At 43.0% G+C, this 72089-nt stretch overlaps 2 protein-coding genes across 2 annotated transcripts; one reads left to right on the forward strand and one right to left on the reverse strand.

Annotated features, from left to right (window-relative positions):
* Positions 1-19044: 19044 nt before the first annotated feature.
* On the forward strand, positions 19045-51495 carry LOC126106259 (uncharacterized PPE family protein PPE24-like). The gene is made up of 3 exons (XM_049912484.1): positions 19045-19084; positions 32005-34451; positions 51217-51495. Exons 1-3 carry the CDS (start codon positions 19045-19047, stop codon positions 51493-51495), a joined length of 2766 nt encoding a protein of 921 aa, XP_049768441.1.
* Positions 51496-58193: 6698 nt separating this feature from the next.
* Positions 58194-58982, reverse strand: LOC126106260 (speckle-type POZ protein-like). The gene has a single exon (XM_049912485.1). The coding sequence runs from the start codon at positions 58980-58982 to the stop codon at positions 58194-58196; it is 789 nt and encodes a 262-aa protein (XP_049768442.1).
* Positions 58983-72089: the final 13107 nt, after the last annotated feature.

Here is a 72089-nt window from a genome sequence, read left to right on the forward strand (position 1 = left end):
GCACCTTCACTGTCACCTGTAACTGGTGGCAGTTCAGCATTCACTTTTCCTTCTTCTGCAGCCTGAGGTTCCTCGTCTTCATTTCCCAGACCCAAATTACTCATTCAGTAAATCCTTGATGCGTGTTCCCTCCAGGGTAAATTACGTGGACAGAAGAGCAGTCCCGAACAGCGACATCGCAAAATCCTTCCCTGCCTTGTTATTTTTGTCAGTTCCAGCCTTGTAAACACATCCATAGGGAGTTCAAGATCTTTCTTTATATCAGACATCAGATGCTTGTCGCCATACTCTTGTATCTGCTGTACTACTGATTTATTTTTCATGTGTGACTTGCAGGTGAGGTTAGGGTCGGGAACGTGGCCCAACCCACTCCCCCTCTACTAGGAATCCAGTTCTTAACCTATACCCATTCTGTTGGAGACAATTCGGAGCATGTTATCATATTTCTTATTGTGATTCTGATATTTTAGTATTTTCTCGAATTCATTTTCCATATACATCTTGTATTCCATATGTTCATCGCTCACAATATTGTTAAAAACATAACTTGTATATTTGCCCATTAAACAAATCACTGCGTTATTTTTTGGCTGAGGGTAGTAACTTTCCTCAGGTCTGAAGAAAATGTTAGTCGGTACATTGTTTGCTGAAGTTCTTGCTATTTGAGCAATTTTTTCCCTGGTCCACCTCCAGTTGATTATCCGATCTCTACATGTGTAACGATGAGGCACACTGTCAACGAGGTTGCATTTGCTGCAGAGGTTAGTGTCACTTAAACCGATGGCAAAGAGACGCTCATTAGTGCTGATGATGTTATTGACTACCTTGTACCACGCAGTTCTCACGTCAGACGAAAGAACATCACTACTGATGTTTTTCCAGACCAAATTCCATGCTATTACAGCATGTTTAGTCTCTATGTTATTTTTCCTTTCATATTTACGTCTTTTAGCTAAAATCGCCTTTGCTGTAACATTTCTGGAGTTTAAAAGCTTTTTGCTGAGATAACTTAGTTCAAGATAATACTCCCTGATGTGTTTTAGCTTAACACTTATTTTTGTATATTTATCGGCGGCTCGACACTTTCTGGCCTGACAATATCGTATAGTTTTGCTGTAATGCACACTGGATCATTACACATTATGCTCCATGTTCGTTTGACATACAATGCCATCGCTTTAGACTTGTCGGTTAGACCCATTCCTCCATTGCTGGGATCCAAAACTGCTGTCTTCACCGGCACTCGAAACAATTCCCCTTTCCACAAGAACTTTGCTAAGGTGGACACGATCGTCTTCGCCACCATTAATGGAATGGGGAGAACCTGTGCTATGTAGCAGGCCCTGGATAAAATATACGTGTTGATAAACAGTATTCTCTGGAACTGATCTATGCCACGTTGACAGTTTTCAATCAAAGCTCCCTTCATTTTTCTTGTCGCCTCCCGCCAATTTATTGCTATCATTTTTAAAAGGGGAGTGGTCAATGCCATTAACATGGTCCGCCCTCTCAAAGCGCAAGTTAGCAAGCCACTTTACATTGAGAAATTTACTTTTGTTTTCATCTACCCACGCACCTGATGCGGGACAGTATTTTGCAAGTACCATCTCTAGTTGTGTCACACCTGTTTGGTCTCTGATGGTTACGCCTACGCCATGCGCGTCAGCACCTCCCACGGTCTTTGACCCTTGAACGGTAATGCCTGTCAGCCTGTGCCGTAGCTGTCTCAGGAAAGGTTCCAGCGATATAACGAACAGGAGCATGGATTAGGGGGCTTCCTTGGGTAACACCCCTTTTCATTTCAATTTGTTTTGTCAGTTGACAGTTAACGGAAATTTGTGCAGTAACACCCATCAGCCACTCCGGCCGGCATCTGTACGTCATAAAAATATATAAAATGCAAGGTGGATCTTGAACATACCATCTGACGCCACCAAAATAGTTGCACGCTTACAAAATAAACGCGATATGAGCCGCACCTAACTCGCAGCACAATGACCCTCCGACATTAAATATAATTTCGCAACCCAGACTGTTTGTATTCTGAAGTAATTCGAAACTGGTTGCTGTATCACCTGGCCTAAGTTGTAGGGGACTGATGACCATAGATGTTAAGTCCCATAGCGCTCAAAGCCATTTGAGCCATTTTAAAATTATTCTGCAGTGCAAAGCGTTAACACGAAGAATGACCGAGAGAATGTGAAAGCCACGTGGAGTCAGAGGGAACACCTCAAAGTCGGTGGAATCTGATTATTAATTTTGATAAAACTGCTATTAAGCATTACTTAAACCATATATCTGAGAGGGGGATTGCCAACTGAAAAATATCAAAGATGGATTTAATTTTCCTCTGTCATGAAACAAGTGCAATAAAAGTGCCGATATCATCAAATTGTAAACCTGCGGATAAAACGCAAGAGATGCGCGAGGCTTTATTTAAACTTTCTCCTCGCTAACTACATTTTAAAATCTCTAGGGCACCCACCTCATCCACAGAGCATCCTAAATCACCATTTTCTCATTTAGGTATCCTACCGGTACAATGGTAGAGAGACATTGACCAAAACCAACGCCAGGATGCACTCCATACATGAAAGATCTTTACATAAAATGGACCGTCTTCCTATAATTGGTGTTCCGTCAGTTTTTTAGTTATATACAAATTCATTCTCGGATTAAGATAATTTTACGGCATCGTTTACCTGGTCAGTTTGGTCTGCCGCCTTTTGAATACATGAAGCTGACGTAGAAGATTTAACAAATTTAAGCATCGAGCTGACAGCTAGACGTCTTCCAAAATTTTGGCCCTGCTTTTCTTTTTCTTTGTTGTGCTCCCCTTGAACGATATCGTTTCATGTTTATGTACGTCTTTCAAGATATGTTTCTGCAAAAGTAAATAAATTTTATCTAAGAATTTATTTAATCTAGTTAATAAGAACAATTTCCAGTTGATAAAAACGAAATAATTATAAAAACTGTTAACTCCTTAAGTACAAACTGCTAAGCATTTAATGACACGGAAATTATTACGTGCAAAATAAAAGGAAAATGGAACTTAGTATGCAGACAGTGTCTCAGAATTATGGCACAAAATGCTTTGTAGCATTATAAAATTTCAGTTCGCCAAACATTTTGTGCCTACAACGTTGGAAAGCATTTTACACATACTTCCCTTGCAAGTAGCACGCTTTAGTGGTTGGTTGGTTGGTTCGGGGAAGGAGACCAGACAGCGAGGTCATCGGTCTCATCGGATTAGGGAATGACGGGGAAGGAAGTCGGCCGTGCCCTTTGAAAGGAACCATCCCGGCATTTGCCTGGAGCGATTTAGGGAAATCACGGAAAACCTAAATCAGGATGGCCGGACGCGGGATTGAACCGTCGTCCTCCCGAATGCGAGTCCAGTGTGCTAACCACTGTGCCACCTCGCTCGGTACGCTTTAGTGAATGCTAGTTAAAGTTTGTGCTAGGGCAGATATGATGTTTCTTCATTTTCTGCAACATTGCTGCTCTTACTGCTGCTGAATTGGTACGTCTATTCCTCTACCAATCAGAAACAATTTCGTTGACTCCGATAATATGGGATACATGGCTATTATCTATTCCTTGACACTGTTTTCCCTGGTTCTATAGTTTTATGCTCCTTGAGGAAAGTTCCTCTTCGGGTATTTTTAGTGGCCTTCGTTTTGTAAATGAAATAGGAGTTCAGTTCGCAAACGTTTAAAAAGCAGAACACAGGAAGGGCCCATGTGCTTGTTTTATGCCCGTCACTACACTTGTTGCCGAGATGTTCTTTCATGTACAGTCCTCCCTTAGGACAGTTGCAGAAAGTAGTAATTTTTTTACTGGTACCTGTATCTTCTGTATGTCATCACTTTACACTGCGATCAAAAAGTTTCCATTCTAAGGCCGTACAGTCCGGAATGGGTATGTCAGTCAGGCAAAACCACCCTGAACTTTGAGTCAATCATCCCTCCTATGTACCAGGTTGAAGACACCCGTTTGGCTAAAACTCCATGTCCAGCTGTGTGAATAAGTCCGTAACTGCTTGCTACACATCCGTGTCAGACAGGAACCGTCGACCCTTCGAGGCCTTTCTTAAGCGAGCGAGGTAGCAACAATCGCACTCACTTAATTTGGCGTAATGGATGCAGCTGGCATTCCAGATCGACCGACGTCTAGCGTCGAATCCGACCAGCACGAAACGGCTTACCATTCCACAATGCTGGTTTTCGACAGACTTGCTGCCCCATAACATTCTTCATTCTATGAATGTGTGGTGTCTGTTCTTTCGGACATACCTGAAAGAACCACACATTCATATAATTTGATAGGCCTAGCTGGGCAATGAATGCACCTTCTTCGGTGCGGATGTACAAAATACGTCCGACCCCCTATGGGAAACTCACAAGAGGGAATACGGCCATGAGGTGAGCCGAGAATGTGTATTGTGTATTAAACTAGGGATCTAGAAACGACGGAGAGGCTTCGGCGGGCCGCCATAGCCCTCAGTGGTTCACCACCCCACAACAAACCATCCATCCCACCACTGCCCCACACCGAACTCATGGTTTGTGTGCGGATTGGCTCCCAGTGGACATCCTCCCGCCCCCGGAGACGTTTCATACCAAACGACTGTAACCCCAACCCAAATGTTTGCGTGGTAGAGTAATTGTGCTGTACGCATATGTGGAGACAGTTTTTGCGCACCAATCGCCGATGTAGTGTAACTGAGGCGGAATAAGGGGAACCAGCCCGCATTGGCCGAGGTGGATGGAAAACCGCCTTAAAAACCACCCACAGGCTGGCCGACAAACCGGCATTAGATGAGTATGTGCCAAGAGCCATCGTGGTACAACAACCGAGTTAGAAAACTGTTGCGGAAGCAAAGGGAACTTCACAGCAAACATAAACATAGCCAAAGCCTTTCAGACAAACAAAAAGTACGCCAAGCCAAATGTAGTGTGAGGAGGGCTATGCGAGAGGCGTTCAATGAATTCGAAAGTAAAGTTCTATGTAGTGACAGGGCAGAAAATCCTAAGAAATTCTGGTCTTATGTCAAAGCGGTAGGTGGAGCAAAACAAAATGTCCAGACACTCTGTGACCAAAATGGTACTGAAACAGAGGATGGCAGACTAAAGGCCGAAATACTAAATGTCTTTTACCAAAGCTGTTTCACAAAGGAAGACTGCACTGTAGTTCCCTCTCTAGATTGTCGCACAGATGACAAATTGGTAGATATCGAAATAGACGACAGAGGGATACAGAAACAATTAAAATCGCTCAAAAGAGGAAAGGACGCTAGACCTGATGGGATATCAGTTCGATTTTACACAGAGTACGCGAAGGAACTTGCCCCCCTTCTTGCAGCGGTGTACCGTAGGTCTCTACAAGAGCGTCGCGTTCTAAAGGAGTGGAAAAGGGCACAGGTCATCCCCGTTTTCAAGAAGGGACGTCGAACAGATGTGCAGAACTATAGAGCTATATCTCTGACGTCGATCAGTTGTAGAATTTTGGAACACGTATTATGTTCGAGTATAATGACTTTTCTGGAGACTCGAAATTTACTCTGTAGGAATCAGCATGGGTTTCGAAAAAGACGATCGTGTGAAACCCAGATCACGCTATTCGTCCACGAGACTCAGAGGGCCATAGACACGGGTTCCCAGGTAGATGCCGTGTTTCTTGACTTCCACAATGCGTGCGATATAGTTCCCCATAGTCGTTTAATTATCAAAGTAAGAGCATATGGACTATCAGACCAATTGTATGATTGAATTGAAGAGTTCCTAGATAAAGAAAGCAGCATGTCATTTTCAATGGAGAGAAGTCTTCCGAAGTAAGAGTGATTTCAGGTGTGCGGCAAGGGAGTGTCGTAGGACCGTTGCTATTCACAATATACATAAATGACCTTTTTGATGACATCGGAAGTTCACTGAGGCTTTTTGCGGATGATGCTGTGGTATATCGAGAGGTTGTAACAATGGAAAATTGTACTGAAATGCAGGAGGATCTGCAGCGAATTGACGCATGGTGCAGGGAATGGCAACTGAATCCCAATGTGGACAAGTGTAATGTGCTGCGAATACACAGAAAGAAAGATCCCACATCATTTAGCTACAATATAGCAGGTCAGCAACTGAAAGCAGTTAATTCCATAAATTATCTGGGAGTACACATTAGGAGTGATTTAAAATGGAATGATCATATAAAGTTGATCGTCGGTAAAGCAGATGCCAGACTGAGATTCATTGAAAGAATCCTAAGGAAATGCAATCCGAAAACAAAGGAAGTATGTTACAGTACAATTGTTCGCCCACTGCTTGAATATTGCTCAGCAGTGTGGGATCCGTACCGTGTGTGTGTTGGGGCTTATGGGAGCTCAACGTCGAGGTCATCAGCGCCCTGACACACATTAAAAGGAACGAATGTGGACAGACCTAATAAAACTGAAACACACACGCAAAGAAAGCAGGAAAAGAAGGAAAATGCGACATAAGAAAGTGGAACGTAAGGAAAGGGAAAACGTAGCAACAAGAATGCCACAGTAAACTGTCATTGGCTGGCCACTTACATAAAATATGGGCGAGCTTGCCACACAGTGAGCAAATTACGATCCTCTCCCTAAAATCTTTGTAAAAACATCTGACATGGCACAGAACTTTAAAACTTTAACCACATTCGTCCGAGTGTTGCCTAAAAGAGATGGCAGGTCCGCCGGCAAGTCAGCCGCGGCCCGCTGGTCAGAAAATAAAACGCAGTCCAATAAAACGTGGCGCACAGTGACCTGGACGCCGCAAGCACCACACATTGGAGGGTCCTCTCGCCGGAGCAGGAAGCCATGCTTCATAGGGCTGTGGCCTATCCGAATACGAGTGAGGGGAACTTCGTCCCGTCGACGGGGCTGATAGGAAGTACACCACACACGCGTTGTGGGCTCGACTATACGGAGCTTATTGTCGTTTGCAGCCACTCGTCCTCCCAGCGACGCATGACTCGTGAGCTCAACAGCGAGGTGAGTGCGTGCAGGGGTATAGCACACTGAGATACTTGTGGATCGAGACACGCCTCCTTGGCTGCGAGATCTGCCCTTTCATTCCCAGCAATGCCGACATGCCCCGGAACCCAGCAGAAAGCCAGCACATTCCCCAATGGCTGTAGGTGGTGGAGGGTATCCTGGATGGTCTGGACTATTTTATCTGCTGGATACAAACGTTGCAATGAGTAAATGGCACTTACCAGATAGGGTTGACAGAAGATATAGAGAAGAACGGAGAGCAGCGGATCATTTAGTAATCGCGAAAGATAAACTCCAGTGGAAGACTCTGCAGGAGAGACGCTCAGTAGCTCGGTACGGGCTTTTGTTGAAGTTTCGAGAACATACCTTCACCGAGGAGTCAAGCAGTATATTGCTCCCTCCTACGTATATCTCGCGGAGAGACCACGAGGATAAAATCAGAGAGATTAGAGCCCACACAGAGGCATACCGGCAATCTTTCTTTCCACGAACAATACGAGAATGGAATAGAAGGGAGAACCGATAGAGGTACTCAAAGTACCCTCCGCCACACACTGCAGGTGGCTTGCGGAGTATGGATGTAGATGTAGATGTAGAATCCGTCGGAGGGATTCGTGCTGGGGACCGGCACGCCTTCCTGCTCGGGAAGCAGCGCGGTAGACCGCGCGGCTATCCGGGCGGGCTGAGCCGGAATAGTCTGTGCAGCTGAGATAACACTGTGTCCCGGATGGCGCAGTGGCTACCACACCTGCCTAGTAAGCAGGAGATCCCGGGTTCGAATCATGGTCCTGCACACATTTTCACTCGTCGCCGTCGATTCCGCGTAATGTGCCAATGAACCTGACAGCAGTGATCCATCCCATTTACTTTCCCTTTTTCCCCTCTCCACCTTCAATTTATATACACTACTGGCCATTAGAATTGCTACACCAAGAAGAAATGCAGATGATAAACGGGTATTCATTGGACAAATACATTATACTAGAAGTGACATGTGATTACATTTTCACGCAATTTGGGTGCATAGATACTGAGAAATCAGTACCCAGAACAACCACCTCTGGCCGTAATAATGGCCTTGACACGCCTGGGCATTGAGTCAAACAGAGCTTGGATGGCGTGTACAGGTACAGCTGCCCATGCAGCTTCAACACGATACCGCAGTACATCAAGAGTAGTGACTGGCGTATTGTGACGAGCCAGTTGCTCGGCCAGCAATGACCAGACGTTTTCAGTTGGTGAGAGATCTCGAGAATGTGCTGGCCAGGGCAGCAGTTGAACATTTTCTGTATCCAGAAAGGCCCGTACAGGACCTGAAACATGCAGTCGGGTATTATCCTGCTGAAATGTAGGCTTTCGCAGGCATCGAATGAACAGTAGAGCCACGGGTCGTAACGCATCTAAAATGTAACGTCCACTTTTCAAAGTGCCGTCAGTGCGAACAACGGGTGACGGAGACGTGTAACCAATGGCACCCCATACCATCACGCGGTGTGATAATGCCAGTATGGCGACGATGAAATCACGCTTCCAATGTGCGTTCACCGCCAAACACGGATGCGACCATCATGATGCTGTAAACAGAACCTGGATTCATCCGAAAAAATGACGTTTTGCCATTCGTGCACCCAGGTTCGTCGTTGAGTACACCATCGCAGGCGCTCCTGTCAGTGATGCAGCGTCAACGATAACCGAAGCGACGGTCTCCGAGCTGATAGTCCATGCTGCTGCAAACGTCGTCGAACTGTTCGTCCAGATGGTTGTTCTCTTGCAAACGTCTGCATCTGTTGACTCAGGGATCGAGACGTGGCTGCACGATCCGTTACAGCCATGCAGGTAAGATGCCTGTCATCTTGACTGCTAGTGATACGAGGCCGTTGGGATCCAGCACGGCGTTCCTTATTACCCTCCTGAACCCACCCATTCCATATTCTGCTAACAGTCATTGGATCTCGACCAACGCGAGCAGTAATGTCACGATCGATAAACTACAATATCGATAGGCTACAATCCGACCTTTATCAAAGTCGGAAAAGGGATGGTACGCATTTCTCCTCCTTAGACGAGGCATCACAACAACGTTTCACCAGGCAACGCCGGTCAACTGCTGTTTGTGTATGAGATATCGGTTGGAAACTTTCCTCATGTCAGCACGTTGTAGGTGTCGCTACCGGCGCTAACCTTGTGTGAATGCTCTGAAAAGCTAATCATTTGGATAGCACAGCATCTTCTTCCCGTCGGTTAAATTTCGCGTCTGTAGCACGTCATCTTCGCGGTGTAGCAATTTTAATGGCTAGTACTGTATAATTCTTCATTCTCCTACTGTGTTCGTCCTCCAGCAGCTAAGAAAATAATAATAGGACGTTGGTCCTGCTTGAATGCGTTTGATGAAAACGTCGCAGTACTTCACTCCGAAGGCGAAAGATTTTTACACCACTCTTCTGCGGGCAGTTCCGCGTAACGTGGTAGAAACCTAGTACCCAACTGTCATTTGGCCACCGGTGTGGGAACGACACACCACCACTTCCTGCCAACCACCGTGCGTGCGACGTGGAATCAAATACCGATAAAAAAATTTGCGATGAGACACCGGCTCCACGCTATCGAATTAATGGACTCCCTACTTTGTCCCGAAAACCATCGTAACGACCGGGAGAGCGGTGTGCTGACCACACGCCCCTCCTATCCGCATCTTCAACTGAGGATGACGCGGCGGTCGGATGGTCCCGATGGGCCACTTGTGGCCTGAAGACGGAGTGCTACTTTGTCCCGACTGTCGCCTCCTGGACATTGATGAACATGGGTTCACGTGTGTGTCGTCGGCCGGCGTTTGGCGACTGACACAGAAGATGTTAGTTTGTTACCCACGCTCTCCACCTGAAGTGATTGAGCCTCGGTCTCTTCTCTGTCCGGATGACTGTTACTGTCTCCTCGCCGAATATCATGCGCTTACGTTATCCAAGGAAATGACAATCGATTAAATCTACGGCGAAGGGGAGAAAGTGGAGCTCGATTACTGTCGGTCCCTGTAAAACGCTCACACACCGAGATACCATACGCTCTTTGCAAATAATTTACGCAGCGTTTTAGAAAGAATCACAAGAAGAGAAGGTGTGTTAGGAAAAGGCCGGGATTTCAGTTAGATTGCATCATAGTCAAGCAGACATGCCGAAATCAGATACTGGATTGTGAAGCGTACCCAGGAGCAGATTTAGACTCAGATCACAATTTAGTAGTGTGAAAAGTAGGCTGAAGTTTAAGAGACTACTCAAGAAGAATCAATACGCTAAGAAGTGGGGCGTAGAAGTACTAAGAAATGATGAGACACGCTTGAAGTTCTGTGAGGCTATAGGGGTTTCGATAATGAACCGCTCAGTAAGCATTTCAATTGAAGAGCAATCGATATCTCTAAAAATGTCAGTCACAGAAGTTGGAAAGGGAAACACCGGTACAAAGAAGATAACTGCGAAGGAACCATGCCGGCCGGTGTGGCCGTGCGGTTCTAGGCGCTACAGTCTGGAGCCAAGGTCGCAGGTTCGAATCCTGCCTCGGGCATGGATGTGTGTGATGTCCTTAGGTTAGTTAGGTTTAAGTATTTCTAAGTTCTAGGGGACTGATGACCTCAGATGTTAAGCCCCATAGTGCTCAGAGCCATTTGAACCATTTGAAGAAACCATGGTAACAGAAGAAATAGGGAGGAGGAGGAGGAGGTTAGTGTTTAACGTCCCGTCGACAACGAGGTCATTAGAGACGGAGCGCAAGCTCGGGTGAGGGAAGGATGGGGAAGGAAATCGGCCGTGCCCTTTCAAAGGATCCATCCCAGCATTTGCCTGAAACTATCTAGGGAAATCACGGAAAACCTAAATCAGGATGGCTGGAGACGGGATTGAACCGTCGTCCTCCCGAATGCGAGTCCAGTGTGCTAACCACTGCGCCACCTCGCTCGGTAACAGAAGAAATAGTTCAGTTGATCGATGAAAGAAAGAACAACAAAAATGTTCACGGAAATTCAAAAAATGTTCAAATGTGTGTGAAATCTTATGGGACTTAACTGCTAAGGTCATCAGTCCCTTAGGCTTACACACTACTTAACCTAAATTATTCTAAGGACAAACACACACACCCATGCCCGAGGGAGGACTCTAACCTCCGCCGGGATCAGCCGCACAGTCCATGACTGCAGCGCCTTAGACGGAAATTCAGGAATGAAATAAATAGGAAGTACAGGCACGCTAAGACGAAATGGTTGCATGAAAAATATGGAGAAATAAAAAAAAAAAAGAAATGATTGTCGGAAAAGTGGATTCAGCTTATAGGAAAGCCAAAACAATCTTCGGTTAAATTAAAAGCAAGCGTGGTAACATTAAGGGCATAACGGGAATTCCATTGCTAAATGCAGAGGAGAGAGCGGATAGGTGGAAAGAGAACATTGAAGGTCTTTATCGAGGGGAAGATTTGTGTGATGTGATAGGAGAAGAAACAGGAGTCGATTTAGAAGAGATAGGGAATCCAGTATTACAATCAAAATTTAAGAGAGTTTTGGAGGACTTAAGATCAAGCAAAGTAGAAGGGATAGACAACACTCCATTAGAATTTCTAAAATCATTTGGGGAAATGTCAACAAAACGACTATTCACGTTGTTGTGTAGAATGTATGAATCTGGTGATATGCAGTCTGATTTCCGGAAAAACATCATCCACGCAATTCCGAAGGTTGCAAGAGCCGACAACTGCTAGGATTATCGATCAATCGGTTTAACACCCCATACATCCAAGTTACCGACAAGAATAACATACAGAAGAATGGAAAAGAAAACTGAGGATGTGCAGATGACGATCAGTTTGGCTTTAGGAAAAGTAAAGGCGCCAGATAGACAGTTCTGTCGTTGCGACTGATAATGGGAGGAAAACTAATGAACTATCAAGACACCTTCATAGGTTCTGTCGACATGGAAAAAGCGTTCAATAATGTAAAATGGTGCAAGATGTTCGAAATTCTGAGAAAAATAGGGGTGAGCAATAGGTTAAGGTGGGTAGTATGCAATATGTACTAGAGCCAAGATGGAATAATAAGAGAGGAAGGGCTGAACGAAGGGTGTAAGACAGAGATGTGGTCTTTCGCCCCTGCTGTACAATCTGTACATCCAAGAAGCAATGACAGATAAATGAAAACTTCAAGACTGGACGTTTTCTGAGGATGTATGTTGGAGTACAGCATGGTATGGTAGTGAAACATAGACTGTGGTAAAATCGGAGCAGAAGAGAATCTAATCATTTGAGATGTGGTGCTACAGAATAATGTTGAATATTAGGTAGACTGATAATAAAAAGTGAAGAGGTCCTATATAGAATCGGAGACGAAAGGTATATGTGGAAAAGACTGATACGAAGAAGGGCCAGAATGACTGAACCTGTCTTAAGACATCTGGGAATAACTCCGTGGTACTAGAGGGAACTGTAGAGGGTAAAAACTGTAGAGGAAGACAGAGATTGGAATATATCTCGCAAATAATACTACTCTGAGATGGAGAGGTTGTCACAGGAGAAGAATTCCCGGCGAGGTGCATCAGTCAAAAGGTTGATGACTCACAAAAAAAGTGTGCCAGTTGTCAATGGTTATGTTTCTCCCAGAGTCTTTCATGTCTGTTCAAATGGTTCAAATGGCTCTAAGCACTATGGGACTTAACATCTGAGGTCACCAGTCCCCTAGACTTAGAACTACTTAAACCTAGCTAACCTAAGAACATCATACACATCCATGCACGAGGCAGGATTCAAACCTGCGACCGTAGCAGCAGTGCGGTTCCGGACTGAAGCGCCTAGAACCGCTCGCCCACATAGGCCGGCTTCATGTCTGTAACGATATGTTCAAGAACACCTGGAAACGCCTGAACGAACCATCAGACTCCTGCATACACTTCTAATGTGTACAAATAGAAATTTCTATATTTTACTATAGCAACCACCTATTTATTCTAAATTTCTTTGGATTTTTAGGCATGTACTGCTTAAACGAGCAACACTGCCGAAATGGATTGTGTTACTCATCAGTCATCACATATTCTGTAGGAAAAAAATGCTTTTATCTACTTTTTCCTGTGAGTTTTAGAAGTTCACGAATAGCAGACAATAGGCGGTTTCCTTAATCGCACAACGACGTACTTGATTTGTAAGAATCAAGTGACGCCGCAGTATGACACCACAGTCAAATTAAATAAACAACCCAATATTGTCAGTTCCTGTAATTTTCAGTACCATATTGTTAGGCTATGCAATATAATACGGCGGAAAACAGCTCGGTTTTCATGCTGGAGCAGTTTTATTATAGGGCTCTCCTTTTGCACATCTGAGGGCTTTGTCACCCTATGTCCTGGTAAATCTGTGATAACAATAACACGTTCTTTTAGAAGAGCTCCTTTGGCTGAATGGCTGCTTCTTTCATTTGGTTTTACCTTTTCAGTCGCAAGAGAGGGAACCATTATTCGCAGTGACCATTGAACACTACGAAGTGGCTGTAATAATCGAATAAGTATCATATTAACTTTCTTAAACCTGATCATGTTTCATTTCAGAGAAGTATCTCATTATCACCACAAAGTAATTCCCCAACTTCTTCTGTCTTAGGGCCTTTATCAAACTCAACGCGGAGTCGGCCGTCTTACTATTGATTTGGGAGTTTCCGAATGACCTTCCTGCCACCACCGCGAACCCCCAGGACAGGAGTAGTGTACCCCAGCTGTTTGCATCTAGTGTGAGCCATGTAATGGGGAGTGTCATAGGACCGTTGCTATTCACAATATACATAAATGACCTGGTGGATGACATCGGAAGTTCAGTGAGGCTTTTTGCAGATGATGCTGTGATGTATCGAGAGGTTGTAACAATGGAAAATTGTACTGAAATGCAGGAGGATCTGCAGCGAATTGACGCATGGTGCAGGGAATGGCAATTGAATCTCAATGTAGACAAGTGTAATGTGCTGCGAGTACACAGAAAGAGAAATCCTTTATCATTTAGCTACAAAATAGCAGGTCAGCAACTGGAAGCAGTTAATACCATAAATTATCTGGGAGTACGCATTAGGAGTGATTTAAAATGGAATGATCATATAATGTTGATCGTCGGTAAAGCAGATGTCAGACTGAGATTCATTGGAAGAATCCTAAGGAAATGCAATCCGAAAACAAAGGAAGTAGGTTACAGTACGCCTGTTCGCCCACTGCTTGAATACTGCTCAGCAGTGTGGGATACGTACCAGATAGGGTTGACAGAAGATATAGAGAAGATCCAACGGAGAGCAGCGCGCTTCGTTACAGGATCATTTAGTAATCGCGAAAGCGTTACGGAGATGATAGATAAACTCCAGTGGAAGACTCTGCAGGAGAGACGCTCAGTAGCTCGGTACGGGCTTTTGTCAAAGTTTCGAGAACATACCTTCACCGAAGAGTCGAGCAGTATATTGCTCCCTCCTACGTATATCTCGCGAAGAGACCATGAGGATAAAATCAGAGAGATTAGAGCCCACACAGAGGCATACCGACAATCCTTCTTTCCACGAACAATACGAGACTGGAATAGAAGAGAGAACCGATAGAGGTACTCAAGGTACCCACCGCCACACACCGTCAGGTGGCTTGCGGAGTATGGATGTAGATGTAGATGTAGATGTAATTGTGCGAATGTTTTCAGATGTCTGCGAACCGTGTAACTGAAGCAGAACGTGGAGACCAGCCCAGTATTCACCTATTGGGATGTGGAAAACCGCCTAAAACCACATCCAGGCTGGCCGGAAGAACGGCCCTCGTCGTTAATCCATCAGGTGGATTCGATCAAGGCTGGCGCGCCTACCCGAGTCCAGGAAGCAACGCATTAGCACTGCGGGCTACCCTGGCGGGTCAAAGTAATTCCCCAAGTATATTCAGGCATTTTGCAGCAAGAGAAAGCAAACCCTTTGTCACCTTTCTTACGACTAAGAGAAGAGATATACAAAAAGGTTCATAAATATTTCTTTTGTCATCAGTCTACTGACTGGTTTGATGCGGCCCGCCACGAATTCCTTTCCTGTGCTAACCTCTACATCTCAGAGTAGCACTTACAACCTACGTCCTCAATTATTTGCTTGACGTATTCCAATCTCTGTCTTCTTCTACAGTTTTTGCCCTCTACAGCTCCCTCTAGTACCATGGAAGTCATTCCCTCATGTCTTAGCAGATGTCCTATCATCCTGTCCCTTCTCCTTATCAGTGTTTTCCACATATTCCTTTCCTCTCCGATTCTGCGTAGAACCTCCTCATTCCTTACCTTATCAGTCCACCTAATTTTCAACATTCGTCTATAGCACCACATCTCAAATGCTTCGATTCTCTTCTGTTCCGGTTTTCCCACAGTCAATGTTTCACTACCATACAATGCTGTACTCCAGACGTACATCCTCAGAAATTTCTTCCTCAAATTAAGGCCGGTATTTGATATTAGTAGACTTCTCTTGGCCAGAAATGCCTTTTTTGCCATAGCGAGTCTGCTTTTGATGTCCTCTGTGCTCCGTCCGTTATTGGTTATTTTACTGCCTAGGTAGCAGAATTCCTTAACTTCATTGACTTTGTGACCATCAATCCTGATGTTAAGTTTCTCGCTGTTCTCATTTCTACTACTTCTCATTACCTTCGTCTTTCTCCGATTTACTCTCAAACCATACTGTGTACTCATTAGACTGTTCATTCCGTTCAGCAGATCATTTAATTCTTCTTCACTTTCACTCTGGATAGCAATGTCATCAGCGAATCGTATCATTGTGTCCTTTCACCTCGTATTTTAATTCCACTCCTGAACCTTTCTTTTATTTCCATCATTGCTTCCTCGATGTACAGATTGAAGAGTAGGGGCGAAAGGCTACAGCCTTGTCTTACACCCTTCTTAATACGAGCACTTCGTTCTTGATCGTCCACTCTTATTATTCCCTCTTGGTTGTTGTACATGTTGTATATGACCCGTCTCTCCCTATAGCTTACCCCTACTTTTTTCAGAATCTCTAACAGCTTACATCATTTTATATTGTCGAACGCTTTTTCCAGGTCGACAAATCCTATGAAAGTGTCTTGATTTTTCTTTAGCCTTGCCGTAACGTCAGAATTGCCTCTCTCGTCCCTTTACTTTTCCTAAAGCCAAACTGATCGTCACCTAGCGCATTCTCAATTTTCTTTTCCATTCTTCTGTATATTATTCTTGTAAGCAGCTTCGATGCTTGAGCTGCTAAGCTGATTTGCGATAATTCTCGCACTTCTATTTACTTACATGCAAATAAATTATTATAGGCCGTGCGGTTCTAGGTGCTTCAGTTTGGAACCGCGTGTCCACTACGGTCGCAGGTTCGAATCCTGTCTCTGGCATGGATGTGTGTGGTGTCCTTAGATTAGATAGGTTTGTCGTTGTAAGTTCTAGGGGACTGATGACCTCAGAAGTTAAGTCCCATAGTGCTCAGAGCCATTTTTTTAAATTATTGTATTCAATCTTCTGTAAGTTACACACAAAATATTGTGACCACCTGCTTAATAGCTTGTTTGTCCGTTTATTTTGGAACGAAATGTATCACTGATTCTGGGTCTCAGGGACCAGACTGTCTCTTGGCAGGATTTTGGAGGTATGTGACATTAGATGTACATGCACAGGTTATACAATTCGCGTGATAGCGCCCAACAGCGACAGAGTTGAGTTCCACAGAATTTAAATCAGTCGAATTTGGTGGGCGAGACATCATTGTAAGTTCACTATAATGTTCCTCAAACCACTGTAGCGCGGTTCTGGCTTTGAGGCAAGGAAATTTATTCTGCTGAAAGCTGGCATCGCCGTCAGTGAAGACGTTCAGGATGAAGGCATGCAGGTAGTTCTCAGCTGTCAGCGTATCTTCGATTACCACCGCAGTTCCCATGCGAGCGCAGGGAGAATCTCTCCCACGTCACGATACTGCTCACACCAGCCTGCGTCCATGGAGCGCTGCCCGTTTCGAGCCGCCGTCTACCTTGCTGACGGCGTCTGTGGAGACGACCACTGACAAAGGGCAGCAAAAATGTGATTCGCCTGAAGAGCCGACGCGTTTCCATTGATCGACGGGCGAATCCCGATGGTCCCGTGCCATCTGCAATCATAATTGACGATGTCTTTGGGCCAACAGCTGAACACGAAGGGATGGTATACTGCGGAGCTCCTTGTTCAACAATGTATGATGAACAATTTGCTCCAAAACACTTGAGCGTGGACCAGCATTTTGGCCTCTTGGCAGAGATGATACGGTTCACCATCTATCCTACTTCACAGAGCAGACAAACCTCTGACCTCCACATTCTGTGAAGAGCCGTGGACTTCAAACTATTTAGCGCATAGTGATAGTTTCGCTGTCCTACCTCTTTCTGTAGATGCTCACGACAGTAGCACGTGAACATTCGATCAGCTTTGTCAACTCGTTTGCAGCTTCCAAGTGGTAAATCTGCCTTTTGTCACAGTCGCTTATCTCAATGGATTTCTCCAGTTGCTACTCATATCTTCTACAACTACATCTACATACATACTCCGCAGTCCACGATACGGTGCGTGGCGGAGGGTACCTCATACCACAATTAGCATCTTCTCTCCCTGTTCCACTCCCAAACTGCCTATATGCCTCTGTACGAGCCCTAATCTCTCTTATCTTATCTTTGTGGTCTTTCCGCGAAATATAAGTTGGCGGCAGTAAAACTGTACTGCAGTCAACCTCAAATGTTGGTTCTCTAAATTTCCTCAGTAGCGATTCGCGAAAAGAACGCCTCATTTCCTCTGGAGACTCCCACCCGAGTTCCTGAAGCATTTCCGTAACACTCGCGTGATGACCAAACCTACCAGTAACAAATCTAGCAGCCCGCCTCTGAATTGCTTATATGTCCTGCCTCAATCCGATACGATAGAGATCCCAAACGCTAGAGCAGTACTCAAGAATAGGTCGTATTAGTGTTTTATAAGCGGTCTCCTTTACAGATGAACCACATCTTCCCAAAATTCTACCAATGAACCGAAGACGACTATCCGCCTTCCCCACAACTGCCATTACATGCTTGTCCCACTTCATATCGCTCTGCAATGTTACGCCCAAATATTTAATCGACGTGACTGTGTCAAGTGCTACACTACTAATGGAGTATTCAAACATTACAGGATTATTTTTCCTATTCATCTGCATTAATTTACATTCATCTATATTTAGAGTTAGCTGCCATTCTTTACACCAATCACAAATCCTGTCCAAGTGATCTTGTATCCTAGTACAGTCACTCAACGACGACACCTTCCCGTACACCGCAGCATCATCAGCAAACAGCCGCACATTGCTATCCACCCTATCCAAAAGATCATTTATGTAGATAGAAAACAACAGCGGACCTACCACACTTCCCTGGGGCACTCCAGATGATACCCTCACCTCCGATGAACTCACCATCGACGACAACGTGCTGGGTTCTATTGCTTAAGAAGTCTTCGAGCCACTCACATATTTGGGAACCAACCCCATATGCTCGTAGCTTAGTTAGGAGTCTGCAGTGGAGCACCGAGTGAAACGCTTTCCGGAAGTCTAGGAATATGGCATCTGTCTGAAACCCTTCATCCATGGTTCGCAAGATATCATGTGAAAAAAGGGCGAGTTGCGTTTCGCAGGAGCGATGCTCTCTAAAGCCGTGATGCATGGACAGCAACTTCTGTCTCAAGGAAATTCATGATATTCGAACTGAGAATATGTTCGAGAACCCTACAACAAACCGATGTTAACGATATTGGTCTGTAATTTTGAGGATCCGTCCTTGTACCCTTCTTATTTACAGGCGTCACTCGCGCTTTTTTCCAGTCGCTCGGGACTGGCAAGAGATTCGCGATAAATGCAAGCTAAGTAAGGAGCCAATGCAGTAGAGTACTCTCTGTAAAACCGAATTGGAACCCCATCAGGACCTGGCGATTTATTTATTTTCAACCCATTCAGCTGCTTCACAAACCCAGGGATGTCTATCACTATGTCCTCCATACGGGAATCTGTACGAGAATCAAACGGCGGTATGTTTGTACGATCCTGCTGCGTGAAAGATTTCTCAAATGCTTCTCTAGGGTGATCTCCTTTTGGTATCTAATTCCGCTCGCACACTTTTGTTTCCGCGGCACCTGCTGCAACGCCGCCAAGTGGTATCCAACGCCGCGTTGGGTAGTGGACAATGTTTCAGTGTATATCTTGCCGAAAAGAACACTCGCTCGCATCTTGTCACGCACGACAATAGAACAACGCCAGTAGTCTTGTCGGGTCACAACCACAATAATGCCAGTTTAACGTGAGACAATTATATCAACAATGATTCCGATTACGTTGTTCCAGACATGTTTACCGCAAAAGAAAATATACGGAAAATATTCAGGCATGCAAATATGTGAGACCCAGTCCATAAGCGCTCTAACTGCCCGTCCACTCTCGTTAAAGTGTCAGCAGCAAAACGACGAAATGACATTGTTTGTCCAAAATGCGTCCTATCACATCAGATGCACGCTTACTACTGCTTTACTCTGCGGTAATAACAATATTCCAAAGAGTTGACAATTTTTCTTGATTAATGAATTTCTCTTAGTTTAGATTAGTTTATAAATGAGTCCATAAACAAACGTAATAAACAGCACTACGTTCCGCAATTAATAATAGAAATTATAACTGTGCGAAATATTTTGTAATTTCAAATGTTTCTAAAAAACAATTTTAACTGTGCATTCAGAGCTAGTACATATCGATTGTAACAACGAAAACACAGTAATTCCTTTTCATAGATTTTAATTTGAAATTTAATATATTGTGTACAAAATTATGTGAGATTTTTCAGGAAAACAACTGAGATAATGTTAACCTTGAAACGTCCCCTTAGAAAAATTAATGAATTACTGTGCTGATAAACCTCTTACGTTATTTGATTTTCAAACAGCTGAGCAGACATTTCTCTCTTTACTTATTCTGATCAACCCTAAACTGATACTCAATATTTTTAGTGCAACGCAATCTGAGTTTCACTAATCCCTACAAAAGAATGGCCCTGACTAACAATAACCTATACCTTTCATAATCACTTACCTCACAAAAATCTTCGTTACTCGAACTACTGCAATACAGCGAACGCCGATACTGCCAGCTAAATAAAAGATTCTAACTGCTGAAGGCACTAACTACTGATAGGCATAGTTAGCAAATGAAAGACTCTGATAGAGAACAAACAATGTATTTACTTATTTACTTTAATAATATTCAAAAGTCATTATATATATATATATATATATATATATATATATATATATATATATATAGACAGGGTGTTACAAAAACGTACGGCCAAACTTTCAGGAAACATTCCTCACACACAAAGAAAGAAAATATGTTATGTGGACATGTGTCCGGAAACGCTTACTTTCCATGTTACAGCTCAATTTTATTACTTCTCTTCAAATCACATTAATCATGGGATGGAAACACACAGCAACAGAACGTACCAGCGTGACTTTGTTACAGGAAATGTTCAAAATGTCCTCCGTTAGCGAGGATACATGCATCCACCCTCCGTCGCATGGAATCCCTGATGGGCTGATGCAACCCTGGAGAATGGCGTGTTGTATCACAGCCGTCCACAATACGAGCACGAAGAGTCTCTACATTTGGTACCGGGGTTGCGTAGACAAGAGCTTTCAAATGCCCCCATAAATGAAAGTCAAGAGGGTTGAGGTCAGGAGAGCGTGGAGGCCATGGAATTAGTCCGCCTCTACCAATCCATCGGTCACCGAATCTGTTGTTGAGAAGCGTACGAACACTTGGACTGAAATGTGCAGGAGCTCCATCGTGCAAGAACCACATGTTGTGTCGTAAAGGCACATGTTCTAGCAGCACAGGTAGAGTATCCCGTATGAAATCATAGCGGTGAATCGAGGAAGTACAGTACATACTGACGAAACTAAAATGAGCTCTAACATGGAAATTAAGCGTTTCCGGACACATGTCCACATAACATCTTTTCTTTATTTCTGTGTGAGGAATGTTTCCTGAAAGTTTGGCCGTACCTTTTTGTAACACCCTGTATATATCCAGTCTTACAAATTTACTCTTTCTTATGGACACACAGATCATCCGCTCTCAAAACTCCGCCATCTCGCTCCCCACATCCACCAGTGCTGGCGGCTCACCTCCAACTGCGAAACGCTATGCGCTGTTCACATCCAACTGCCCAACATTACAATAGCGAATATTCCAACAAAGCCAACCAGCCACAGAGTGCACACAGCACAGCCAGTGATTTTCATACAGAGCGCTACGTGGCGTTACCAATATAAAGACCTATATAAAACCTAAACAGCCCACTTACAACCTGTCCAAAATTCGAAAAATGTTTCTGGTATCGACTACTACTGTTGACGAGATGTAATGCTATAGGATTATGTCCCTTTCCAAGTTGTCGAGGAATGTAGAAAATTACGTGGACTGATAAGGTAAGGAATGAGAAGGTTCTATGTAGAAACAGCGAAGAAAGGCACATGTGGAAAACACCGACAAGAAGAAGGGACACGACGGTAGGACGTGTTTTAAGGCATCGGATAATAACCTCCGTGGGACCAGACAGAGCTCTTGGGGGTCAACTGTGGAGGAAGACAGAGATTGTGCGGCGCGGTTCTTTCCGTCCCTTTACGACGAACCTGCACCTACCTGTGAACATTGTCTCAGCAGATTATCATTAGGAAAGCCGAGTGAAACCTACTGTACTTCGACGTGAACCAGGCTGCAATTTAAGTCACTAATCTACGTTTCGGGAGAAAGTTTTCACACAAATGAAAGTTCGGAAATTTTGTCCTCAATTAATATATTCTGAAACTTAGGTGAACAAGTATCACTGCCAAGTCCGTGCTAGTCTTAACACAGTCACTCAAAATCCCTTTCACACACGTTAGCAAGTTTATGGTGTTGCATTTCCCGAAAACGTAATCGCTACAAAAATACTGACTGCGTTTGATTGAGACTGCTCGCCAAATATGAAGTCCGTCGGCACCAAATGTATTCACAGTTTTTAGCCACCAACCTGCTCAATACGCCACGTGAAATTTATGTCTTTTCTCGTCACAAAATTCACTTAAAAATTCCGAACTTTCTACTACACACGCATCAGAATAATTATGGCGTCACTTTCCAACACTTTTGATGTATGAAACACTGCTAGATCCGGCAACTTATAATTTCCATCGGAACTACTACTACACACGTCCGATCTGTTTCATGGCTAGGCTCCGACTCCTCTCTAGACTATTCTAAGTCTTCTCTATCAGCAGAAAAAGGCGCGTGAGGAATATTGCTTTACCATTGGTCAGTTTACTCAGCCAATAGCAAAACAACATTCTCCCGCGTCAGTCCGCGCTTTTCATCCATAACCAATCGCAAAATAGTAAACCTAACGACTGCACTTTATACCGACGTAATTATCTAATAACCTGAAGTTTTGCTTATACATAAAGTAATTTACTATTGTTATTTATACCTGAATTAACTTTCCCTTTACCATAAACTTACTTTACAAATCTATTCTACGAAAATCACGTTTGTCCATATCCATACTTCTTCGAAATGTTCCCACACTAAATCCTACTACATAACTCGTTAAACAATTATCTTCATATTAACCTTAAACCACACTCACGCATCATTCATACTGCTAAAACACATTTCTAACATTTTACGTACATAAAAAGACATAATAACACTTAATGAAAATACTAGAACAGTTTATGAAAAACGTTCTATTACTTTAGTACACTCTAGTGGGCACAATCGAAACTAAATTCACAGTCCCCCTATCCAATATTGTCCTCTATCGGCTGATACATAAACTACGTGCGCGTCCAGTCTCGCGTCACCATCTGCAACTATCCAGCTCTGTGACACATTACCCACTCAACCGCCTCCAAGGCAGGATTGTTATACGGCGCTACGCCTCAATTGGAATACACGCAACAAGTAATTGAGGACGCTGGTTCAAGTAACATTTTCAGATGAAGAGGTTGGCGCAGGACAGAAATACGAAGCGGGCCGCATCTGAGCAGACAGAAGACGGTTGACAGACGTGGAGGCTTCGTTAATCTCTGCGTGTTCGTCTTCTGTCACCTTGTATGAGTAGCAGCACGCCATGCGTGTGTGTCTTCCATCCTGTGGACATCGTCGTCGCAGCCGCTGGCGCCGTTATCGGGAGAAAGTAGTTTCACTCTAAGCTTACTGGAATGTGACTTGAAATGACGCGTACTTGTTAGCACACTGGACTCGCATTCGGGAGGACGACGGTTCAATCCCGCGTCCGGCCATCCTGATTTAGGTTTTCCGTGATTTCCCTAAATCGCTCCAGGTAAATGCCGAGATGGTTCCTTTGAAAGGGCACGGCCGACTTCCTTCCCCGTCCTTCCCTAATCCGATGAGACCGATGACCTCGCAGTTTGGTCTCTTCCCCCAAAACAACCAACCAACCAACTTGATGACTGCTATCGAGTTTCGTGGTCGGAAGCAAGATGCGAGTGGACCCTCAGAAATCGCGACGTGTTCGAAAATAAACAGCCAAATATTTATGACAAGCTAGTATACGAATTTCACTGCTGCTCGTTTCACGCTCAGCAATCTAACCTGCACTCTTGGGTTAGTGCCGAAGCACAAGTTCGAAAATAGCGTTATATTGGGAAGAAAACAGGCAAATATTTCTGACACGTAAGAATACAAAATAATGTTATTGCTGCTGCACAGTTATTTCGCTCATAGCAATTTAATCTTTTTTTCTTTAATTACATTCAAATGGGCAAATGGAAAAACACTCACTCCAGAGAATGAGCGTTCTTGTATAATATCGAATATTGAAGAATATAGTTCTGTTACGTTAAGAAGAGCCCAAGAATCTTTTACAAACGCAAAGATTAATTTAAAAAATACACCGAGGAGTGCAGGCCGTGGTGGCCGAGCGGTTCTAGGCGCTCAGTCCGGAACCGCGCGACTGCTACGGTCGCAGGTTCGAATCCTGCCTCGGGCATGGATGTGTGTGATGTCCTTAGGATAGTTAGGTTTAAGTAGTTCTAAGTTCTAGGGGACTGATAACCTCAGATGTTAAGTCCCATAGTGCTCAGAGCCATTTGAACCATTTGAACACCGAGGAGCGAAAGAAATTGGTACACCTGCCTAATATCGTGTAGGGCCCTTGCGAGCACGCAGAAGTGCCGCAACACGACGTGACATGGACTCGACTAACGTCTGATGTAATGCTGGAGGAAACTGACACCATGAATGCTGCAGGGCTGTCCATAAATTCGTAAGAGTACGACGTGGTGGAGATCTCATCTGAATAGCAAGTTGCAAGGCATCCCAGATATGCTAAATAATGTTCATGTCAGTGGAAGTGTTTAAACTCAGGAGTGTGTCCCTGGAGCAAATCTGTAGCAACTACGGACGTGTGGAGTGTAGGATTATATTGCTGGAATTGCTCAAGTCCGTAGGAATGCGCAATGGACGTGAATGGATGTAGGCGATCAAACAGGATGCTTGCGTACGTGTCACCTGTCAGAGCCGTATCTAGAAGTATCATGGGTCCCATATCACTCCATCTGCCCTCGCTCCACACCATTACAGTGCCTCCACCAGCTTGAACAGTCCCCTGCTGACATGTAGGGTCCATGGGTCCATGACGTGGTCTCCATACCCGTACACGTCCGTTCATTCGCTCGATAAAATTTGAAACGAGACTCGCCCGACCAGGCAACATGTTTCCCGTCCTCAACAGTCCAATGTCGGTGTTGGCGGGCCCAGGCGAGGCATAAAGTTTTGTTTCGTGCGGTCATCAAAGGAACGCGAGTCGGCCTTCGGCTCCGACAGCCCATATCAGTGATGTTTCGTTGAATGGCTCGCATGCTGACACTTGTTGATGGTTCAAATGGCTCTGAGCACTATGGGACTTAACTTCTGAGGTCATTAGTCCCCTAGAACTTGAACTACTTAAACCTAACAAACCTAAGAACATCACACACATCCATGCCCGAGGCAGGATTCGAACCTGCGACCGTAGCGGTCGCACCGTTCTACACTGTAGCGCCTAGAACCGCTCAGCCACTCCGGCCGGCACTTGTTGATGGCTCAGCATTGAAATGTGCAGCAATTTGCGGAAGGGTTGCACTTCTGTCACGTTGAACGATTCTCTTCAGTCGTCGATGGTCCATTGTGCCACTGTCCTTGTCTGTTAAATTGCCTGAAATTATTGGTGTTCCCTTTCCTTTCTTTTTTCTTTTACCTCGTCTTCTTTAAACATAAATTCAAGTTCCCTTAAAACCTCTTTGAATTCTTCGGTATTTTCAGTTTTTCCTACTGTCGCCTGTTGATACTTTACCGGTAATTTTATTCTACATAGACGTATCAGCTCTCCGTTACTGTATGGTTTGTCTAGGCATTGAATCTTTTTGTCCATTGTATCAATGAATTTTACCACGCTTTTCTCTCCTGAGTTTTCATATGGTGTCATCTGAAGTAACTCGTACTTAATTTTGTTTTGCGCCTCCTTGGACCAATATCTTTTGAGAAATGCTGTTCTGAACTGTAGGTAAGACTTACAGGTAGCCGCGATCTTTTGCATCACCTCTACTACTGTCCCTGACGTGTGTGCACGAATGAAGTCAAGTTTGTGAGCTATGCTCCAGTGGTTTGGTAAGCCTACTTGAAACTGGTCGATGAATGTGCGTGCATGCAAGCTAACGCCTTCTTCCTTAAAATGTTGAAATTTTCTAACTGTAAGGAAGTGGTCAGTATCATATCTACTCATAAATCCGGTTTGTGACTGATTCATGGACTCAAATAATCTGCCACTGCTTGTGTCGTCGTGTTTATTCTCTGGTAATCTACTGCCTGTGTGCCTATTCTCAATTTCCTGACTCATATCCGCGTCATATCGTATCACTGGTGAACAAAAGTGTTGTTCGTGTGTTTCTGCTCTCGTTGTTCGCGGTATAGTACGTGTGCTGCTATTATGTTGTGTCACTGGATTTACTGGTTCAGTTGCCTGTCTTTCGATTGGTATCGGCTGAATGTATGTGTTCCGTTTTTCTAGATACCGTGCCTGGTCCTGTGGCATGTCATGTATTACTTTAATCGAGGTTTTGTGTTTCGATTTCTGCGCGAGTGTTACGTCTAGCCTTGGTTCTACTTGAACTTTCTTAGACGGCGCGTGTTCTGTGTACTGAATTAATGCTTGACACGTCAGTTGTTTCGCTACAGGTGTAATCGGTCTCGATCTTTTCTTCGATAGGTTGTATCAACTCTGTTCGAAGCTTTTCAAACTGATCTTTGTTTTTAAGTTCTATTTTATTGATCCGCTGATCATACTTTTTTTTAGTGAAATCTTTGCGACCTTGCTTTCAATTGCTTGTTCTTCCGAAATTTGTATCACTGTTCGAGTGGCTTTTTTCGTAAAACGTCCCACCTTTCTGTCAACGTTTACGATGTCCAGTTGGACCTTGTCCACGTCAGTGCGTAATTGCTGCTGACCTTGTGTTAGTACCTGAATTCTTTCTCTAGATTCTTTCGCGTCTTTGTTTAGCTAAGTGATCTGACTATCAGTTCTGGCGATCCCTTCTGGATTTTAACCTGTTGGATCTGTGTCTTAATGGTCTGATTATCCTGTTTCAATTCCTGACACTGTTTTGTTATCTGTGTATTCTGTTTCGTCATTTTTCGTAACATCTCCATGATCGCGTCCTGTCCTTTAACACTACCTTCTGCTGAACTATGTATTCTCGATCTATTGTCTTCTACTCGGTCAGTTACGTCGTTTACTGGGCTATGCTGTGGCGTTTCTAAGTTTGATAACTGCAATAACCCGTGCTGTCTGTGTTGAGGACTAGTTGCGTCTGTCATTGAACCATTACGTGGCGCAAACAACGCATTCTGCCCTCTCTGTTGTGTATGTCTTGTGTTTGCAGGTACAGTTGCGTCTGTTACGGAACCTTTTCGTGGCGCTCGTAACTTCGCAAAATTCTGTGTGTTGTTGGAGAATATTTAGAATGTGTACGATAGGTTCGACGTATTCTAAATGTTCCCCCTCTTCCGCACTGTCTACTTCTCTCTGAACGTTGGTTAACTGCCGGTTCGTTGACTGTATTGACCCGTATTATGTCCCTGAATATGCGGCAAACAAACCCGTTTCCTGTGCTCGTTTCGCTTCTAATCTTTGCCATTTCCTACGTGGGTTGTCTATTTCTGGCTCAGAATGTGCCCTACCTGGAATTTCATATTCTGGAAATTCGATGTTCTCGCCCCTTCGATTCCCATCTGATCTGTCTCAATTTCATCCCAGTCTAACTGAGCCCGCTGATCCTGCGGCTCCCCGACCGTCCTATTCTCTGATTCATCGTCTGTCCTATTCTCAGGTTCACCTTCTGTCCTATTCTCAGGTTCACCTTCTGTCTAAATATGCTGGTTTACTTGCTGTCTATCTGGTTGATCCTCCCCCATCTTGTCTACTTGCTGTCTCTCACGTAACCTTTTGGCTTGTGCTCTCGTTAACATGGAAATTCTTTCAACACACCACAACCCTATCTACTAAACTGTACGACCACTTACCAGTTAATCAAAACATCCACGGGTATGCTGCCGGTCTATAGTGTCCAACGGGCACAATATTTCGGCGATCAAACATGTCGCCATCATCAGGTGAACTGACGGACTGAGCTCCTGTGAACGTGCCGGCACGGAGATCCGTACGCTATGGCTGCTCAGAGGGAACTGGGTTCGGTCGCGGCGGCGGCCGATTTAAATACCCTCCGCCCGCGGCGCGCTCCCTCCGCCGTCCGCGCCCAGCGCCACGGTCGCGCGGTGGAACAGATTGCGACGGCGTCTGAGATGACGTCGGTGTGATGGCTCTGTCCGCCGTGGTCGTCACAACTATACGTCTGCTCGATTTACTCTTGATTAACCCGATCGCTGGTTCCCAAGCCTTGCTAAGATTATAGCCACAGTCCCGGTTTATGAGGTCGTCATTGGTGCGAATTTCGATGGCCTCTCTAACAACGCTGTCCCAGTATCTCGACGTCTGTACCAGAATCCTCGTGCGGTCATACTCCATGGCGTGATTTTCCGACAAACAATGTTCAGCGACCGCCGACTTGCTCGGATACATCAGTCGAGTGTGCCTCTGGTGTTCACGGCATCGATCCTCGACGGTACGCATCGTCTGACCAATATACGACTTGCCACATTGACACGGAATCTGGTACACGCCGGCCTTCCTCAAACCGAGGTCATCTTTGGCGCTCCCCACCAGTGCACGAGTTTTATTTGGAGGACAAAACACAGTTCCGACCCGGTGTTTCTTCAGAATGCGGGCGATTTTCCCCGAGAGTGCGCCTGTGTATGGAATAAATGCAGTGCCTACCTCCTCCCTCGTGACTTCATCCATCTCAACAGGTTGTGCTGCAGTGGTTGGGCGGAGAGCACGTTGAATCTGCCACTCTGAGTACCCATTTTTTCGAAATACAGTTCTCAGATGTTCCAATTCCTGGGGTAGACTCTCTGCGTCAGAGATAGTGCGCGCCCTATGTACTAGAGTTTTAAGTACCCCATTCCTCTGTGAAGGGTGGTGGCAGCTGTCTGCATGCAAATACAGATCAGTGTGCGTAGCCTTCCGATACACCCCATGACCTAGGGTGCCGTCAGCCCTTCTCTTGACCAAGACGTCAAGGAAAGGTAATTTACCCTCCGTTTCAGTCTCCATAGTGAATTTGATGTTGGGGTGTATGGAGTTTAGATGTGTAAGGAAGTCAAGGAGTTTATCCATACCATGTGGCCAGATGACGAACGTGTCGTCCACGTAACGGAAAAAGCAAGTAGGTTTCCATACGGATGACGACAGGGCTTCCTCCTCGAAGTTCTCCATGTACAAATTCGCTACCACCGGTGAGAGTGGGCTACCCATGGCCGTGCCCGTTGGACACTATAGACCGGCAGCATACCCGTGGATATTTTGATTATCAAATACGCCGGGAGAAACTCAAGAACCACTTACCAGTTGGTTGAACCAACAACAACAACAACAACAACAACAACAACAACAACGTCGTGACTTCTCGGCTAATGTTCTATCGGCTCTCCTACAGTCTCCAATCTCCACCTGTGCGCTTGCAAAGGGAGAAAAATGTTATTTCTTAATTCTAACTTATATGATGCTGCGTCACACTGTGTCTCTGCGTCACCCTGCGTCTGTGCCTATCACCTGAAAATCCTATGCCCTAACAGCTACACAAAAATTGTAAAAGATGCAAAATTTTCCAACACAATAACACACGCCCTTTTCCCTACAATTCTACTTTCTTCACTACCTGTATCTATTTTGATCCCAATCTTTGCAAACAGCTATTTAATACATGAAAGAAAGTTCTTCAAACTGCTACTGCTGTGACCTGCCGTACCTAACTATCCTGACACTTTCCTATCCTGGTAGCTTACCTATTTTACCTATCCTGGCAGGTTACCTATTTTACCTATCCTGGCAGGGTCGCCATTTTCTGTGGGTGCGGGATTGATCTGAGATATACCCTTTACCCTGTGGCTCCTGCAAGACGCAATTTCCACTCCCACACTACTACAGTAGTCAGACAGACGCTCCTAACGTTCTAAAGAGAAATGCCTGAAAAACTTTCAGCAATAAATATCTTCTGGAGTCGTCCACTGTAAGGAAATGACACAAAAATTCACAAAATTTGTTACGTAACTAGTGGGATACTTGGGTACTGGAGTGGTGCTAATTAGTGTAAGAAAGACATGAAACTAATCAAAATTATTATTTATTTTGCTAAAATTCTGAGAAATCACAATGACACTTTTAGTTATGAATTTAACACGTTATTTCCTGGCTCTTTTCGGAATGTGAAGTTACCTCTCAAGGATAGGATTCGCTAATGAAATTTCTATACAAAGTTTAAGATTGTTATTGACTTGGTAGAATGGCTGAGAGCTCAACTTGAATAATTATCCGTTAGAATGTTGCTAGGTACGATCGAGGCTGTCGCGTGTGAAATGCAATGAAGTGTACTGTCATGGAGGAAATATGGGGCTCGCAAGAGCTGTAGCGCACAATGCTGTAAGCTGCAATGACTGCTGTCTGCGCCGCTCGCTGCTGACAAATAAGATAACTCTCGTTCTATCTGGATTGACCTTCGCCAATCAAACTCTCCCTACGCCTTGATAAAGTCAAGGACTCCTATTCGCCCCTAGTCTAACTATTGACGTGGTACACCGGTCAGATAACCAGTCCACCACGATGCCACTAAAAAATTAGCTCGCAGGCGTTTAACTAGTCCTCTGTCCGTTCACAATGCACAATAAGTGTGGTGGCCAACACAGTGAACAACGCTTAATCGCAAGGACTCTATAATATAGAGTCACACTCCTATTTGCTCTCGACAGAGGTGTTCTCCCAGTGAAGTACTGTGGAGAGACTTGTTCCTCGCTCTTTGAGTACATGTACGAGCGCACACGCTCTCCAAGAGCGACAACGGAATGGGTCCTCTCCATGCCAGAAGTGAAGGGGTATGTATTTCGGTCTCTTACATTACTCCTTTAGCTCAAGGCGTCAGAAATATTGTCTGCCAATCAGCATTGCTCTTTTAAAACGGTAGAATGACGTTTCGTTTAAGGCGACCAATCCAGAAATCTGTAGTATCAGCGTTTGGCATTTGCTGTCTCCCTGTGAAAATCTCTGAAACTGCATGCAATATTGTAAAGAATGCGTAGGCTGGGCGCTCCCACACAATGTAGTGAAATTTGCTTTTAAGCCGAACACGGGGTCGTTCCTTTCACTCGGGCAAACGCTGTCTGCTCTACGGGTGGTCACCTCATCCTCTGAAGGGACCGACCTCCCAGCATGTGGTCTGCCTCTCTCGAACTAAAAGCTCCTGTGACCGTCATGTCTGGAATGTATGTGTGTACGGCAGAATCGAGTATTTCAACCCCGGTGCGCACTTGTTATTTGCATATCGTTTACATGAATTCATACAAAATTGACTTTATCATATCGAGTTTGGGTTCAAATGAAGTGTCTTGATGTGCGGATTATGATTGTGAGGGCGGAATATGTAAGCAATGAAGGTCAGGAGACCACAACATCTTACAACGGCACAGTTGTGAAATAGTCATACGGCAAAATCCCCACTCCATTGCTACCTTGGAGATGCTGTGTCCCATGACTCATGCACCAAGTGTAACACCACCTTCAATCTCTCTTAAATCTTGATAACATGCCAGTGTAGCAGCAGTAACCGATCTAACAACTGCGCCAGACACTTGTTGACGACTGCAGGACCATATTCTGCCTGATTACACATCTATGTATTTGAATATTCATACCTATACCAGTTTCTCTGGCGCTTCATTGTATCTATATTTTATTAAAATTATGAGAATCACTGGGAACTTCATGATCGTAATTTGCTTGTACGATTATTAGAAAATTTTCCCCCAACCTACGTCAAATACGCCATTTTTCATCAGATTAATAATTACCAAATGTTCCCATTTGTTTAAAGATCATTTTATTACAATAAATCAAAGTAATTACAATTTGTGGCTACATCTACATCCATACCCCGCAATCCACGATACGGTGCGTGGCGCTGGGTACCTCGCACCACAACTAGCATCTTCTCTCCCTGTTCCACTCCCAAACAGAACGAGAGAAAAATGACTGCCTATATGCCTCTGTACGAGCCCTAATCTCTTATCTTTGTGGTCTTTCGTGAAATATAAGTTGGCGGCAGTAAAACTGTACTGCAGTCAGCATCAAATGATGGTTCTCTAAATTTCCTCAGTAGCGATTCACGAAAAGAACGCCTCCTTTCCTCCAGAGACTCCCACCTGAGTTCCTGAAGCATTTCCGTAACACTCGCGCGATGATCAAACCTAGCAGTAACAAACCCAGCAGTAACAAACCCAGCAGTAACAAACCCAGCAGTAACAAACCCAGCAGTAACAAACCCAGCAGTAACAAACCCAGCAGTAACAAACCCAGCAGTAACAAACCCAGCAGTAACAAACCCAGCAGTAACAAACCCAGCAGTAACAAACCCAGCAGTAACAAACCCAGCAGTAACAAACCCAGCAGTAACAAACCCAGCAGTAACAAACCCAGCAGTAACAAACCCAGCAGTAACAAACCCAGCAGTAACAAACCCAGCAGTAACAAACCCAGCAGTAACAAACCCAGCAGTAACAAACCCAGCAGTAACAAACCCAGCAGTAACAAACCCAGCAGTAACAAACCCAGCAGTAACAAACCCAGCAGTAACAAACCCAGCAGTAACAAACCCAGCAGTAACAAACCCAGCAGTAACAAACCCAGCAGTAACAAACCCAGCAGTAACAAACCCAGCAGTAACAAACCCAGCAGTAACAAACCCAGCAGTAACAAACCCAGCAGTAACAAACCCAGCAGTAACAAACCCAGCAGTAACAAACCCAGCAGTAACAAACCCAGCAGTAACAAACCCAGCAGTAACAAACCCAGCAGTAACAAACCCAGCAGTAACAAACCCAGCAGTAACAAACCCAGCAGTAACAAACCCAGCAGTAACAAACCCAGCAGTAACAAACCCAGCAGTAACAAACCCAGCAGTAACAAACCCAGCAGTAACAAACCCAGCAGTAACAAACCCAGCAGTAACAAACCCAGCAGTAACAAACCCAGCAGTAACAAACCCAGCAGTAACAAACCCAGCAGTAACAAACCCAGCAGTAACAAACCCAGCAGTAACAAACCCAGCAGTAACAAACCCAGCAGTAACAAACCCAGCAGTAACAAACCCAGCAGTAACAAACCCAGCAGTAACAAACCCAGCAGTAACAAACCCAGCAGTAACAAACCCAGCAGTAACAAACCCAGCAGTAACAAACCCAGCAGTAACAAACCCAGCAGTAACAAACCCAGCAGTAACAAACCCAGCAGTAACAAACCCAGCAGTAACAAACCCAGCAGTAACAAACCCAGCAGTAACAAACCCAGCAGTAACAAACCCAGCAGTAACAAACCCAGCAGTAACAAACCCAGCAGTAACAAACCCAGCAGTAACAAACCCAGCAGTAACAAACCCAGCAGTAACAAACCCAGCAGTAACAAACCCAGCAGTAACAAACCCAGCAGTAACAAACCCAGCAGTAACAAACCCAGCAGTAACAAACCCAGCAGTAACAAACCCAGCAGTAACAAACCCAGCAGTAACAAACCCAGCAGTAACAAACCCAGCAGTAACAAACCCAGCAGTAACAAACCCAGCAGTAACAAACCCAGCAGTAACAAACCCAGCAGTAACAAACCCAGCAGTAACAAACCCAGCAGTAACAAACCCAGCAGTAACAAACCCAGCAGTAACAAACCCAGCAGTAACAAACCCAGCAGTAACAAACCCAGCAGTAACAAACCCAGCAGTAACAAACCCAGCAGTAACAAACCCAGCAGTAACAAACCCAGCAGTAACAAACCCAGCAGTAACAAACCCAGCAGTAACAAACCCAGCAGTAACAAACCCAGCAGTAACAAACCCAGCAGTAACAAACCCAGCAGTAACAAACCCAGCAGTAACAAACCCAGCAGTAACAAACCCAGCAGTAACAAACCCAGCAGTAACAAACCCAGCAGTAACAAACCCAGCAGTAACAAACCCAGCAGTAACAAACCCAGCAGTAACAAACCCAGCAGTAACAAACCCAGCAGTAACAAACCCAGCAGTAACAAACCCAGCAGTAACAAACCCAGCAGTAACAAACCCAGCAGTAACAAACCCAGCAGTAACAAACCCAGCAGTAACAAACCCAGCAGTAACAAACCCAGCAGTAACAAACCCAGCAGTAACAAACCCAGCAGTAACAAACCCAGCAGTAACAAACCCAGCAGTAACAAACCCAGCAGTAACAAACCCAGCAGTAACAAACCCAGCAGTAACAAACCCAGCAGTAACAAACCCAGCAGTAACAAACCCAGCAGTAACAAACCCAGCAGTAACAAACCCAGCAGTAACAAACCCAGCAGTAACAAACCCAGCAGTAACAAACCCAGCAGTAACAAACCCAGCAGTAACAAACCCAGCAGTAACAAACCCAGCAGTAACAAACCCAGCAGTAACAAACCCAGCAGTAACAAACCCAGCAGTAACAAACCCAGCAGTAACAAACCCAGCAGTAACAAACCCAGCAGTAACAAACCCAGCAGTAACAAACCCAGCAGTAACAAACCCAGCAGTAACAAACCCAGCAGTAACAAACCCAGCAGTAACAAACCCAGCAGTAACAAACCCAGCAGTAACAAACCCAGCAGTAACAAACCCAGCAGTAACAAACCCAGCAGTAACAAACCCAGCAGTAACAAACCTAGCAGTAACAAACCTAGCAGTAACAAACCTAGCAGCCCGCCTCTGAATTGCTTCTATGTCCTGCCTCAATCTAACCTGATAGGGATCCCAAAAGCTCGAGCAGTACTCAAGAATAGGTCATATTAGTGTTTTATAAGCGGTCTCCTTTACAGATGAACCACGTCTTCCCAAAATTCTACCAATGAACCGAAGACGACTATCCGCCTTCCCAACTGCCATTACATGCTTGTCCCACTTCATATCGCTCTGCATTGTTACGCCCAAATATTTAATCGACGTGACTGTGTCAAGCGCTACACTACTAATGGAGTATTCAAACATTACGGGATTATTTTTCGCATTCATCTGCATTAATTTATATTTATCTATATTTAGAGTTAGCTGCCATTCTTTACACCAATCACAAATCCTGTCCAAGTCATCTTGTATCCTCCTACAGTCACTCAACGACGACACCTTCCCGTACACCGCAGCATCATCAGCAAACAGCCGCACACTGCTATCCACCCTATCCAAAAGGTCATTTATGTAGATAGAAAACAACAGCGGACCTACCACACTTCCCTGGGGCACTCCAGATGATACCCTCACACCTCTGGTGAACACTCACCATCGAGGACAACGTTCTGGGTTCTATTACTTAAGAAGTCTTCGAGCCACTTACATATTTGGGAACCAATCCCATATGCTCGTACCTTAGTTAGGAGTCTGCAGTGGGGCACCGAGTCAAACGCTTTCCGGAAGTCAAGGAATATGGCATCCGTCTGATACCCTTCATCTGTGGTTCGCAAGATATCATGTGAAAAAAGGGCGAGTTTCGCAGGAGCGATGCTTTCTAATTCCGTGCTGATGCATGGACAGCAACTTCTCTGTCTCAAGGAAATTCATTATATTCTAACTGAGAAAATGTTCGAGAATCCTGCCACAAACCTATGTTAGGGATAATGGTCTGTAATTTTGAGGATCCGTCCTATCCTTCTTATATACAGGCGCCACCTGCGCTTTTTTCCAGTCGCTCGCGACTTTACGTTGGGCAAGAGATTCGCGAGAAATGAAAGCTAAGTAAGGAGCCAGTGCAGTACTTTCTGTAAAACCGAATTGGAATCTCATCAGGACCTGGCGATTTATTTACTTTCAACCCATTCAGCTGCTTCGCAACCCCAGGGATGTCTATCACTATGTCCTCCATACGGGAATCTGTACGATATTCAAACGGCGGTATGTTTGTACGATCCTCTTGCGTGAAAGATTTCTCAAATGCTAAATTTAAAATTTCAGCTTTCGTTTTGCTGTCTTCCATTGCCTTGCCAGACTGATCAGTGAGTGACTGGATGGAAGCCTTCGACCCGCTTACCGATTTTACGTAAGACCAGAATTTCCTTGGGTTTTCAGTAAGATCTTTTGCTAAGGTATGGCGGTGGTAGTGGTTGTATGCTTCGCGTATCGCTCTTTTTACAGCAGCACGAATCTCTACTAACTTTTGCCTGTCCTCATTCTCCCGATCTTTCTTGTACCGCGAGTACAACTGTCTTTGCTTCCTGAGCATTCTCCGAATTGCGCTCTTAAACCACGGTGGGTCTTTTCCGTCCGTAACCCACTTTTTCGACACTTGTCCAATGCGTGATTTACAATGTGTTTAAAATTTGCCCATAACTCTTCCACGTCCATCGTACCGGAAGTAAATGGAATCGATTCATTTACTAAGTGGGATGCTAACAACTGCTTATGTGCTCTTTCTAGTAAGAATACTCTCCTAGCCTTCTTCACCGACTTTTTAACTTTCGTAACCATAGTCGTAACCATGACAATATCATGATCACTAATCCCTGTCTCAACACTGACACCGTCGATGTCTGGTCTGTTCGTGGCTACCAGGTCTAAAATATTTCCATTACGCGTTGGCTGTCGATTTAGTGACGTGAGCAACTACTTGCAGACGACTGCACCCCGTACGCTCGATAGCCGCAGGCAAGGCCGCCTCCACATCTTGGATGAGGCAGACAAACCGAGTGCACGTTGGAATTCAAATTTAATTTAACACTCATGAGTTTCGTGTTCATTAATTTGGAGGGTATCAAATTGACGCAGGCCAGCATTCAGTTAACTAACGTGGAGTGTCAACCAACAATATACATAAATACAAAAAAGATCAAGACACTGTGGAAAATTTCACAATAAACGAATATTTAAATGTGAAACTTCTAAAAAACTTTTCACTAAGATCAGACAATATGTTCAGAGTGGTCCAATGATAAACTATTAATCAACCAGAGATTGCATTTTGTTGGGATATGAGGCCTGCATATAAAATGTACAAACGTGTCATTCTCATACATCCAGTATCAGGCAAGACACGAGTGGTAATTCCTGTAGTGTTTAAATCTAAGGTACATCAATGTCGTTGGGGAACAAATCATACCAAATGCATTATCAGAGATCTGCTACTACAAAAATAATACAGCCCACACCATTATGGAGCCATCACCAGTTTACACAGTGCCTTGTTGATGATTTGGGCCCAGTTCTCTAGTAGTTACTAGTTACCTAAGTAATTAGTGGATTTTCCCCATTCTGTTTATCAGATCCCAGCCTTAACCGGCTAATCTGGGCTCTTATTTTTTCGCTTACTGCTTGTAATATTACAACCCTTTTTGGGATCTTGTATCTTATTCTAATCTCATCTCCACTCTCCCGCAGAGGACATATATATAACTAGTAATTTACACCAATTTATACTGTTGCTTTGGCACTGTCTCCATTGTGTATCACCAGTATATAGAATGAAGGAAACGTGTTTCTGGTTATCTGGATTCTAATACTGTGATACACCGAAGATTCTTTCTGCAGCAACTTAGTAATTTACACTAATTTAAACTTATGAATGGTGGGGTCCATGTGGTTCCCAAGTCGATCAGCGACCGTAAACTATAAAATTACCAAATATGCAGCAACCAGTCGCAAAATAGTGTTTTATTTATTCACTTTTGCAAATCAATTTCAACTGATTAACAGCCATCAAGTGATCACTTTATGTTTGACCTCTGCTTAAGACAGTATTACTACTCAGGGCACATATTGGTTGAAAGCACCGATGATGGCTGTTAATCAGTTGAAATCGATTTGCAAAAGTGAATAAATAAAACAAGATTTTGCGACTGGTTGCTGCATATTTGGTAATTTTCTAATTTAAACTGTTGTTCTGACATCGTTTACATTGGCCCTCACCAGTATGTGGTATGAAGGAAACATGGTGGATTAAAAACCAATGTACCATCATAATTTACATACAGTACTACGTACACGCACACGGTAGGAGTGATTTAGCTGTTGTGATTATGGAGTAATTAACGATTGAAGTTCCGATATTTGCAAGTCAGATTTATTTTTGAAAAAACCAGAAATTGTTTGTATCCCTAATAGAAATATGACACTATCATTTTTCAGTCAGAATTAAGAATACTCATGTTTTAATTGGTGTTAGTTAATAGACCCGTAATTACGACCATGCAGAAATGTAAGACTTTACTCATATAACATTAATTGAATCTAGGTCTTTCATTCAATAAAAATAATCGCCCTGTTCACCTGAAAGTGATGATTTTCCTTCCAGTCAGTAAAATAATACATCAAAATAAGTTTTGCATCACCTCGATTCCTAGAGTTCCGGAACCTGTACAGGTAATTGGAATAGAGATCAACATAAACATAATTTCCGTCCTTTTTATTGCTCATGAAAACTACAAATTCCATGTTGCACCACCTTACAGCGAGACCTTCAGAGGTGGTGGTCCAGATTGCTGTACACACCGGTACCTCTAATACCCAACACCACGTCCTCTTACGTTGATGCATGCCTGCGTTCGTCGTGGCATACTATCCACAAGTTCATCAAGGCACTGTTGGTCCCGACTGTCCCACTCCTCAACGGCGATTCGGCGTTGATCCCTAAGAGAGGTTGGTGGGTCACGTCCATAAACAGCACTTTTCAATCTAATCCAGGCATGTTCGATAGCGTTCATGTCTGGAGAACATGCTGGCCACTCTAGTCGAGCGATGTCGTTATCCTGCAGGAAGTCATTCGCGATGGGGCCGCAAATTGTCGTCCAGGAGGATGAATGCCTCGCGAATGTGCAGCTGATATGGTTGCACTATCAGTCGGAGGATGGCATTTACGTATCTTACACCCGTTTCTGTGCCTTCCATGACCACCAACGGCGTACGTCGACCCCACATAATGCCACCCCAAAACAGCAGGAAATCTCTACCTTGCTGCACTCACAGAACAGTGTGTCTAACGAGTTCAGCCTGACCGGGTTGCCTCCAAACGTCTCCGACGATTGTCTAGTTCAAGGTGTATGCGAGACTCATCGGCGAAGAGAACGTGATTCCAATCCTGAGCGGTCCATTTGGCAAATTGTTGGGCCCCTCTGTACCGCGCTGCATTGTGTCATGGTTGCAAAGATGGACCTCGCCATGGACGTCGGGGGTGAAGTTGCGCATCATGTAGCCTGTTGCGCACAGTTTGAGTCGTAAGACGACGTCCTGTGGCTGCCCGAAAAATATTATTCAACATGGTGGCGTTGCTGTCAGAATTCCTCTGAGCCATAATCCTTAGGTTGCGATCATCCACTGCAGTAGTAGCCCTTTGGCGGCCTGAGCGAGGCATGTCATCGACAGTTCCTGTCTCTCTCTCTCTCTCTCTCTCTCTCTCTCTCTCTCTCTCTCTCTCTCCTCCATGTCAGAACATGGTTCACTCCGAGACGCCTGGACATTTCCCTTGTTAAAAGCCCTTCCTGGCGCAAAGGACCAACGCGGACGCGATCGAACCGTGGTATTGACCGTCTGGGCCAGGTTGAACTACAGACAACAAGAGTCGTGTACCTCCTTCCTGGAGGAAGGACTGGAACTGATCGGCTGTCGGACCCTCTCGGTCTAATAGGCGCTGCTCATGCGTGGTTGTTTACATCGTCGGGCGGATTTAGTCAACAGTCAAAAGGACTGTCTGTGATACAATATGCACAGTGAACGTCTATCTTTAGGCGTTCTGGGAACGGGGGTGATGCAAAACTTTTTTTGATGTGTATATGCAGTTAACGAAATATGTTGTTGCAATGATAAAACATGTAATTTATAGTCTTAATAGAAAGAGTGTCTTTGTATGAAATTACTCTTTTATTCCAAGTAATTTTCAATGTAATTTGGGGAGATGTATGTAAAAACTTTAATTGTATAAATCCAAAATTCAATAGGTAAAAATGACAGTAATGTTTAAAACTATAAATAAAGGCGCATTGTACGCCGCCATTCGGGAGTCTCAGATCGAATATTGTATCAACAGCAAGTTTTACGTTCGCTGCCGAACATGTAGTGTGCGAAATAAAATCTGTTGCGATCATGAAGCACTCAAACTTATTGGAACTGTTGCATAAACCCCATGTGGCGATGCAGTAACACCAAAACTGACCTACGGCAGCATCTAGAAGCAGCACCTGGATTACACAAGATCTAGAGTAGAATATACGTAAAAAGATGTGGTGTACTGAACATTGTGTCCTTGTGTTAAGCAACGATACACATCCTAAACCTCATCACAAAAACTTTCCACTTTTTATTACTTGCTGCGTTCCTGGATAACGCAGTTCACTGAAGACAATGCCCATATCACATCCCAAGACTCCACTTCTTCAGAGTCATTTTTTCGCTACCCCTTCGTTGTGCCCAAATATTTTCTGAATATGCCACAGCCCCTAACCAGACACCAGCCTATGTTGTAGTGGACGCCTCCACGCCAATGTGCTAATCGAATATTCTTCGTGTAGGTTTTCCAGTTTCTTTTTATAACCTCTGGCTCATTGTCTTCCAGTAATAGGACATTTATGGACCACGGAGTAGACAATGGCGAATTCACCTGAAACCTAAGCATTAACCTTGCTGGGGTCGTTTTATGACCGATGCACTTCCGTATTAAAAGCAAAATTTACCCTTAAAAGTGGCGTATCCTATTTTGTCCGCGAATTGATACGAAAAGATACGAACTCAGAATTCAGGTTTCTATTAACCCACTTCGTGAACAACGGTTGAGGATAATATCGTATAGCTATAAAATGATATGTGCCACCGCCGGAACAATCTTGAAACCTCTGGCACAAGAGCGGGCGCGTTGTAGCTTACGAGTAATCTGAGTACACCAAATACCCCAAAAAAATCCACTTAGCAAGTTTATGGTGACCTCCGTACTGGTGCATTATTGGGGAGCAACCACCTAAATCTTGAGAAGGCTTTAAATAACAAATAACAGGTGATTACCACCCTCCGGCCAAATCAGGCGCTCCTTAATTACCGTTCTCTATTTATAAATCCTCCCCCCATGAAACATGGACCTTGCCGTTTGTGGGGAAGCTTGCGTGCCTCAGCGATACAGGTAACCGCACCGTAGGTGCAATCACAACGGAGGGGTATCTGTTGAGAGGCCAGACAAACGTGTGGTTCCTGAAGAGAGGCAGCAGACGTTTCAGTAGTTGCAGGGGCAACAGTGTGGATGATTGACTGACCTGGCCTTTTAACACTAACCAAAACGGCCTTGCTGTGCTGGTACTGCGAACGGCTGAAAGCAAGGGGAAACTACAGCCGTAATTTTTCAAGAGGGCATGCAGCTTTACTGCATGGTTAAATGACGATGGCATCCTCTTGGGTAAAATATTCCGGAGGTAAAATAGTCCCCCTTTCGGATCTCCGGGCGGGGACTACTCAAGAGGACGTCGTTATCAAGAGAGAGAAAACTGGCGTTCTACGGATCGGAGCGTGGAATGTCAGATCCCTTAATCGGGCAGGTAGGTTAGAAAATTTAAAAAGGGAAATGGATAGGTTAAAGTTAGATATAGTGGGAATTTGTGAAGATCGGTGGCAGGAGGAACAAGACTTTTGGTCAGGTGACTACAGGGTTATAAATACAAAATCAAATAGGGGTATTGCAGGAGTAAGTTTAATAATGAATAGGAAAGTAGGAATGTGGGTAATCTACTACAAACAGCACAGTGAACGCATAATTGCGGCAAAGATAGATACGAAGCCCACGCCTACTACAGTAATACAAGTTTATATGCCAACTAGCTCTGTAGATGAAGAAATTGAAGGAATTTATGATGAGATAAAAGAAATTATTCAGATAGTGAAGGGTGAATAAAATTTAAGTCATGGGTGACTGGAATTCGTCAGTAGGAAAAGGGAGAGAAGGAAATGTAGTAGGTGAATATAGATTGGGGCTAAGAAATGAAAGAGGAATCCGCCTGGTAGAATTTTGCACAGAGCATAACTTAATGATAGCTAACACTTGGTTCAAGAATCATGAAAGAAGGTTGTATACATGGGAGAAGCCTGGAGATACTGACAGGTTTCAGATAGATTATATAATGGCGAGACAGAGATTTAGGAACCAGGTTTTAAACTGTAAGACATTTCTAGTGGCAAATGTGGACTGATCACAATCTATTGGTTATGTAGATTAAAACTGAAGAAACTGCGAAAAGGTGGGAATTTAAGGAGATGGGACCTGGACAAACTGACTAAACCAGAGGTTGTACAGAGTTTCAGGGAGAGCATAAGGGAACAATTAACAAGAATGGGGGAAAGAAATACAGTAGAAGGAGAATGGGTAGCTTTGAGGGATGAAATAGTGAAGGCAGCAGAGGATCAAGTAGGTAAAAAGACGAGGGTTAGTAGGAATCTTTGGGTGACAAGAAATATTGAATTTAAATGATGAAAGAAGAAAATATAAAAATGCAGTTAATGAATCAGGCAAAAAGGAATACAAACGTCTCAAAAATTAGACCGACAGTAAGTGCAAAATGGCTAAGCAGGCATGGCTACAGGACAAATGTAAGAATGTAGAAGCTTATCTCACTAGGGGTAAGATAGATACTACCTACAGGAAAATTAAAGAGACCTTTGGAGAAAAGAGAACCACTTGTATGATTATCAAGAGCTCGGATGGAAACCCAGTTCCAAGCCAAGAGGGGAAAGCGGAAAGGTGGAAGGAATGTATAGTGTTATGGAAATATTATGGAAATGGAAGAGGAGGTAGATGAAGATGAAACGGGAGATATGATACTACATGGAGAGTTCGACAGAGCACTGAAGGACGTAAGTCGAAACAAGGCCCCGAGAGTAGACAACATTCCATTAGAACTACTGATAGCCTTGGGAGAGCCAGTCCTGACAAAACTCTGCCATCTGCTGAGCAAGATGTATGAGACAGGCGAAATACCCTCAGACTTCAAGAAGAATATAATAATTCTAATCCCAAAGAAAGCAGGTATTGACAGATGTGAAAATTACCGAACTATCAGTTTAATAAGCCACGGCTACAAAATACTAACGCGAATTCTTTACAGATGAATGGAAAAAGTGGTAGAAGCCGACCTCGGGGAAGATCAGTTTGTATTTCGTAGATATATTGGAACACGTGAAGTAATACTGACCCTACGACTTATCTTAGAAGCTAGACTAAGAAATGGCAAACATACGTTTCTGGCATTTGTAGACTTAGAGAAAGCTTTTGACAATGTTGATTGGAATACTCTCTTTCAAATTCTGAAGGTGGCAGGAGTAAAATACAGGGAGCGAAAGGCTATTTACAATTTGTACAGAAACCAAATGGCAGTTATAAGAGTTGAGGGTGCATGAAAGGGAAGCAGTGGTTGAGAAGTGAGTGAGACAGGGTTGTAGCCTCTCCCCGATGTTATTCAATCTGTATATTGAGCAAGCAGTAAAGGAATCAAAAGAAAAATTCTGAGGAGGTATTAAAATCCATGGAGAAGAAATGAAAACTTTGAGGTTCGCCGATGACATTGTAATTGTGTCAGAGACAGCAAACGACTTGGCAGAGCAGTTGAACGGAATGGACAGTGTTTTTAAAGGAGAATATAAGATGAACATCAACAAAAGCAAAACGAGGATAATGGAATGTATTCGAATTAAGTCGGGTGATGCTGAGGGAATTAGATTAGGAAATGAGACACTTAAAGTAGTAAAGGAGTTTTGCTATTTGGGGAGCAAAATTACTGATGATGGTCGAAGTAGAGAGGATATAAAATGTAGATTGGCAATGGCAAGGAAAACTTCTCTGAAGAAGAGATATTTGTTAACATCGAATATAGATTTAAGTGTCAGGAAGTCATTTCTGAAAGTATTTGTATGGAGTGTAGCCATGTATGGAAGTGAAACATGGACGATAAATAGTTTGGACAAGAAGAGAATAGAAGCTTTCGAAATGTGGTGCTATGGAAGAATGCTGAAGATTAGATGTCCCACCTGGCTAAGCCCACTTTGGAACATTTTACAGTCATCCGGCTTCTGGAAATCTATTCAAAACTTGCTGTACATGGCTTAAATGTTCTTCAGAAGACTTACTGCACACTACCACGTTATCCAGGTTACTGTAGACAAATTTGTGCTTCGGACACCCTAGCGCAGAATCTAATAATCTAAACGAAACTGCAGCTCCTGTTGCCAAACCAAATGGCACTCATATTCATGCAAGTTCCAATCTGTTGAAAAAGTTGCAAGTGCTTTCGACTCTTCAGCTAACAGAAATTGGTAGTAAGCCTGGTTGAAATCTAAGGCCATGAAATTCTGAGCGTCTGCGGAACATGTACGGCAATTATGCAAGTCAGGGAGGTACAGACTAGCACAACCTTCTGATTAAACAGGCAGTAATCTACTGGTCTGAATCCTTCCCCACTCCGATTTTGTTTACTAGAAACTCTGGCAATGTATATAGCAACACGGATAGCCTAATTACTCAGTCCCTTAACTGAGTATCACGAATTTTTCTATCATATTCTGTGGTTGAAGCAAATGTGTGTGAAATCTTATCGGACTTAACTGCTAAGGTCAGCAGTCCCTAAGGTTACGCACTACTTAACCTATATTATCCTAAGGAAAAACACACACACAAAAAAAACAACACACAAACACACACAAACACACACACACACACACACACACACACACACACACACACACACACAATGAAAATGTAACAGGCACAAATTGGAGATAAAACATTTGCTATTATCATCTATAGAACACTCAGTAAAGAAACAATAACCCAGTAAAACCGACATCGACAAAGTATCCACAACAACAAATGCAACAGGCCACACCAACCCCTGAATACCGAAGCCAATTTATGCTTTCCCACAACCGCTAATTTTTGTCCATTGAACAGCACAAGGTGTGGCCCTCTCAGCCTATGTAATTTCTAAAAATTTCACAAACTTGCTGCACATCTTTTAGATCAAGCAAAGATATATTAGTACGAGAGTCCACCAGAACACACATGGGTTCATGGTTAAGAGTCGCACAGGAAGATGACACTTCACACTGCCAGAAGCTTCCTGCAACTCCTGATCGGGCCATTCGACCTAATTTTGCCGTTCTGCTGCTGGTGTCAGCTTGTTTTATAACTTCCAGAGCTACTGGGGAGTCCCATCTAAATGACTCTTGGTGACCCCATAAAATAGCCTTTTCCCGTGTCTCTTGACTAACCACTTTCTGCGGCGGAAATTCCTCCACCGTGGTTGTTTCACCATTACCCAAGCTAGTTACACATTGCCTGTTACAAAAGTGAACATTCTTGGTTTGAAGAACTGTCTTTTGTTAACTTGCAAAACTCAACGAACAGATGCCTCCGGTCTTTGGACTGTAATCCTCACTATTTCAAATTATGCCTGTTTCTGATAACTCTAAAAATGGTTGACACTGTTACATGGACACGTACAGTGTAACGCACCAACAGCTCTTTTCCCTTTGCACCCAGTAACAGTGCTGCGTAACTAACCCATAAAGTACCCTACTAAACAAATGACCTAACAACGATTTGCTAAGTACCAACATGGAGTCACAGTAATTAACTGTGTAAGTAGGCTGTTTATGTTTTCTTATTGGCAACGTTACGTAGCGCTCTGTATGAAAATCACTGGCTGTGCTGTGTGTAGTCTGTGGCTAGTTAGCATTGTTGTCTGCCATTGTAGTGTTGAGCAGCGGCAGCTGGATGTGAACAGCGCGTAGCGTTGCGCAGTTGGAGGTGAGCCACCAGCAGTGGTGGATGTGGGTAATGAGATGGCGGATTTTTGCGTACAGAATGAATGTCATTAACTGCTATATATATATTATGACTATTAAGGTAAATACATTGTTTGTTCTATATTAAAATCTTTCATTTGCTAACTATGCCTATCAGTAGTTAGTGCCTTCAGTAGTTTGAATCTTTTATTTAGCTGGCAGTAGTGGCGCTCGCTGTATTGCAGTAGTTCGAGTAACGAAGATTTTTGGTGAGGTAAGTGATTTGTGAAAGGTATAGGTTAATGTTAGTCAGGGCCATTCTTTTGTAGGGATTTTTGAAAGTCAGATTGCGTTACGCTAAAAATATTGTGTGTCAGTTTAAGCTCAGTCCTGTACAATTTTTCAAAGGGGACGTTTCAACTGATTCACCGTATGATGAGCCATAGCATGCCCTGCACTAGAGGATACACTACTTAATAAACCATAAAAACTTCCCTTTGCAAAAATTTTGCCTGCTCCTCAAGCCTCACAGGTAACCATAAAGTATCTTAATTGACGATTGGTGTCTATACACAAACTGAGTATTCTGCTCCACTGACCCTAATGAATTTGGGAATTTACTAAACACATCCACCCTATTCCTGAATTTTTTTTGAGCACCTAACTCCCTGCTCATGACTAGATTTTTGAGGAAGTGAAACCCCTTATGAACTTACCTTTCCAGTTCAGGATACTAGCTTGCAACTATCACTGAACTAATACTTATTTTAATAGTTCAGTTCATGTAATTTACTCCAGCATTTTACCTAAACCCTGATGACGATTCCCTATATGCACCAACTGAATCCTAAAAAGCTTGAGCACAGGTGGGAACTGTCTTGAAATAATTCATTGTTAGCCTGTAAATCGAACTGTCACAAGCAGTTCAGCCATCACAGACATCACGTAGCATTCAACACCAGCCGGCTGTCCAAATCTTCCAAGTAAGTGCTGCCTTAAATCAGCTGGCACATCCTACACTGTCAGCTCTTATTTTAATTGCTCATTTTCATGTAAGAGATCCCAGTAGGCTTTTCCTGTTTAAGACCACTTCCACAATAATAGTATCTGAAACAATTCCAAAACACAGCAGTGTACACAAATAATGACCCCTCTTACCCACAAGCAATAGTAGAACACCACCCATTGCACAAAACCACATTACTACAAATTTGGTACAATTTTAAAAATTCAAGTTCAAACAAAGCTTTAAACATTTTTTTTTGGACCAGACAGTTTCAAGCTTGTGGAGTAGGAGAAGCGCTGGGACAAGAAATGAGTAACCACTTTTTTAAAGTAACTTATTTATTGTACTAAAAACAATATACTTTTCATTTCAGAGTTACAACTTGTTGCCGTCACTTACTTCAGCAATGCCTTTGTTGATTTCTATTACCAAACCATGATAGTTTACATTCAAATTTAATGTAAACTTTGCAAAGATAAATTAAAAATTTTGAAGTAAATTTTATAATGAATGCAGAACAAACATTTAAAACTTTCAAAATAATTGACATGCAGCAAGGTTATCAGATGAACATAGGTAGGCCTACTAAAAATTCATTTAGAACAATGAAATGCCGTTTTTGTTCAGGTTTCAACCTTAACGATAGAAGTAGAACTGACATTTATTTCCTTTTTCAATTCCTGTATCAAACCTGTTGGACGAAGAACTCATACAATAGAAACAATTCTTATTTTGTCACAAAATAGTAATTATTCACCAGTTACGATCCCAAGGGAACGTAACCCTTTATTTTTTAATTTTACTGTAAAATAGTACTGTTTACCAAAACAGATGGAGAAATTTGAATTACAGTAATTAATAAATGTCAGTTGTGCCAAATACTGAATTCATTATTCCATCAGCTGCTCTGAGCATCAAAGAATATATTTTAGGAACATCACTTTGACAATGCAAATACCAGTAACACACCAAGAGTGATGCATATACCTAATAATTTATCAAACATTTCAGCCCAACATGGAGCTGTAGCTGGCTACTATTTCAGCTTTGTTGCATACACACAAATATTCTTACAATTCCTGAAGAATATGAGATCTCTGCCAATCGCCTCGGTTCTGCTGCCATCCTTCTCTTGATGCTACAGTTTCTTCTTCAACTAAATGCAAAAGCTTTGTATTAGTTTCTCATATGGTAGTTGAAAAGTTTTTTTACTATGAATTTTCATTGTGTCTCACAGAATTGTGACGGAATCATTTCTGTGTCATGTATTATATATTGAATGAACAGTATTAGTAGCAATCTGACTTTGCGGATGATGCAGCTACTCAAGAGTTACCATATTGCAGTATAGAGCTGGGTGAGGGCTAACTCGCCAGGTGAAGGAAAAATTGAAATTAATGGAAAAGAATTGTAAGGTATGCACTTAAGTGTGGAAACTTGATTACAGATTTAGTGAAGCCCAAATGGAGTTTAAGTACCATAGATCCATAGGATTAAAAATGGAGTCATTGTTTACAATGATCGCATACAGTCTTATGGTTATAGTAATTGCGAGATGAAGTCATCTGTAAAATACTTGAACATAGCCATCCTTTAAAAAATATTGCTTACAAGACACTACAGGCATACTGTAGTAACTGTGTGGAATGCGAATCAGGTAGAATTGTCACTGGACATCAGGTGTACTCGAAGGCTAAGCGCTTGTTTGATTGAAGAGAGTAACAATTTGGGAGAAATTTCAAGTGGCAGAAGTTATGAAATATTTAACAAATCTACTTCGAAAATTCCAAAATCTCAAGAAGGGCAGAATGTACTAATAGTCTTTGGTCTCTCCCATATTGCTTTTTGAAAGTCCATGAAGACTAAACTCTGAAAGTTAGAGTAAGAACAGATGACAACGAGCCATTCTTCTAGTGCTCTGTTTGAAAGTACAACGGGACTCACTCTGGTTCAAAAGAGGACATGGTGCATACTACAGATGGAGTTTCATCCGAGGGTAAATTTGGCATGTGTGACACCCGTTTGTCAGGTTGGAATATTTTCTGCCCCTAACGCAAGAGTGAAACGGCGTGGAACATCTGGCTGTGAAAAATCCATTCCATCACCAGCAACACTGCACGCACAGTCTTAGTGTAATGCATTAATAACTTTAAAGAAAATACAGTGTAAACGCTTTCTTCTATTTAATGAAACAATTAGAAGCATTCTTGTTGACAAAATTATACAACATTATTTATTCTTATAATGATTACCATTCTGAAGCTAATGTCGAAAACAGTGTACTAGAAACATTATCACATAGTTCCAGTCTCCCAGTTTTTGAGGCTTCCTTTGTTCATCTGACAATTAAACCAACTGGAAAACTCCTATCAAGGGATACCTTCTGACCTTTTTCCAGCCTGTTGAGATGTTTAGCTAGGAAAGAAAGCCTGTAACAGTCTGATCTCTCATAAGTTGAGAATAAAAGACGTATAATAATTGGAAGTCGAGAAAGTCAAACTGCACATAACCTTGCTCCTAGCTGTAGATTAAAGCTTTATCTTTTACACTACTGGCCATTAAAATCGCTACACCAAGAAGAAATGCAGACGATAAACGGGGATTCATTGGACAAAACATTATACTAGAACTGACATGTTATTACATTTTCACGCAATTTGGGTGCATAGATGCTGAGAAATCAGTACCCAGAACAACCACCTCTGGCCGTTACAACGGCCTTGACACGCCTGGGCATTGAGTCAAACAGAGCTTGGATGGCGTGTACAGGTACAGCTGCGCATGCAGCTTCAACACGATACCACAGTTCATCAAGAGTAGTGACTGGCGCATTGTGACGAGCCATTGCTCGGCCACCATTGACCAGACGTTTTCAATTGATGAGATATTTGAAGGATGTGCTGGCCAGGGCAGCAGTCGAACATTCTGTGTCCAGAAAGGCCCGTACAGGACCTGCAACATGCGGTCGTGCATTGTCCTGCTGAAATGTAGGGTTTCGCAGGGATCGAATGAAGGGTAGAGCCACGGGTCGTAACACATCTGATATTTAACGTCCACTGTTCAAAGTGCCGTCAATGCGAACAAGAGGTGACAGACGTGTAACCAATGGCACCCCATACTATCACGCCGGGTGATACGCCAGTAAGGCGATGAGTACATGCTTCCAATGTGCGTTCACCGCGATGTCGCCAAACACGGATGCGACCATCATGATGCTGTAAACAGAACATGGATTCATCTGAAAAAAAAAAAAAAATGACGTTTTGCCATTCGTGCACCCAGGTTCGTCGTTGAGTACACCATCGCAGGCGCTCCTGTCTGTGATGCAGTGTCAAGGTTAACCGCAGCCATGGTCTCCTAGCTGTTAGTCCATGCTGCTGCAAACGTCATCGAACTGTTCGTGCAAGTGGTTGATGTCTTGCAAACGTCCCCATCTGTTGACTCAAGGATAGAGACGTGGTTGTACGATCCGTTACAGCCATGCGGATAAGATGCCTGTCATCTTGACTGCTGGTGATGCGAGGCCGTTGGGATCCAGCACGGCATTCCGTATTACCCTCCTGAACCCACTGATTCCATATTCTGCTAACAGTCGTTGGATCTCGACCAACGCGAGCAGCAATGTCGCGATACGATAAACCGAAATCGCGATAGGATACAATCTGACCTTTATCAAAGTCGGAAACGTGATGGTACGCATTTCTCGTCGTTACATGAGGCATCACAACAACGTTTCAACAGGCAACGCCGGTCAACTGCTGTTTGTGTATGAGGAGTCGGTTGGAAACTTTTCTCATGTTAAAATGTAGGTGTCGCCACCGGCGCCACCCTTGTGTGAATGCTCTGAAAAGCTAATCATTTGCATATCACAGCATCTTCTTCCTGTCGGTTAAATTTCACGTCTGTAGCAAGTCATCTTCGTGGTGTAGCAATTTTAATGTCCAGTAGTGTAGTATCCAACAATCGAGTTTAATGACATGCAATACCGTAACTTTCCGTCACAGCCTGTTTATTATTATGTAAATCTTATTACGAATCTTGTTTGTCTGGATTAATTTTATGTGCGAGTTGTGAATTCTGTTCTAAGTAAAGATTAGCACTGGGAGGAAAATTTCATCAGTAGAAAGGTAGAAAGTTGCAGATGTAAGGTACTGGATTGAGTCGTGGACAAGACGAATTTACGGCACTACCTAACTAAAGGAAGTAGATAGGCCATCGTGAGGCATTGAGTCATGCTGAACTTCTTGACGCAGGAGCTATGGTGTGTGCTAGAACTCTGAGGGAGAACGAAGGCGTGACGATAGCACACAGGTTCAAGTGCATATCCGTGCGTCTGCAAAGTCGCTCAGCAGCGGCGGAGTCTCTCCGCCTAGCGGTGTGTGTGAGGTTGGCAGCAAACTCAGTTCTTGCCTGCACGTGTTCCATTGACCTGTAGTCGTAGTGCGGGGGAGGGGGGGGGTTGTGTTGCGTGTGCTTAGCAGCTGTTAGAAGTGTTATTGTGCAGTTCTTGTTTGAGCTGAGTCAGTGAGAATGCTTAAACTATTGCTGAGCGCGCGTTTTCATTGGAAGAGGTTTTCAGTGCAGGAGGAAACTTTATTGAGCATATGCGGTGGCAATTTAGATCAAGTTTTCCTGCTTCTGTGTATCCACGTGATGACTGCGTGATTTGATCCGCAAAATCCAGGCACCAGGCTCTGTTCATGGTGCACCACAACCTGGTAAGCCCACGATTTTCACAGAACGGGAGTTTGACAAAAATTCGGACATCATGCTGCTAAGTCCAACAAAATCACCTCAAGAGGCTAAAGGCTCTTCTACGGCAGCATATAAGGCTGCAACCGAGGAACGTGGGCTCGATCTGTATAAAATTACTGCAATGCAAGAAATATTATGTGGACAGTGTGTGACATATATTGTGAATGGTTTCTGCTACTCGTTAACTGATATGAAGCTGGTGTTTTAGATCGAACCATTTTTCACTGACAAGGCTTGGTTTCACCAATCTGGCTACATTAATTCCCAGAATTTATAATTTGGTCATCAGAAAAACCACATGCCTGAGGAGAAATGCCGCTGCACGCAGAGAAAATTAGGTTAGTGTCGGTTGCCGTATATTTAGTGCGAATTAAAGAACCGATGTTTTTCGATACTGCCTTACTTCCGATGTCTATTATTCCCAGATAATTTAGCCATTTATAGCCCTGCTGAATAAAAGTGTGATCATTTTACCAATACAACAACGCTACTGCTCATACAGCACACCAATCCCTACGACTTTTAGACGAAATTTTTGGAGACATGTAATTATGAACTGTCTGTGCCCCCGTGCTGTCCAGATCTTCGACTATTTCCTCTGGGGTGCAGCTAAAACATTGTTATGTTGTTGTGGTCTTCAGTCCTGAGACTGGTTTCATGCAGCTCTCCATGCTACTCTATCCTGTGCAAGCTGCTTCATCTCCCAGTACCTACTGCAGCCTACATCCTTCTGAATCTGCTTAGTGTATTTATCTCTTGGACTCCCTCTACAATTTTAACCCTCTACGCTGCCCTCCAATACTAAAATGGTGATCCGTTGATGCCTCAGAACATGTCCTACCAACCGATCCCTTCTTCTAGTCAACTTGTGCCACTAACTTCTCTTCACCCCAATCCTATTCAACACCTCATTAGTTATGTGATCTACCAATCTGATCTTCAGCATTCTTCTGTAGCACCACATTTCGAAATCTTGTATTCTCTTCTTCTCCAAACTATTTATCGTCGATGTTTCATTTCCATTCACGGCTACACTCCACACAAGTACTTGCAGAAACGACTTCCTGACACTTAAATGTATACTCGATGTTAACAAATTTCTCTTCTTCAGAAACGCTTTCCTTCCCATTGCCAGTCTACATTTTATATCCTCTCTACTTCGACCATCATCGGTTATTTTGCTCACCAAATAGCAAAACTCCTTTACTACTTTAAGTGTCTCATTTCCTAATCTAATTCCCTCAGCATCACCCGACTTAATTCGACTACATTTCATTATCCTCGTTTTGTTTTTGTTGATGTTCATCATATATCCTCCTTTCAAGACACTGTCCATTCCGTTCAACTGCTCTTCCAAGTCCTTTGCTGTCTGACAGAATTACAATGTCATCGGCGAACATCAAAGTTTTTATTTCTTCTCCGTGGATTTTAATGCCTGCTTCGAATTTTTCTTTTGTTTCCTTTACTGCTTGCTCAATATACAGATTGAATAACATCGGGGAGAGGCTACAACCCTGTCTTACTCCCTTCCCAACCACTGCTTCCCTTTCATGCCCCTCGACTCTTAACTGCCACCTGGTTTCTGTACAAATTGTAAATAGCCTTTCGCTCCCTGTATTTTATCCCTGCCACATTTAGAATTTGAAAGAGAGTATTCCAGTCAACATTGTCAAAAGCTTTCTCTAAGTCTACAAATGCTAGAAACGTAGGTTTGCCTTTTCTTAATCTAGCTTCTAAGATAAGTCGTAGGGGCAGTATTGCCTCACGTGTTTCAATATTTCTACGGAATCCAAACTGATCTTCCCCTAGGTCGGCTTCTACTACTTTTTCCATTCGTCTGTAATAAATTCGCGTTAGTATTTTGCAGCCGTGACTTATTAAACTGATAGTTCGGTAATTTTCACATCTGTCAACACCTGGTTTCTTTGGTATTGGAATTACTATATTATTCTTGAAGTCTGAGGGTATTTCGCCTGTCTCGTACATCTTGCTCACCAGATGGTAGAGTTTTGTCAGGACTGGCTCTCCCAAGGCCGTCAGTAGTCCTAATGGAGTGTTGTCTACTCCCGGGGCCTTGTTTCGACTTAGGTGTTTCAGTGCTCTGTCAAACTCTTCACGCAGTATCGTATCTCCCATTTCAACTTCATCTACATCCTCTTCCATTTCCATAATATTGTCCTCAAGTACATCGCCCTTATATAGACCCTCTATATACTCCATCCACCTTTCTGCTTTCCCCTCTGCTTAGAACTGGGTTTCCATGTGAGCTCTTGATGTTCATACAAGTGGCTCTCTTTTCTCCAAAGGTGTCTTTAATTTTCTTGTAGGCTGTATCTATCTTACCCCTAGTGAGATAAGCTTCTACATCCTTACATTTATCCTCTAGCCATTCCTTCTTAGCCATTTTGCACTTCCTGTCTATCTCATTTTTGAGACGTTTGTGTTCCTTTTTGCCTGCTTCATTAACTGCATTTTCATATTTTCTCCTTTCATCAATTAAATTCAGTATTTCTTCTGTTACCCAAGGATTTCTACTAGCCCTCGTCTTTTTACCTACTTGATCGTCTGCTGCCTTCACTACTTCATCCCTCAAAGCTACCCATACTTCTACTGTATTTCTTTCCCCCATTCCTGCCATTTGTTCCCTTACGCTCTCCCTGAAACTCTGTGCAACCTCTGGTTTAGTCAGTTTATCCAGGTCCCATCGCCTTAAATTCCTACCTTTTTGCAGTTTCTTCAGTTTTAATCTACAGTTCATAACCAATAGATTGTGGTCAGAGTCCACATATGCCCCTGGAAATGTCTTACAATTTAATACCTGGTTCCTAAATCTGTGTCTTACCATTATATAATGTATCTGAAACCTGTCAGTATCTCCAGGATTCTTCCATGTATACAACCTTCTTTTACGATTCTTGAACCAAGTGTTAGCTATGATTAACTTATGCTCTGTGCAAAATTCTACGAGGCGGCTTCCTCTCTCAATTCTTAGCCCCAATCTATATTCACCTACTACATTTCCTTCTCTCCCTTTTCCTACTGACGAATTCCAGTCACCCATGACTTAAATTTGCGTCACCCTTCACTATCTGAATAATTTCTTTTATTTCATCACAAATTTCAATTTCTTCGTCATCTGCGGAGCTAGTTGGCATATAAACTTGTACTACTGTAGTAGGCGTGGGCTTCGTATCTATCTTTGCCACAATAATGCGTTCACTATGCTGTTTGTAGTAGCTTACCCGCATTCCTACTTTCCTATTCATTATTAAACTTACTCCTGCATTACCCCTATTTGATTTTGTATTTATATCCCTATAATCACCTGTCCAAAACTCTTGTTCGTCCTGCTACCGATCTTCACAAATTCTCACTATATCTAACTTTAACCTATCCATTTCCCTTTTTAAATTTTCTGACCTACCTGCCCGATTAAGGGATTTGACATTCCACGCTCCGATCCGTAGAACGCCAGTTTTCTTTCTCCTGATAACGACGTCCTCTTGAGTAGTCCCCGCCCGAAGATCCGAATGGGGGACTATTTTACCTCCGGAATATTTTACCCAAGAGGATACCATCGTCATTTAACCATACAGTAAAGCTGCATGCCCTCGGGAAAAATAACGGCTGTAGTTTCCCCTTGCTTTCAACCGTTCGCAGTACCAGCACAGCGAGGCTGTTTTTGTTAATGTTACAAGGCCAGATCAGTTAATCATCCAGACTGTTGCTCCTGCAACTACTGAAAAGGCTGCTGCCTCTCTGCAGGAACCACACGTTTGTCTGGCCTCTCAACACATACGCCTGCGTTGTGGTTGCACCTACGGTACGGCTATCTGTATCGATGAGGCGCATAAGCCTCCCCACCAACGGCAAGGTCCATGGTTCATGGAGGGGCTGAAACATTTGTGATTAAAAATAATCCAATGACAATAGATTAACTGAAGGCAATGAATTTATTATCTGCATGTGATTACCCTCTTAACATTGGTAAAGGTGTTCACAAATGTAGAAGTTTTTAACTATGCCTTCAAGAAAGAGAAGAACAATTCCAGCACGTATAGTGAGCACAGTGTGGATCACTATAATTAGTGTAACTGATTGTTTTAATTGTTATGATGTGGAATCGCATCTCCGAACATAAGTGCAGACACTTGCACTGAATCCCAGCTCGTAGCTTTTACAGCTAAATGAATGTGTTGCCAACCTTATCGAGACACGCAGAGGTCGCCACTAAGATTTTGCGGACGCACTATAGATTGCAATGTACTTATGGTGGTAGTATTAAGTTCCTATGGGACGAAACTGCTGACGTCATCTATTCCTAGGCTTACACACCAGTTAATCTAACTTAAACTAACGATAAGGACAACGCACACACCCTTGCCCGAGGGAGAACTAACCCTAAGAGATTGTGGTCATAGATACAGCATACCAGTGGCAAGACGCAATCAATACCTTCGATATAACTGTGAAGTCTCTGATGACAGTGCCACTAAAGCAGAGTAACTGCACACGATTTTCCAAAACTCTTCCACCAAAGAAGACGAAGTAAATATTCCTGAATTCCAGTCAAGAACAACTGCCAAGATGAGAAACGTAGAAATGTATGTCCTCGCTGTCACAAAGCAGCTGTAATCAATGAAAGCAAGGCATCCGGTCCAGATTTTATACCAGTCAGGTTTGTCTCAGAGTATGCTGATACAATAGCTTCATATTTACCAATTATATACAACCGTTCGCTCACAGAAAGATCCGTACCTAAAGACTGGAGAATTGCTCAAGTCACTCCAATACCCAAGAAGGAAAGTAGCAGTAATCCGTTGAATTACAGGCCCATATCACTAACGTCGATTTGCAGAAGGGTTTTGGAACATTTACTGTATTCGAACATTATGAAGTACTTCGAAGAGAAAGATTTATTGACACGCAGTCAGGAAGGATTCAGAAAATATCGTTCTTGCGAAAGAGAACTAGCTCTTTATATACACGAGTAATGAGTGCTATCGACAAGGGATGTCTAATTGATTCCATATTTTTAGATTTCCTCAAGGCTTTCTACACAGTTCCTCTCAAGCGTCTTCTAACCAAACTGCGTGCCTGTGGAATATGCCTGGATTTGTGATTTCCTGTCAGAAAGGTCATAGTTCTTAGTGATAGAAGCTCATCGAGTGAAACAGAAGTAATATGCGGCGTTCCTGATCTATATTTACGACAGAGGAGACAATCTCAATAGCGGTCTTAGATTTTTTGCAGATAATGCTGTCATTTACCGCCTTGTAAAGTCATCAGATGAGCAAAACGAATTGAAAAATGATTTAGATTAGATATCTGTATGGTGCGAAAAGTGGCAATTGACCGTGAATAAACAAAAGTGTGAAGTTATTCACATCAGCACTAAAATAAATCCTCTAATATTCTATTACACAATCTGAAGGATGTAAATTCAACTAAATACTTAGGCATTACAATTACAAATAACCTAAATTGGAACGATCACATAGATAATGTGCGTACAACCAGCAGAGAGTGCGATTCATTGGCAGAACACTTAGAAGGTGCAACAGGTCTACTAAAGAGACTGCTTACACTACGGTTCCTCGCTCTATTCTGGAGTATTGCTGTGCGGCGTGGGATCCGCATCAGATGGGACTGACGGATGACATCGAAAAAGTACAAAGGGCAGGTCGTTTTGTATTATCGCGAAGTAGGGGGGATAGTGCCACAGACATGATACGTGAATTGGAGAGGCAGTCATTAAAACAGAGGTGTTTTTCGTTGCGACGGGATCTTCTCACGAAATTTCAATCACCAGTTTTCACCTTCGATTGCGAAAACATTCTGTTGGCACCCACCTACATAGGGAGAAGTTATGATCACGATAAAATAAGTAAATAGGCTGTTTAGGTTTTTCTGTTGGTAACGCCTCGTAGCGCTCTGTATGAAAATCACTGACTGTGCTGTGTGAAGTCTGTGGTTGCTTGGCATTGTTGGAACAGTCCCTATTGTAGTGTTGGGCAGTTGGAGATATATATATATATAACTTTTGAACACTATTAAGGTAAATACATTGATTGTTCTCTATCAAAACTTTTATTTGCTAACTATGCCTATCAGTAGTTAGTGCCTTCAGTAGTTAGAATCTTTTATTTAGCTGGCAGTATTGGCGCTCGCTGTATTGCAGCAGTACGAGTAACGAAGATTTTTGTGAGGTAAGTGATTCATGAAAGGTATAGGTTATTGTCAGTCAGGGCCGTTCTTTTGTAGGGATTATTGAAAATCAGATTGCGTTTCGCTAAAAATAGTGTGTGTGAGTTTAGTTTTTTGTGAGTTTAGTTTTTTTTTTTTTTTTTTTTGGTTTGTGGTTTTAGGGCGCAAAACTTCTATGGTCATTAGCGCCCAATGTGTCAGTTTAGTGTTGATCAGAATAAGTAAAGAGAGAAATGTCTAAGCACGTTCAGTTTTGCTCAGCTGTTTGAAAATCAAATAACGTAAGGGGTTTACCAGCACAGTAATTTTTTTAAGGGGATGTTTCAGAGAAACAAAGGCTCGCACAGAAAAATTTAAGTGCTCGTTTTTCCCGCGTGCCGTTCGAGATTGGAACGGTAGAGACAGCTTGAAGGTGGTTCATCGAGCCCTCTGCCAAGCACTTTATTGTGAATAGCAGAGTGATCACGTAGGTGTAGAACCTTCGATGGGCAGCAGCGCAAACCGTGGCAAGGCGCCATGACCGCGCAGCTACCCCGCGCGGCTGCAGTAGCTATGAAGAGATGAAGGCACACGCACAACTTAAAGTAGGGCAGAGATTGAAGGTGTTAACAACAGGAGGGCAAGAATGATTTAATGTCAGGTGGCTGACCAGCTGTCACACAAAGGTTCCACCAACAAGTGCAGTTACCTCTCACGGGCTCATTCTATCATCTCGCTGATGCGCTGTATGGCTTCAGGGTACGCAGCTATAGCCTCGTTCCACCCTGGGGTGCTGATCACCTGGGAAAGGTTGCGCTTGATGAAGTGGACCGCACGCTGCAACAGCAGGTCGCTGGAGAAAACAAAGGCGTTGGCTGCAGTTTCCGCAGCGTTGTCCACGTCCAGGCGGCTGGCGATGTACGCCTCGCACTGGCGCTTCAGCTGGGGCAACTGGTACTTGTCGGCAGCCACCAGCAGGTCCCACGGTTTGTCCTTCAGCCCTGGTGCCTCAGCAGTGTACACGTAAACCAGAACCTGTTTCAGTACTTCAGGCTTGACGTCCGACACCTCTACGAAGCCTTCCTGTGCTTCTTTCGTGTGCGGCTGCAGCATTGCGGCGAAGTACGGGCTCCGCACGGCCAACAGGGCCTTGTGCGCTTTCATAACAGTGCCCCCTGCACGCAGTTCGAAGTCCGTGTGGACTTCTTTGTGCATCATCTCCTCCAGGCACCTGAATAGACCAACTTTTGGTTCTGCGATTTCTCCCACAAGCAGCTCGTCCTGAACAATGCACTGCATGCAGACCTCGCACTGCAGCGTTATCTCGTCTTCGTTGACGGTCCCTCCGGCGGTCACAATTTTCCGAAAGGGCAGCGTCTGGGACTTCTGTCCTTGCTTCAGAGTACACCATGTGCGTGGGTACACTTCTCGTTTCTCGCCACTACGAAGAACCTCGTCTGCTTTCACCTTCGCTCCCAAAGGCAATTCGGATTCACTGTTTTTCAGCATAAACGAGAGATTAAGTCCATTCGAGTTCTTTGTGAGGACCATACACCACGTACTGGAGTTCTGGTGTGTGAACGGAACAGACTCAATGCTGGTTGTTCCTGAACCCAAACTCTTCAGACCCCTTACAGTCCAGGTGTTAACAGCTGAGCAGTTCTTAAATCTTGTTCCGCTGGAGTAGTTCAGGAGGCCTTTTACACCTGTTGCTACTTCGCCAATTGCTGTTGTCACTGTGCCTTTATCTGCAACACACACACAGTATTTCAAGATGTTTAACAACGTATAATGTCTGTTGTAAAATAACTAAGTATTTGGCATGTAACACTGCAACGAATGTTTCTTAAACTAGACTGTTTTTTTCCAAATGAGAAGCATCTTTCACATATAGATTCAACCAGACTGTTGGGTTTCGTTGTTTGAGCAAGGAGACCAGACAGCGAGGTCATCGGTCTCATTGGATTAGGGAAGGAAGTCGGACGTGCCCTGTCAAAGGAACCATCCCGGCATTTGCTGGAACGATTTAGGGAAATCACGGAAAACCTAAATCAGGATGGCGGGACGCAGGATTGAACCGTCGTTCTCCCGAATGCGAGTCCAGTTACCGCGAGCGTACATTTTTTAATTAGGAAACATTCTCACTCAAATTTAATCAGTGGTGTTTATTGCGTCCAGTGATCTGATTAGTTGAGTCCGGGAATGCCAACAAATTTGAAACAAATTCCATGACTAATATCGAGGTCCAAAGGTGTCATTTTTATATTACTCAAGTATCTGTTTTGGCCATCCGCAGTGACTTTGGATTACTACTGATAATTTAATTCTCAACTGGTGCATTTGCCAGACTATGAATTTCATCTACTTAAGACGTGACTGGGATGATGGTGATTTTGGCGTCCTCTGTTTATAAGGGCCTGGAAACTAATTTTGTGCTCCGTCAGAGAGCGATGGAGAGCACAATGACCATAATCTTCCTTCTGCAACAAGTCCACATTACTCTTTGTACTAACTGAAAGAAAATGTTCCTACTTACTTTTTACTCAGCGGGACTACGACTAAACCAAAGTTATGAGTTTAAACTGTGATACATTCAGTAAATGTTCACAAGCACAGTAATGTTCCTGGTAATGATGATAACTAACATATCAGAAATAGCAATATTAACAGTTGAGGGGCGACCTCTATGAGAAGTTTCAGGTAAATTGGTCTATCGCACTGACCTCTTATCACCAGAAGTTAATTGCTCCCCTTAAAACTGGAAAATTCGCCCCTTGCCACGCGGTTACGTCAACATCACGGGCGACACATAGTTACGTCCGTGAAATCTAAGCTATCCAGGACAGTGTACAGTCCTCGCGAGTTCTTTATCTACTTTTACCGAAAACATTTTGATAGCCATGTGGCTGCGACATCGTACGAGGTAGCGCGTAGGCAGGCATTAGACAGAAAAACTCTTACCTCGCTATGAAGTGACTCTCTCGTCAATTACGGTTTTTATATATGACCACAGTAGACCACCGAACGGAAAATCTGCCATCAACCGCTCTAGGCACAGGTAGCAGCATCTAAATGCCCTTTTCTCAGAAAGATGAATTAATAACTGTCATTTAACAGTTGACAATCATCTTAATATTTATGTGAATGAAGTTGCTTTTAGTTGCCACAGAAGTTTTAGCTTGATTGCATTTATACTTTACCAGTTAGAGCTTTTAGAGAGGAACCAACAGTACAACATGATCGCTGAAGGTGGTGCTTTAAGGTTTCCTGTAACTGTAGTTATTTATTATAAAACCTCAAAATCTCTTACAGCTGCATTATTTACTGGAAGTAATCAAGTGCTGTAATTAGAACTTTCTGTAACAATTTCATTTAGCCTACTTAATGTTTTATTAACTAGGACGTTTTTGTTGCAAATTTAGTTTTCAGTAAATAATTCGATAGCTGATGTAGGTAGTTTAATGGAATTTATTCTGCATACAAATTTCCATCTTTCTGGGTCTAATATTTACCGCCTGTAAATTTTCGTAAAAACACCTATTTGACCAAAATATTGCCCAAACAAAGACGAGACTTAACTGTGACACATTTATACATCCTTAATTTTTAGCTTTATGGTTTAATTATTCAGGGACACTTTTTTCTAAAATAATATATGTAGAGAAACATACATTAGACCATTCTTACGGTGCAATCCTTTGTACGCTAAGCACAGGCGCTGATGCTAGTGAACTCTCTCAATGATACAACACTTATTTCACCACAGTGAGAGATCATTTTTAGCCATCTGGAAGTAGCAATCTTCATGTTGGTAATGAATATTCACAGTATTAAACTCATGGAAATAGTGATGCACTGTTTTATAATGACGTCTGATTTCTTTATATCATTTCTACAATAGAGGATTATGCCTTTACACACGTCACAATTTCGCAACTGTAAATACTAACGAACTATTTACATTTAAAATATCTGACGTTCATTCAACATCAAGTTTATTGAAACAATATGGATCATCTCACCCAACTGAATCATTCTGCATCTAACACCCTATGAACAAACTAAACCAATTTAAGTATTAGAAAAGCAAAATATGAATTGAGTACTCCAAACACGTCATATATTTGATATTTTGAAGTATATCATCATTCTTCCAAATTATGGAACGGAGAAATAGTATTGTGGAACCAAACCGTTAAATTACTGTAATACCTTTATTTAAGCAAAGGTTAGTCTTAAAAAAAGCAGAAGATAATATTTGTACTTTAACACTATAGGAAGTGTGGCTCATTTTAATGTGCAATTACGTGGGCTTTAACGTCGATACAGAAGAGAAACGTCTTACAGAAGGAAGTAATTTCAATGTAACCAAGGTAACGAGTTATGTGAAATTCCAATGGTCATAGTAGTTTGTGACTCCATTCATTCGCAAGAATACTTTACGTCTCATTTCAATGCCCCTGACGAAGGACAGGTAGTTATTGTATAAAAGTATCACATGATTTCCTTCAGCTTAATTTTAGTGGTATACGGTTACAGAATGTAGAATGGATTGTGGTATTCCGAAAACATATTTTTGAGAATGTAATATTCTTATCTGCATTTAGGTTTTTTCCTTCATAATATAAAACATTTTTAAGTTTAATCTAATTGCAAATTATCTTGCCAAACCACCGAATTTATTAAATCAGTATGTCCCTACAGGATTTTAGATGCAAGGCAATATTTCGACGTACCAAACAGTTTCAGTCTGCCAGTCCATTTCAGTCACCAGATATGTTTACCAAAACAACATGACAACCAACTATTATTGACCCGATTTCGAGGGGAAATATATCAGCTTTAGTTCTTCAAAGAAAATGCTCTTTTTGTAGCTAGTGCAACCAGAGACCAATTGAAGGGGTGGAAATATACTCCTTTTTTTAGTGTTTATGGGGCAGCTCCAGTGAATAATGGTGTGACCATCCTCCACATAAATCATGCTCAGTGGGAGGTATGCACGGAACACATTAAGAATATTTAGATCAGAAGCCTAATCTTGATATGACAGCTGGCATATGTACTTTACGAAGGGCTTATGCTTACGAAGGGCTTATGCTTACGAAGGGCTTATGAAGCAAGTGAACTAGTTTACCATTCATATACATGAAAGTAAGTACAGTACTTTTATTACTTCATAACAATGTCTTTAAATTTCAGTAACTAGAACTGTTTTTTATGTGTGCCCTATGAAATTAGCTTCAAATCAAACATCTTTATCGGCCAGTTACAAAATTACATTTTTGCTTTCCTGATAGAATGTTATCTGCTTTGCAAACGTATACTGTAGGTCAATAACAGACTTTAAGACATGTTGCATGAAGAGGTTATAAGATCAACAAAATTAAAACAAGTGGCACAGACTGCAGTCAAATTAATCCACACTATAATGAGGTTAATAAATGAAACAGAGATGGTTGTAGAAAATTCCACTTGAGCATCAACGTAAGTGATTGATGATATGCAGAAAATATAAAATGCAGAATCGGAGTAACAAGAAAAACTGAACAGAAAATAGTGTAGAGTGCATTTTTTTGAAAATACTTGTCTGGAGTGTAGTCTTATATGGAAGTCAAACCTGGACAATTAACAACACGAAAGAGACTACGACTCAACTGTGGTGGTTCAAAAGTATGCTGAAAATTAGCCAGGTATATCAGATAATTATTTGAGTACTAAAGTGAAACCCCCCATGAACCATGGACCTTGCCGTTGGTGGGGAGGCTTGTGTGCCTCAGCGATACAGATGGCCGTACCGTAGGTGCAACCACAACGGAGGGGTATCGGTTGAGAGGCCAGACAAACATGTGGTTCCTGAAGAGGGGCAGCAGCCTTTTCAGTAGTTGCAGGGGCAACAGTCTGGATGATTGACTGATCTGGCCTTGTAACAATAACCAAAACGGCCTTGCTGTGCTGGTACTGCGAACGGCTGAAAGCAAGGGGAAACTACAGCCGTAATTTTTCCCGAGGACATGCAGCTCTACTGTATGATTAAATGATGATGGCGTCCTCTTGGGTAAAATATTCCGGAGGTAAAATAGTCCCCCATTCGGATCTCCGGGCGGGGACTACTCAGGAGGACGTCGTTATCAGGAGAAAGAAAACTGGCGTTCTACGGATTGGAGCGTGGAATGTCAGATCCCTTAATCGGGCAGGTAGGTTAGAAAATTTAAAAAGGGAAATGGATAGGTTAAAGTTAGATATAGTGGGAATTAGTGAAGTTCGGTGGCAGGAGGAACAAGACTTTTGGTCAGGTGATTACAGGGTTATAAATACAAAATCAAATAGGGGTAATGCAGGAGTAGGTTTAATAATGAATAAAAAAATAGGAGTGCGGGTTGGCTACTACAAACAGCATAGTGAACGCATTATTGTGGCCACGATAGACACAAAGCCCATGCCTACTACAGTAGTACAAGTTTATATGCCAACTACCTCTGCAGATGATGAAGAAATAGACGAAATGTATGACGAGATAAAAGAAATTATTCAGGTAGTGAAGGGAGACGAAAATTTAATACTCATGGGTGACTGGAATTCGTCAGTAGGAAATGGGAGAGAAGGAAACATAGTAGGTGAATATGGATTGGGGGGAAGGAATGAAAGAGGAAGGCGCCTTGTAGAATTTTGCACAGAGCATAACTTAATCATAGCCAACACTTGGTTCAAGAATCATAAAAGAAGGTTGTATACCTGGAAGAATCCTGGAGATACTAAAAGGTATCAGATAGATTATATAATGGTAAGACAGAGATTTAGGAACCAGGTTTTAAATTGTAAGACATTTCCTGGGGCAGATGTGGATTCTGACCACAGTCTATTGGTTATGAACTGCAGATTGAAACTGAAGAAACTGCAAAAAGGTGGGAATTTAAGGAGATTGGACCTGGATAAACTAACTAAACCAGAGGTTGTACAGAGTTTCAGGGAGAGCATAAGGGAACAATTGACAGGAATGGGGGAAAGAAACACAGTAGAAGAAGAATGGGTAGCTCTGAGGGATGGAGTAGTGAAGGCAGCAGAGGATCAAGTAGGTAAAAAGACGAGGGCTAATAGAAATCCTTGAGTAATAGAAGAAATATTGAATTTAATTGATGAAAGGAGAAAATATAAAAATGCAGTAAATCAAGCAGGCAAAAAGGAATACAAACGTCTCAAAAATGATATCGACAGCAAGTGCAAATTGGCTAAGCAGGGATGGCTAGAGGACAAATGTAAGGATGTAGAGGCTTGTCTCACTAGGGGTAAGATAGATACTGCCTACAGGAAAATTAAAGAGACCTTTGGAGAGAAGAGAACCACTTGTATGAACATCAAGAGCTCAGATGGCAACCCAGTTCTAAGCAAAGAAGGGAAGGCAGAAAGGTGGAAGGAGTATATAGAGGGTATATACAAGGGCGATGTACTTGAGGACAATATTATGGAAATGGAAGAGGATGTAGATGAAGACGAAATAGGAGATAAGATACTGCGCGAATAGTTTGACAGAGCACTGAAAGACCTGAGTCGAAACAAGGCCCCGGGAGTAGACAACATTCCATTTGAACTACTGATGGCCTCGGGAGAGCCAGTCATGACAAAACTCTACCATCTGGTGAGCACGATGTATGAGACAGGCGAAATACCCTCAGACTTCAAGAAGAATATAATAATTCCTATCCCAAAGAAAGCAGGTGTTGACAGATGTGAAAATTACCGAACTATCAGTTTAATAAGTCACAGCTGCAAAATACTAACGCGAATTCTTTACAGACGAATGGAAAAACTGGTAGAAGCCGACCTCGGGGAAGATCAGTTTGGATTCCGTAGAAATGTTGGAACACGTGAGGCAATACTGACCTTACGACTTATCTTAGAAGAAAGATTAAGGAAAGGCAAACCTACGTTTCTACCATTTGTAGACTTAGAGAAAGCTTTTGACAATGTTAACTGGAATACTCTCTTTCAAATTCTGAAGGTGGCAGGGGTAAAATACAGGGAGCAAAAGGCTATTTACAGTTTGTACAGAAACCAGATGGCAGTTATAAGAATCGAGGGGCATGAAAGGGAAGCAGTGGTTGGGAAAGGAGTAAGACAAGGTTGTAGCCTCTCCCCGATGTTATTCAATCTGTACATTGAGCAAGCAGTAAAGGAAACAAAAGAAAAATTCGGAGTAGGTATTAAAATTCATGGAGAAGTAAAAACTTTGAGGTTTGCTGATGACATTGTAATTCTGTCAGAGACAGCAAAGGACTTGGAAGAGCAGTTGAACGGAATGGACAGTGTCTTGAAAGGAGGGTATAAGATGAACATCAACAAAAGCAAAACGAGGATAATGGAATGTAGTCAAATTAAGTCGGGTGATGCTGAGGGAATTAGATTAGGAAATGAGAAACTTAAAGTAGTAAAGGAGTTTTGCTATTTGGGGAGTAAAATAACCGATGATGGTCGAAGTAGAGAGGATATAAAATGTAGACTGGCAATGGCAAGGAAAGCGTTTCTCAAGAAGAGGAATTGTTAACATCGAGTATAGATTTAAGTGTCAGGAAGTCGTTTCTGAAAGTATTTGTATGGAGTGTAGCCATGTATGGAAGTGAAACATGGACGGTAACTAGTTTGGACAAGAAGAGAATAGAAGCTTTCGAAATGTGGTGCTACAGAAGAATGCTGAAGATAAGGTGGGTAGATCACGTTACTAATGAGGTATTGAATAGGATTGGGGAGAAGAGAAGTTTATGGCACAACTTGACTAGAAGAAGGGATCGGTTGGTAGGACATGTTTTGATGCATCAAGGGATCACAAATTTAGCATTGGAGGGCAGTGTGGAGGGTAAAAATCGTAGAGGGAGACCAAGAGATGAATACACTAAGCAGATTCAGAAGGATGTAGATTGCAGTAGATACTGGGAGATGATGAAGCTTGCACAGGATAGAGTAGCATGGAGAGCTGCATCAAACCAGTCTCAGGACTGAAGACCACAACAACAACAAACTAAAGTGAATTGCAATTTTTTGGTATAACTAAACCAAATGTAATTGGTTTGAGTACCATAAGGTACACATGTACCAGTAATGCTAGGCCACAGTGTGGAAGAAGTAAGTAGTGTGTCTAGTCAGCACTCAGTTTGTCAAATTATGTCCTCAGTCTGTGAGGTTTAAGTCTTGTCTGCATTGACAAGATAAAAATCTATGAAGTTTGATGTATTTGACTAAGGAAAATTAGTATATGCAGCAGTTATTAGAACCTACCGAAGGAAACAAAGGCTCAATGAAGCTTTGTCTACAACCATAACAAAGGAAATTATAGGAATCTCTATTTAGAGACTTATTATTTAACATGTTTCCTACTGATTTGCAAGCAATAATTTACAGTTCAAGTGAATTAATGCCTGTGTGAAACTGCATTAAATTCTTTATCAACGTTAATACCTGGGAAGTCATTGACTACTGGATCACTTAATATACTCAATTTTTCTGGATGAAAGTTTTAGTTTCACACAGCATTTCAACTATCAATGGCAATGAAATTAATCATTTATGGCAGTATGTTCTATTTTGCTAACATTCTCCATATAGCCATGCAGTTAAGTAATTCATTACAGCAAAATGTTGTATTTGAAAGAATTTAAGGAATGATGCTTAAACAATGAAGTGTTTATAGGAACAATGTGTGTATACTCTTAGTCAAGTCTCATTCAGTGTAAATGATTACACTGTAGTGCATTACAATTACTTAGTGGGCAGTACACATGTAGTTCATTACCTTAAAATGTGCTGCATTGTTCTATCACTCTACATACTTCAGTGTTCTGTGTCAGACCAAGAGCAGAAAATATCAAACGTCTAACGTTTTTACCCAATTTCCTGTCAAAACTAGCTATAAAATAAATACTCTCACTGAATTTAACCAGTTGAAAATTGATATTCTCGAGTAAAATGAAGTGTAACAGTATCATTTGAAGCTCATTATCTTTCTAATTAGTAAGATTACAAAAACACAAATGTGTTTTAGAATACTGATGAAAAGTGGTTATGGAGCGATTTATGTCATATCTATTGTCGACAAACATTGTTTTCGTTCTCTGAACTAATAAAATGTTTGTGTTACAACAATGTACTCAGACGAGGAAGACAGCAGTGCCTCCAGCGTGACTAAATAAGGGTGGGTCTTAAGATTTTGGCACTCAGCTCAGATATATTCTGCCTATACTGGTTATCACTGACGGCAAAATATGAAGTGTAAGAACAGGCTAGAGCTGAGTACAGGAACGATCTTAGGTTGGTCTCAAGTGTGCTGATGAAATTTCAATCTATATCAATTCATTTATTATGTGACAAAATATCTCTTGAGCTTTTGTAGTTACCTCCCCCCACAAAACACACGAAACAATACTGAGAATCTTCAGTAGAAAGAACTTTGATAAATACCAGTCAGTGGATACCAAACTATTATTAGTATTTTTCGGTATTTTTGAGTAACGTTTGCCGCCAATACCATGTAATGGCACTTTGTTGTGCTCAAAATGTTCCGTAAAAACAAATATTACTTTTAGCACACAAAGCATTGACACAGAAGAGAGCGTCTCCACACCACAACCCAGCAGCAGACAGAGCAATTTAGGTTAGAACGTGCGTATCACGTTAGCTCCTTCAGTTCCCATTCCTCTGCTCTCATCCGCTGTTTTTCCATTTCAACAGTCTCTTTATGCAGATAAAGGCGCCTGCTTATTTTGCCAAGCATAAAAACGCTGAGGGACATTTCTTTGTAAATTAGGGGTGTTCCTTTTCACTGCTAACAAGGGAACCTCCCCATCGCATCCCCTTCAGATTTAGTTATAAGTTGGCACAGTGGATAGGCTTTGAAAAACTGAACACAGATCAATCGAGGAAAGTAGAAAAAGTTGTGTGGAAGTATGAAAAAATAAGCAAAATATACAAACTGAGTAGTTCATGTGCAAGATAGGCAACATCAAGGATTATCTGAAGTTAGGAGCGCAGTGGTCCCGTGGTTAGCGTGAGCAGTTGCGGAATAAGAGGTCCTTGGTTCAAGTCTTCCCTCGAGCGAAAATTTTACTTTATTTATTTTCGCAAAGTTATGATCTGTCCGTTCGTTCATTGACGTCTCTGTTCACTGTAATAAGTTTAGTGTCTGTGTTTTGCTACCGCACCGCAAAAACGTGCGACCGTGCGATTAGTAGACGAAAGGACGTGCCTCTCCAATGGGAACCGAAAACATTTGATCGCAAGGTGATATGTCAACCGATTCCTCCACAGGAAAGCACGTCTGATACATTCTATACGACACTGGTGGCGGCATGTGCGTCGCACGACAGGAGTATGTTATCGTCCCACCTAACTTGTACACTTGGCGAATGGGTACAGAGATTCTTCTACCTTGCCCGACTTAGGTTTTCTTGTGATTGTGATAATCACTCCCAAAAAGTGATGAAAACATAAGAGTTTGTCACATTAAGTGAAAATGAAGAATCAAACTTTTCACTCGAGGGAAGACTTGAACCTAGGACCTCTTGTTCCGCAGCTGCTCACGCTAACCACGGAACCACGGCGCTCCTTCGCTGACATTATCCTTGATGTTGCCTATCTTGAGCATGGACTACTCAGTTTGTATATTTTGCTTATTTTTTTCATAGTTCCACACAACTTCTTCCTGTTTTCTCGATTGATCTGTGTTCAGTTTTTCAAGGCCTATCCACTGTGCCAACTTATAACTAAATCTGAGGGGGATGCGATGGGGAGGTTCCCTTGTAAGTACGCCCAAGAATCATCCTTGTGTGATCACTCAGTTGATGCCCCTAATTGTACACACATTGATCAGCCATATCATTATGACCACCGAACTACTATTGATAAAAATCCGCCATGCGACAGCTGTCACCTGGCGAGGAATGACTGCTATTCAGACGTGCGCACAATGGATGTAGCACCAGCGATAGTGCTACCTGCGTAGACTGGGGAAGCCGCGCGTTCTGAGTTGGACCAAGGGCAGACTGATGGCCCGGAGGCTCGACACGAGCTTCTCGGAAACTCGCTGACTTGGTGGGTGTTCGAGGGCTGCTGTGGTGAAATCGCGACCAGACGGGTTGGCGTGGTCACCCAACATTACAGTTGTCTGACGTCATATGCTGGGCAGACTGGTAAAACAGGACAGGCGGCCAACTGTGGTGGAACTAACATCAGACTTAATCATATTAACAGAATCTTCCGTCGGTTCTTGGTAGAACAACATTACAGTAAATGAAAAGCACCAGTTTGCTTTTGTTCTACAATATTACTTTTATTGTTAACCGGTTTTCGGCTTACAAGGCCATCTTCAGATATTTACTTATTATTATCACCAAAGAAGTTAAATGTTAGCGGACAACATTGGAAGAGAAGTAACATCTAGACTGAAGTAGAAAAATACAGTAACATCTTTTGAATAAAAAAGGAAAAACTGAACAGCACACAAATAACGATGGAGTAGACAGGAAAACCTTTAGCACAAGGTAGAATAGCATGCCTACATAACAGTTTCTATTAATAAACAAAACTAATAAAATAAAATCAGTATTAGACAAGGCTGCATCAGGAGGTATGAAACATGGAGTAGGTTACATAACCAATTAAAAGAAGAGACAGTTATCAATGTAAATACAGAATATATACGGAACTTAAGCAATATAAGGAACTTAAGCAATATCAATAACAGAAATTAATAAATGCAGGAAAATGGAGGTTTTTTTTTTTTATTTTTTGTTGTGGTTTTAGGGCGCAAAACTTCTATGGTCATTAGCGCCCAGCCCGTGACTTAAGACAGTAAAAAGCCGAAATTTAAAACCAGCAGCAATGGGAACAAAGTCAGAAAATTGGAGAAACTAAAAATAGAAGACTGCTTAAAAATCCACTACAGAAAGGGGGTGATTGTCCCCAAAAAAAGCTTCAAATGACTGACGTCATTTCACTGTCACTAATAAACTGTAGAACGCGGTCGGCGGAGCGCGTGTCATCTGCTAAAATCGACGATAGATCAGGCGATAGCTGTAGACGGGAGCGTAACGGATTAAAATAGGGGCATTCAATTAAAAGGTGTCTTGCCGTCCACAGCTGAGAGCAGTGGGGACAGAGTGGGGGAGGATCGCCGCTTAAAAGATGTCGATGGCTAAAACGACAATGCCCTATCCGGAGTCTAGCTAAAATTACCTCCTCCCGACGACGCGTTCGGGAGGAAGAGGTCCAAGCGCAAGGAAGGGCTTTCACTTCCCGCAATTTATTACAGGGAAGTGCCGACCAATGGGCATGCCATAATTGAGCAACATGGCGACATAAATCGTTCCGAAGATCGGTGAAAGGAAGCGACTGAATAGCTGGTCGAGGAAGAGAGACTGCGGCCTTGGCCGCTATATCGGCCGCCTCATTCCCACAGATACCAGCGTGTCCCGGGAGCCAGAGGAACGCCACCGAGACGCCCCTCAGGTGAAGCAAGCGCAGACAGTCCTGAATCCGGTGGACCAGAGGGTGCACAGGGTAAAGAGCTTGGAGACTGAGGAGAGAGCTGAGAGAATCTGAGCAGATTACGTACTGTATCCGCTGATGGCGGCGGATGTAGTGGACAGCCTGGAGAACAGCGTAAAGCTCCGCAGTATAAACCGAACACTGGTCGGGAAGCCGAAAGCGATTTGGGGTGTCGCCAACAATATAGGCACTCCCTACACCTAACGATGTTTTCGAGCCGTCGGTGTAAATAAATGTGGCGTCCGTCATTTCTGCACATAGAGCAGCAAATGCCCGACGATAAACAAGTGTAGGGGTACCATCTTTGGGAAATTGACAAAGGTCACGGAGCAGGCAGATCCGGGGACGGAGCCAAGGCGGTGCTGTACCCCAAGTTGTCGGGAAGGTTTTAGGAAAGCGGAAGGAAAGAGAATGGAGCAGTTGACGGAAGCGGACTCCCGGGGGTAGTAGGGAGGAGGGGCGGCCTGCATACCCTACATCAAAGGAGGCGTCGAAAAAAAGGTCGTGGGCTGGATTAGCAGGCATGGAAGACAGACGGCTAGCATAACGACTCAGGAGGACTGCTCGCCGATTGGACAGCGGAGGTTCAGCAGTCTCAGCATAAAGGCTTTCCACAGGGCTAGTGTAAAAAGCTCCAGACACTAAACGTAATCCACGGTGGTGGATAGAGTCGAGACGCCGAAGAATAGACGGCCGAGCAGAGGAGTAGACTATGCTTCCATAATCCAATTTCGAGCGCACTAAGGCGCGATAGAGGCGGAGAAGGACCACTCGGTCCGCTCCCCAGGAGGTACCATTCAGGACACGGAGGGTGTTAAGTGATCGCAGACAGCGAGCCGAAAGATAGGAAACGTGGGAGGACCAGCATAGTTTTCTGTCAAACATAAGACCCAAGAATTTAGCGACGTCTGAAAACGGAAGGTTGACAGGACCTAGATGTAAGGAGGGCGGAAGAAACTCCGTACGTCGCCAAAAATTGACACAAACGGTCTTACTGGGTGAAAAACGGAAGCCGGTTTCGATGCTCCACGAGTGGAGGCGATCGAGACATCCTTGAAGACGTCGTTCAAGAAGGCTGGTCCGTTG

Source organism: Schistocerca cancellata, chromosome 10, assembly GCF_023864275.1.
Source record: "Schistocerca cancellata isolate TAMUIC-IGC-003103 chromosome 10, iqSchCanc2.1, whole genome shotgun sequence".
In the NCBI taxonomy this organism is placed as follows: Eukaryota; Metazoa; Arthropoda; class Insecta; order Orthoptera; family Acrididae; genus Schistocerca; species Schistocerca cancellata.

Bases quoted from the DNA above. Each gene is read 5' to 3' on its own strand.
- LOC126106259 (XM_049912484.1), top strand. From the start codon at position 19,045: ATGTCCTCCATACGGGAATCTGTACGAGAATCAAACGGCG. The intron at 19,085-32,004 runs GTATGTTTGTAC...GATCAAACCTAG, and splicing joins TGTACGAGAATCAAACGGCG to CAGTAACAAACCCAGCAGTA. The intron at 34,452-51,216 runs GTAACAAACCTA...CGCAAAATCCAG, and splicing joins CAGCAGTAACAAACCCAGCA to GCACCAGGCTCTGTTCATGG.
- LOC126106260 (XM_049912485.1), bottom strand. From the start codon at position 58,982: ATGCTGAAAAACAGTGAATCCGAATTGCCTTTGGGAGCGAAGGTGAAA.